This window comes from Tachypleus tridentatus, chromosome 3 (assembly GCF_004210375.1).
Source record: "Tachypleus tridentatus isolate NWPU-2018 chromosome 3, ASM421037v1, whole genome shotgun sequence".
NCBI classification, from domain to species: domain Eukaryota; kingdom Metazoa; phylum Arthropoda; class Merostomata; order Xiphosura; family Limulidae; genus Tachypleus; species Tachypleus tridentatus.
In genome coordinates, this window is record NC_134827.1 from 31,520,870 (window position 1) to 31,584,699 (window position 63,830).

Sequence of the window (63,830 nt, forward strand, 5' to 3'; positions counted from 1 at the left end):
TCGTTATTCATAAAAACAAAACCAAAAAACATAAATTTTGCATAATATCCCATAGTATATAGTAATAAGTTTAATATTGTTGTCGTGACCAGTTTGTTGGAAAATGACTTGTCTGGAATATTGTTTAATATTGTCACGTGGCCAACGTGCTGGTTGAACTCGAGAGTTTAACATTGTTGTGGCCTGGGTGTAGGAAAAATACTTCCCTTCACGGGAGTGTAACATTATTGCTAAGGTCTATGTATTGGGAAAAGGTTTGTTTTTACAGAAGGTGAAAATGTTATTTTTTTACTTTAACTACACTTTCAGTATCTTCGCAAATTAAAGTTTTACATAATTGAAATAAAACTCAGAGTTAAAAATACTTCAAATATATGTAATAACAAATCAACGGATTATGTAGACGAATATTTATTAATAAATATTACCTGGAATAAGTTTACTTCACCTTTATGTCTCCTGCTTCGTTATAACGCATCTTCTAATACTTGTAACTGAAAAGCGACACCTACAAATATTTTTCTTTACCAACACAACTGGTCACGATAATAATATTTGCTTTGAATATTGAATAATACAGATTCTTAGTAAATATGAGATGTCTAACCTATTGAACCCGGAAAGATTTTGTAAACGTTTACAAAACGGGCTTATTTTTTAAAAACTGACAGGATAAATTCATTGCTCTATTTATTTTTTAAATTAAATTCTTGTTTTTGACTAAAACTCAAAATTATCGATTTGACGAGGCTACAGCTATTTCTTACACTGTGCTCAAAGTAGGCTTAGCACTTAGCACGTGATTTTAAGTATCATTTTTTTTTCTTTTTACAACTCAACAAAATAACACAACTTGTGTTTTCAAAACCCACAGGCCCGGCATGGCCAAGCGTGTTAAGGCGTGCGACTCGTAATCTGAGGGTCGCGGGATCGAATCCCTGTCACATCAAGCATGCTCGTCCTTTCAGCCGTGGGAATGTTATAATGTGACGGTCAATCCCACTATTCGTAGGTAAAAGAGTAGCCCAAGAGTTGGTGGTAGGTGGTGATGACTAGCTTCCTTCCCTCTAGTCTTACACTGCTAAATTAGGGACGGCTAGTACAGATAGCCCTCGAGTAGTTTTGTGCGAAATTCCAAAACAAACAAACAAACAATCAAAACCCATGTTTTAATAGTAGGGGCCCACCAACCCACGTTTCAGTTATATACAGCAAAAAATCATTTCTGGTGGCCATTAATTAATATACGTCATGACATTGACTTAGAACAAGATGGATTCCTCAATAGCTGCGGCAGGATTACATCAAATGAATCTATGAGACTTTTGTTTCCATTTTATTAGCTATATTTTTGTGAGCGAGTGGGATACGCGTATACTCGATTCGATGTTATTACTCATCAGTATCACTACCATCCTACCTTGAAGTTGAAATTATTTTAGGTAAGATTAGAGTAAATTAATCTATCAGACCTTTACTTAAAATATGTCCATATATAAAAGTTTTATAAAAATAACCACTATAAGACTTTTTTTAATTAGAAATACTTTCACGTTACATTATTTGTTGAAGATATTCCTTTACATGACTCTCTTGATGCTGGATCGATTTACGATCTGACGTATTAATTAGTCTTAAGAAAATGTCAAAGTTTATTTTTGTTTTATTGAGAACGATATTACTGACGGAAGATGGCGTCAGCACCGTCATTCGAACATGATTTTTACCGATAGATTTGTCATCCTCCAATATGATAATATTTTCAATTTCTTTTTTTAAAAAAAGCCTGAATAGAAACTTGGGCAGAAGTAATTTTACAGATGTATTACTAAAAGCTTAACTTAAACGTTATAGTAATTTACCTAACTTAAAATTAAATATTGTTTTCCGTCCAAAATGTTTAGCAAATGTCGTGTTAAACAGCAGAGAAAGTAAATGAAAATTGAGACGTTTTTCATTCTTGCATCAAATTGAACAGTTGAAATATTTTGTTCAATATTTCCTTCTACTCAAGACTTATTTTATTTGAATCCGTCCAATTGTGGCAAACGAATTCATCTTCCAGAACTTCTGCACTACACGTATCATCCGGTCAGAGGATGTCTCGAAAAACACTTTCTAATACATAAGGAACTTCTTGGATAACCATCAATAAAACATTTATTTAACATGTTACAGGAGTTCGTAATCACAATCACTGCGGTCGAATATGCTCGTAATTTATTTCTCATTTGATTTATACGAGGTTTTAATGAGAATTTGAAATTAAACTGCTTTTATGTGGTTTCTATTCAGTTTCTGATTTTTTTTTATAGCAAACCCACATAGGACTATCTGCTGACCCCACCGAGGGGAATCGAACCCCTGATTTTAACGTTGCAAATCCAGAGACTTACCGCTGTACTAGCGGGGGCGGTTGCTGATTCTTTGAAGTTAAGAACAAAGCTTATCAATGGAATATCTGTCCAACATGGGTATCGAAACCTAATTTCTAGCATTGTAAGTCTACAGGCATACAGCTATGCCTGTCAGATTAGTCCTTCAAATAGTATTAAAGAGTGTATTTGTGTGTGTGGTGTTACACAGAATTATTCATGAAAGTTGTGTAACACAAACTATTCGATCATAAAAAATCCAACTGGCAAGCAGCATTTAAACAAAGGAAAATATTTCACTAGGATTTAAGATCGCAGAGCATGAGGTTAACTGCGGTTGCTTGGACACGCAGTGAGTAAGCTATTTTTACTGACATGGAAGACAGTATGTTTATTCTGGTTCATATCTAGCGTTTGTTTAGTGAGTCATGTACGTATAAACAACAAACAAAATACAGAGAACTAAACAGAAGACGTTTCATTTCTTACGATGTTTGGGACAGTGCAGAACTCAAGCGTTTCCTAGTTCGGTTTCTTTTAAATGGGCCCGACATAGCCAGGTAGTTAAGGCAATCGACTCGTAATCTGAGGGCCGCGGGTTGGAATTCCTGTCACACCAAACATGCTCGCCCTTTCAACTGTGGGGACGTGATAATGTGACGGTCAATCTCACTATTTGTTAGTAAAAGAGTTGGCGGTGGGTAATGATGACTAGCTGCCTTCCCTCTAGTCTTACACTGGTAAATTAGGGACGGCTAGCGCAGATAGCCTCGTATAGCTTTGCGCGAAATTCAAAACAAACCAAAACAATTTTTTTTAAATTCCAAGCAAAGCTACACGAGTGCCATCTGTCCGGAATTTAGCAGCGAAAGACAGCTAGTCATCACCAACGAATAATGGGACTGATCGTTACGTTGTAGTAATGCCTCCACGGCTGAAAGGAAGGGCATGTTTGATGTGATGGGAATTCGAACCCGAGACTCTTACATTGCAAGTCGAACTTCCCTAACAGATTGGCCATGCCAGGCCACGTATTTTTTTTTTTTAAATCATGCTTCGGATTTTTATATCTGCAAACTGTTTTATGCTCAGTCATACTAAACAATCATGTCAGACACCTCTGGAATTCGCATATAGCAGTCCTTAATTTTGAACTATTGACCCCAACCAGCCAAAAGCACCTGCTACTACTGTCTGGGTAACTTTCACTGATTAACAGGACTAGTTTACACTTTCGCCCGAGTCGCGCCAAACATGCTCGCCCTCCCAGCCGTGGGGGCGTTATAATGTTACGGTCAATCCCACTATTCGTTGGTAAAAGAGTAGCCCAAGAGTTGGCGGTGGGTGGTGATGACTAGCTGCCTTCCCTCTAGTCTTACACTGCTAAATTAGGGACGGCTAGCACAGATAGCCCTCGAGTAGCTTTGTGCGAAATTCCAAAACAAACAAACAAACAGTTTACACTTTTATAATAAGCCCACAATTAAAGAAGCGAAGTGTACATAGCGTTATGATGTATCGAACTCCGAATCATTTGATCGAAGAGCTCGCAGCACCAACTAGGATCTACCTCAGCTTAGCACCAAGCATTCTCATCTGTAAAAAGGTGTAAACACAATCTTGTTACAGAGGTGAACTAGTGCAAGCAATATTGTTTTTTTTATTATGCCCATATACAACCATACAAACATTACTTGTAAAATATGTCTCGAATAACAGCATAGGGGAACACAAAATCAGCATTCAATATACACGTCATCTTTTTGTCAGTTTTTTTTATATATATACCATTTTGAGGTAAATGTTTAATGACAACAACATTTATATACTAAGGGCTGTAGCGTTTTGTCTTTGGTAGAGGCGTGGGTCATGAACGGTCAGTATTGTTGGGCTAGGTTTTTGTTTTTTTTATCTATACCATTTTGAGGTAAGTGTTGAATGACTATAGTATTTATATGCTGAGGGCTGTAAACATTTACCTCATGAACGGTCAGTATTGTTGGGCTGTTGATTGATTTCTGATTGAACTACTTTTATCTTAGGAAATTCTACAGAATACTAAAGAACAGTAAGGTACCACAAGTGATCTTCACTTATTGTATTATGTTTCCACTTATTTCTCACTTTACTCCAGGTATTACATGATAAACACGTGGTTGTTTATGGTATTATAAACAACAACGTCTAATAATTTTTTCTATGTCATACTTCATTACATAAGATACTGCTAATGACACAGATCTGTTTCATTCTTTACAAAATGGTCAATAATATTGAGCTACCAACCCACGATTCAAATTACTTAAAAATAGAGAGGTCTCGTATTTTCTGTAGACTATTTCTCTGTAGTCTGTTTCCCACATCTGCTTTCTACCAGCTGTGCTGCTCCCTCTGGTTGAGAAACATAATACTGTGCAATCTCTTTCCTACAATCTGTTAATGTAGGTCGATCAGTGTCATGATGTAGATGGTTTGTGAATTAGTTTTACTAACAGAAATAAAGTCACATCACGAGAGAGATAAAAATAAAACATTAGAACATTTCACCAAATCGCTCTCTGCTATGGTGTCAACAACAATTCATTTTATTTTTCACGTTCTTACACACACAAAAAAAACCAACAAAAATTGGCAAAAAGTAACCATAAAATCTAAATATTAAATTAAAATTCTTTATAGAATACGAAACTTACAAAAGATGAGATCTATTGAAATTAGCACCCTTATCCATTGAGTGATACAATATGGTTCAATTTGCCCCCTTGTTCATTGAGTGATACAATATGGTTCAATTTGCCTCCTTATCCATTGAGTGATACAATATGGTTCAATTTGCCTCCTTATCCATTGAGTGATACAATATGGTTCAATTTGCCCCCTTGTTCATTGAGTGATACAATATGGTTCAATTTGCCTCCTTATCCATTGAGTGATACAATATGGTTCAATTTGCCCCCTTGTTCATTGAGTGATACAATATGGTTCAATTTGCCTCCTTATCCATTGAGTGATACAATATGGTTCAATTTGCCCCATTGTCCATTGAGTTATACAATATGGTTCAATTAGCACCCTTATCCATTGAGTGATACAATATGGTTCAATTTGCCCCCTTATCCATTGAGTGATACAATATGGTTCAATTAGCGCCCTTATCCATTGAGTGATACAATATTGTTATTACTACAATGACAAAAACAACTATTATGGCTTGGTGCTGAAAAAAACTGAATACACTTTACCATTCAGAGCTTCGATAGTTGCTGTTCTATTAAAAAAATATGACATTAACTTAAAGGAAATTAACAAACAAAATTTTTGTTTGTCTTCTGACAACGGTGATAAACATAGAGGTATAACTATGTATAAATTTATTTGTACAACTACAAGCATATTTTTAGTACAATAACTTTACAAAGAAATTTAATACCAATGACGAATGTACTTAGTCAGAAACATGTACACTATTTATATATATAGATTTTTAATGTACAAAACTCGTGCATTTCTTTAATTAGGCCTACATGAAACCTAATACGGTTAACAATTAATTGGTGCAATCATTGTCCTATCTTTCGAGTACATCTGTACGTCACTTGGCTTCTTTCTGTGACAGTCTTTTTCCCTTGGAAAACATCAGTACTTTTTCAAGCTAAGTTTCAGGTACCTTCGAACAGTACCTTGTAAAGCCTCTGTAATGGCATCTCGAATACCCTCAGCAATCAGTTTTTCCATTTTAAACCTGCTTACGCCAAGGAAATTGAGAGAGGGAACTTTCACCGAGATCGTTCCAACTTTAGAAGGTTCATAGGCTGTCAACACAGCAAACGAAGAGGCCTTTACTCTGTCTTCTGATATCTCAATGAAGACTTGAACCGGGTCTTTAACACGAGCGTTTACTTCCCCAATAATGTACACACCGTATAACTTAGTAGCCAATAAATATGTCACTTGTAGATTTCTCCATTCAAGCCAAGCCGATGTTACTGTCTTAAAGCCGATTTGTGTCACTCGAGGTTCTCCCACTGGATGAAATGTTGAAAGACCGAAGAGCTGTCCCCGTTTCAGTCGCAGTTGTCCTTTATGATTTTTGATGTCATACTGCAACGTCCTGCGATCCAGGGTTAAGGGGTCTTCACGGTTTAGTTGAAGGAGTTTTGCTGTGTTGCTGACGAGGGTCTTCACTTTAGAATAATAGTCTTTATTTACTGAGTTTTGCATCACCGAGTTCTTGTCAGATTTCAGCCTCGTTAGGATAGCCTCGAGTTTGGACATGACAGATTCATACTTGGCTCCACGAGAAATAGCGTCCTCTGTAAAACATAGATATTTTCATTTAATTAGTAAATTGGTTTGGTTTGAATTTCGCGCAAAGCTACACTAGGGCTATCTGCGTTAGCCGTCCCTAATTTTACAATGTAAGACTAGAGGGAAGACAGCTAGTCATTACCACCCACCGCCAACTCTTGGACTATTCTTTTACCAACGAATAGTGGGATTGACAGTGGGATTAACCGTCTCATTATAACACCCCCCAGCTGAAAGGGCGAGCATGCTTGACGACGGGAATTCGAACCCGCGACCCTCAGATTACGAGAGTACCCACTTGGCCATGCTGGGCCTAATAAATAAATAACAGTTGTGAATATTTAACTGACAGTGAGCAAAAGACATAGATTTATAAACTTTGGTCATGTTGAGTAACATCACTTAAGATACAGCTGAAATACTTTGGTTTTGTTGATAAACACTAAACTAAGGATTTGGCTATCGAAACCTGGTTTTTAGCATCATCAGATCTTAAACTTACCGTCCCCCACTGGTACAGCGGTAAGTCTACAGATTTACAACGCTAAAATCAGGGTTTCGGTTCCCCTCGGTGGACTCAGCAGATAGCCCGATGTGGCTTTACTATAAGAAATCAAACTCTTAAAGTTACCACTGAGTTTCAGATATGCCAAGTTAAAAGAAACTAAGCGAAAACGTAAAAGTACACGTTTCAGCTCAGAAACGTTCAAACAACTTTCAATGCAGAACGCTTGAAGTTATTTAACAAAGTTAACTCGCAAATCCAAGTAATTTAAACACAAATTAACGACGGTTTAAGTAATCTTCATTTGAGATCCTTTCTATAAAATTGCCCAAACAAATGCTGCTCGGAGAGTTTTTTTTTTTTTAAATGTGAGATTTCCAAAATTACTGCTTTACTAAAACGAAATATTCAACATCAGAGTTCTCTACCGATAAACGAAGTGTCTCAGTTATGAAATCGTACAAACACTTACCGTATTTTTTCCCGTATTCTTGGCCATTGGCAACAGCAATCAGTACTAGACTTAATAATACAATCCTAAGTCTGATTCCAATCATTATGCTAATTTTAAACCAGTTATTGAGTATACGTTAGTTCTCTGTTAATATTGAAACTTGGTACAATTCGTTGAGCAAGTCGTGGCGTTACAATCAAATTACGAGAACGATGCCTCTCAAATTACGAGAACGATGCCTCTTTTAGGTGTCTAAGGATGTCCATAGCCCATCTACATTTATATGTTCGATTTCTTCCTGCAACAGACGAGTTGGTGTTGGCGTCGCCGGTATTTCCGATTTACACCCTAAACTCAAACCTGTCATCTTTTTTTGTTTTTCGTGGCAGGATGACGTTCTTCCTGGAGGATCCAACGGAAACACGACTGTCTGATTAAGTGGTCAGATATTACATTTCTTATGTAAGTACTAGCCATGTCTACGTTCCGGAAGAGAAGAGTTTGCTTTGTACCCTGTTTTTGCTAAACAAAATCTTACATATTAAGTTGGTCCGAAAAGTTTTAACAAACGTCACATCTGATTATTCAAGATGACACAAGTTCTATTTGAGATGGTTTTATTTCTGACTAATTTCGTCAATCCCACGCGTCCAGTAAAATCCGGATTCGTCTACATATTTCAAATATTCCATTTTTAGTAGTTACTTCTGTGATAAATATTTTCCTCTCAGTTTCTCTGGTTGACGTAACAATAAGCCACAAACTACAGTCTACTAACGTCTAGCCCAGTCTTTATCAGTACTTAGAAAATAGAAAGAATTACAAGGTAGAGATTTGTTTCCTTCATGGAAGTGAAAACAAGCAATAACAATTTTAGCCTGGAATTATATTCATTTATTCATATGATGCTTAAATACGTGTTTGGATATTAGAATGATGAATTAAAATCATTTTTCATGATGACGAGAAACAAACTTGAAGTGAAGATGTATCTCAGGACGACTAGTATGGGGTATTAACACTTTTATTAATAAAGCAGAGAACAACGTTTCGATCTGAGAAAATCCATCCTGAGATACATTTGTAGTAACCTTTGTGTAATTCATTTCACACAATTCATTGATTGGCCGTCATGAAAGTTTGGTGAGGTTTTGGTTTCAGTTTAATTGCAAACTAAAAGCAAAAGGGTCATATTTAACTCATGGTTCTAAAAATTTGGGGAAAGAACCATGCAGAGCTTGACTGTGAGAAAGAACCATACAGAGTTTGACTGTGAGAAAGAACCATACAGAGTTTGACTGTGAGAAAGAACCATACAGAGTTTGACTGTGAGAAAGAACCATGCAGAGCTTGACTGTCAAAAAGAGCCATGCAGAGTTTGACTGTGAGAAAGAACCATACACAGACTGACTCTTCTGAAAGAACCACACAAAGCTTGACTGTGAGAAAGAACCATACACAGACTGACTCTTTTGAGAGAACCCCACAAAGCTTGACTGTGAGAAAGAACCATACAGAGCTTGACTATTGAGAAAGAACCATGCAGAGCTTGACTGTGAGAAAGAACAATACAGAACATGACTGTGAGAAAGAACAATACAGAGACTGACTCTTGAGCAAGAAACATACATAGCTTGACTATTGAGAAAGAACCATACAGAGTTTGACTGTGAGAAAGAACCATACAGAACATGACTGTGAGAAAGAATAATACAGAGACTGACTTTGTGAAAGAACCATAAAGAGCTTGACTCTTATGAAAGAACCATACATATCTTGACTGTGTGAAAGGACCATACATATCTTGACTGTGTGAAAAACAATACAAAGATTGGCTTATCTAAAAGAACCATACAGAGCTGGACTCTTGTTATTTAGATGAGGAATACTGAGTGCAAACCTGGTCAGTCTACAGTTGATTCATTATAGCCCATTTTACCTGACTTATAATGTTATTGTATAGTGCCATGCCAACCAGTTTTTGCCTAGCTTTTAATGCTAATATGCAATGCTCTGTAAAAAATGTTACCTGACTTACAAGTTAAATATGATGTGCCACACTAAGTAGTTTTACCTGACATCTAAGTTAAGTATGCTATACAATAATAAATAACTTTACCTTATATTTAAGTATGATGTGACACACTGAGTAGTTTTACATGAGATCTAAATAAAGTATGATGTGCCATACTAACTATTTTACCTGACATTTAAGTTAAGTATGCTGTAAAATAGTAACCTGACTTCTACGTATATTGTTTAATATCAAACAGCCTTACCTAACTCTTAACACTCCTACGAAAAGTGGGGCCTAATAGGCCCCAGAGCAACTTGAAAGGTTATTAATATTAGGCTAATAATTTTGTATTTAAATGAGCCATTTAAATCCATTAATGGATGGATTAACGAGATTCCCACTGTCCCTATCTACTATCTAGCGAAACCACAGAACCTTGGAGAAATTAGGACTAGAAACGTCTTTTCGTAGGAGTGGGAACGGGTTTTACATGACTCCTAAGAGAAATCAGTTTTACATGACTAACCAGTTTTAAACGTCAGTTTTTTCGTAGGTTTTACATGTAAGTTATAATAACCATTACTTCCTGTGCCATACCAGTTTTACATGACCTAAGTATAATAAATTATAAGTATAATATTATGACCTAAGTAAGTATAATAACCAGTTTTACATGACTCCTAAGTAAGTATAATAACCAGTTTTACATGACTCCTAAGTAAGTATAATAACCAGTTTTACATGACTCCTAAGTAAGTATAATAACCAGTTTTACATGACTCCTAAGTAAGTAATCTCACTCTCATCAAAACAAGTTCGCACTTTCAGTCGCGGTATAGACGGTCAATCCTACTGTTTGTTTATTGTTGAAATTTATCGCCAACAAACCACACACACCTACTATAAAAAATAGTGGTAAAATCTGACAGGTAAAACCTCCTGTTAAGAACACTAACATCTGATAATTAGTGGACGACAACTTTCTTCAACTTGTCCAATAGTGTGAGTCCAATGACGTATTTTATTATGTATTCATTTTGGGTGTGTTTTCTTCTGTTACCTCTCTGGTACACTTACTTCTCAAAGCTATTTATCGTGGAAGGAAAATGTATGAGATCAGATAAAACCATGAGTGTGATTTTGGCAAGATCTGTGTAGAACACGGTAGATTTGTGTTTTCTCAGAGATACATATTCTCATAAGAGAAGAAAGGGTAATCAGACTTTGTTACGTAATAGAACATCCAAAATTACTGTCTAATACTTAATTACAAACTTGAAAAGTGTACCACCATTATTCATACAGCCGAATAACGTGTTATTTATTATTAGTCTGACCTCGTAATCCTTCTACAGAAGTTGCTACTCCCTCTGGTGTTACTCACACTAAGTTCTTGTGTGGTCTGAGGACATTAGATGCTATAATTCTCACCGTGGCATTATCAATATAAACACATCTCACAGACTGGAGTCATTTACTGAGGAACCAGATTATTTATTTCCATTAAACCGTTTATTGCTTTACTACATACACTCAAAGTTTGCGTCCTTTAAGAGTGACACAAACACAGAACCAGACTGTTCAGCAGAAAAACATCAAGTTCGTAGTTTTTGCTTGTCATAGGAAGGGCTGTGATTTTAACTGCAGAACAACTATTTTGGAGTTATCCACTGATAATGTAACAACTATTTTGGAGTTTTCCACTGATAATGTCTTCAGTCTTGGTGTAGACCAGCAGGGTAATTTTAAATGTCTTGGTTTAATAGTGCAGTAAACACGTTATATAAAAAAGAATTGTGGGAGTCCACTGTGTCTCTAGGAAAATAATGTTAACAATGAAATTACCTAACTGATGATCAACGCATTCTGATCATTGTAATTAGATGCATGGAAAAGTAATACTTATCTAGTCCAGTTTGAATTATAGTTTCGCACTAAGCATATAGCTTACTCTGATTGGAAGTTATTATAATTAATACCTTATAAATACATTTCCTATGAAAGTGAGAAACTTCAGTTCGTTTTGTTTGTTTTTTGAATTTCCGCTACACGAGGGCTATCTGCGCTAGCTGTCCCTACTTTAGCAGTGTAAGATTAGAGGGAAAGCAGCTAGTCATCACCACCCATCGCCAAGTCTTGGGCTACTCTTTTACCAACGAATAGTGGGATTGAATGTCACATTATAACGGACCCATGGCTGATAAGGTGAGCATGATTTGAGCCAGCGACTCTCACATTACGAGTCAAGCGCCCTAACCACCAGTCCATGCTGAGCCTTGTTCCATTTTAAATGCACAGTTAGTACAAATGACTGTAGACATTTTGAAATGTAATAAAGTTATTGAACTGAGATTTTCGGCTTATTAGGGCGCTCGACTCGCAACCTGAGGGTCACGGGTTCGAAACTTGCTGCCGAATATGCTCACTCTTTCAGCTGTGGGGACGTTATTGTGTGATGGTCAATCTAACTATTCGTTGGTAAAACAGTAGTCAAAGAGGTTGTTGCGAACTGTGTTGACTAGGTGCATTCTCTCTACTCTATCAGATCTAAATTAGGGACAGCTAGCGCAGATAGCTTTGATCAGCTTCGCGCGGGATTTAGTAAACAAGAAACAATATTTCTTTTATTAAATCTTGAAAGTAATTCTGTAAAAAAAAAAAAAAGTCGTGACATGCGCACTTTCATCTTATCGTGCACATGTAGTTAAAAGTTCCTATATGCAATTTTTTAACTATAGCTTCTCGAAACGTTTGGTACGTTATCACCTAATAATTGTGTTTTGAAACAAAAATAATAAACGTATTTAAAGTAGAAGAAACAACTTGAAAGCGAACCTCATAAAACGCAACCGCAAGCTTGAAATTCAAAGTGATAGGTTAAAAACATTAACAATGTCTGTTCTGTTATTATCATTGTTTTAATTCCTACAAAAACGTATCCAAGCACGTCTGACCGATTCTCAGAAAATAAAACATTTTTCCACAGTTGCTTGCTTTTTTTAGCGAAAACCCACGCAATAAGTTATCTGCGCTTTGTCCATTATGGGGTATTGAACTCCAGATTTGATCGTTCTAAGTCCATAAATATACGACTGGACACTTGTTGGACAGTTCTTTTCTTAAAAGATCCTCGAAAATAAATGAAATACAACAATTTTGGTGAACAGGATTCAGAAATAGTGAAATATTGACACGTTACTTTAAAGCACCGTATCTCGTATGTACAAATTCAACCATTTACAATAGAATATTTTTCAGATGAGGTCGCAAAGGTGAAACGTTTACTGAGAAAAAAAAATATCCGGAAGATAAAGACCGATTTAATTTCTAGCATTATTAACAAAAAAATGTTTTCATAAGTAAATTTTAAAGGTAGTTCAATTATTCGTCTATAAAAATTAGACTGAAAATATAGGTGGCTATTATCACTCGTAAATCTACTGGAATTATTTGCGTCGTAGATTTTAGCAATATATATCATTGACGGTAAAGTGCCGTCAGCGAAATAAGTTAAAAACTGGTTTAGAAGTGCGAATACAATTTAAATAAGATGCGATTATCCGATATAACAACGTATGTTAACTTAATGTAACTCCTGTCTTTATTAAGGAGCCCAGCATAGCCAAGCGCGTTAAGGCGTGCGACTCGTAATCCGAGGGTCGCGAGTTCGCATCCCCGTCGCGCCAAACATGCTCGCCCTTTCAGCCGTGGGGGCGTTATAATGTTACGGTCAATCCCACTATTCGTTGGTAAAAGAGTAGCTCAAGCGTTGGCGGTGGGTGATGATGACTAGCTGCCTTCCCTCTAGTCTTACACTGCAAAATTAGGGACGGCTAGCACAGATAGCCTTCGAGTAGCTTTGTGCGAAATTCAAACAAAAAAAAAAAAACAAAGTCTTTATTAGTCCTAGCGTTTTGCTTCATTTTAGAATAGTAATGACGTTTCTCTAAGACAGAAATAAAAAACTTATGATTCATTAAAAAAAGATAACAGATTATCCCCTAACAAAGAAAGGTCCACCTTCTTAAAGTGCTCTGTCTTAAGGATTACAGGATTTTCCAACTGTGTGTTAAACAGCTTTTTTTTAAACCTATTTGTTTTTAACACAAGGATTCGTTTTCCGTTTGTTTTTTAATTTCGCGCAAAGCTACACGAGGGCTTGCTGCGTTAGCCGTCTCTAATTTGTGTGTGAGTGTTTTCTTATAGCAAAGCCACATCGCGCTATCTGCTGAGTCCACAGAAGGGAATCGAGCCCTTGATTTTAGCGTTGTAAATCCATACACTTACCGCTGTACTAGTGGGGACGAATTTAGCAGTGCAAGACTAGAAGGAAGCCAGCTAGTCATCACTCCCCACCGCCAACTCTTGGGCTACTCTTTAACCAACGAATAAGGGGATTAACCGTCACATTATAACGCCTCACAGCTGAAATGGCGAGCATGTTTGGTGCGATAAGGAATCGATTCCACGACCATCAGATTACGAGTCAAGCACTCTACCCACCTGGGCCTTTAACATGAGGGATTCCGTTTCTGTTTTTAATGAACCGTTTCAAAGGTATTTTGTAGAATAATAACTAATTGACGAAAATTCACACCTTTTATTAATCCGCAATTTTGCATATAAAGTAGTGCTCCATATTGATACAAGGTTTTCCAGATGAGTTATTGAATAGTTTAAATGAAACCTAAAACAATTGAAATACATGAATCAGGGAACACCACACACACACACAAATATTCTGTTTATAGCTGTATTATTGTTATTGTAGGTCATAAAACTTGCGAAACGTTTACGCAAGTCGTTTCCGGCTTCTATGCATCATCGTCAAATAAGTCGAGATATTAAAATAGACTACCACTTCCGTGAAATTTTGAATTCGTGACGTCACGAATACGTCACCAAAATATTCGAGCCCATTTATTAAAGGTTATTTTTCTTACAATCTTGACTCTGTTAATTACAATTTATAAACAAAGGCTAAAAAACGACGCCTGCTCATGAACTAAGAAACGTGGCTTCTCAGAGGACGTGACTTGTTCTACGTTATGCCATTTAACAGGCCAGTTGCTTGTCTGAAATATTCAGGCATGGCATCTAGCAGAATTCAGTTTGTGGTTAAGGCGCTTAACTCTCATTCTGAAGGTCGAGAGTTCGAGCCCCCGTTCCACCAAACGCGATCGCTCTTTCAGCTGTGGGGACGTTATAACGTGATGATCAATCCAACTAATCGTTGGTAAAAGGAGTAGCCCATGAGTTGACGGTGGGTTGACGAAGGTCTGCCCTCCCTCTAGTCTTTCACTGCTAAATTAGGGACAGTTCATGCAAATACTGCTGTGCAGATTTGCGCAATATTCAAACCAAACCTCAATCGACTTCTACCTATGCTGTTTCTTAGGGTAATGGTTAAACACTCAACGCATGATCAGCGGAATGCGGTGTAAATATTTAAACGTGTCGGAAATAAAATAAAAATAAACACTTTTATTCTCCAGTAATAATAATAAAAAAAATATTTTACTAAATAAAGAACAAAAACACTCCTACTAAAATAATTTATTTTTTATCGACAGAAAGCGCTAAGGATAGGGAAGCGAAAGTGTTTTTTTTTTATAGTTTGATATTGAAGCTGTTTGTGAGCTCAAATGTTTTCATATACTTGATTACTCACTTAGAGTACACCACATGAACGATCGTAAAGCAATGATTTTTAATATGATAAAGTACGTTTTATGACCATAAGGAGTTCGTAAAGGTTTAAGTCCTTATACAGTAAGATTCTTCGTCTTAACGTAGACTTGGGTAAAATTAGTTTTACGAATGCTGCGACAATAACATGTTTGTTTGGGAATTTCGCACAAAGCTACTCGAGGGCTATCTGTGCTAGCCGTCCCTAATTTAGCAGTGTAAGACTAGAGGGAAGGCAGCTAGTCATCACCACCCACCGCCAACTCTTGGGCTACTCTTTTACCAACGAATAGTGGGATTGACCGTCACATTATACACCCCCACGGCTGGGAGGGCGAGCATGTTTAGCGCGACGCGGGCGCGAACCCGCGACCCTCGGATTACGAGTCGCACGCCCTACGCGCTAGGCCATGCCGGGCCTGACAATAACATGGATATGGTTGTCGTGACGAAGTTTTCCATTTCCACTAATTAACAGGCCCGGCATGGCCAAGCGTGTTAAGCCGTGCGACTCAGGGTCGTTGTCGCGCCAAACATGCTCGCCCTTTCAGCCGTGGGGCGTTATAATGTTACGGTCAATGCCACTATTCGTTGGTAAAAGAGTAGCCCAAGAGTTGGCGGTGGGTGGTGATGGTTTGCTGCCTTACCTCTAGTCTTACACTGCTAAATTAGGGACGGCTAGCATAGATAGCCCTCGAGTAGCTTTGTGCGAAATTCCAAAACAAACAAACAAACAATCCACTAATTAACACCATTTATTTAAAATATTGTAAAACTGGTCAGTTGTAGTCTATTTTTAGGTGACAAAACATTTGTGGGTAAGCAGCTTTCTACACAAAACTTCTGTATCAAGTGTTAGTCTAATTAAACATGAACTAAAATTTTCTGAAGTGTGGAAACAGTTAAAAATATTTTAATAGCGTACAAGAAAAAAAAATATAATCTGAAGATCACTCGGATATATACAGCTCTGTTTTTTTTCATGTTCTTAGAAAATACGAAATTCTTAACATTTTACACGTTGAAACCGAAAAATGTGTGAAATTTGTTTATTTGTAACCATCACGTTTAGGGATGAGCCACTAAGTAAACGTATGTATTAACTCCAAACAAACAAGAGAGAAAATATGTAACCAGAATACCCTATCTATATCTTTGTTACACACGATTTTAATAAAAAACAAACGAGCCCTGTAACCAAAACACCCTCTCCTTGTGAATGTAACACAAACACAATATACTCAACTGCAGTTTCCAAGACGGCGTTCTAAAGCAGAGAAATATGAATCAACTTTGGATCAGGAAAATTCAAAAGAGACCTGCAACAAGTCCTACCTCTTTCGCGGATCAAATGGCGCAGCACTTGCAATATTTGAAAATCCGCGAACACAAAGGCCAGTGTCAGAAGTTGTCCACGTTCCCCACGAAATTGAACACAACATAATAAATCGAAAAGAATCTCCGTGTGGGAAAGCGATGTAAGTCACGTTACCCAAGTCGCTATCACGACCTATCAGTTCAAACATTACATGCCTCAAACACCTGGTCTATGAAACGGTTATAATTCCTAATCCATACGAAGACATACCGGTCAAGTTGCGTCTATAGTTTTCTCTGCAATCGGGACAGTTGAAAGTAGCGCTGAGAAACAGCATATGGAAAGCAATCAGGGAGTAATGTTGTGCTTTTGATACGACAGCCTTACCACGAAACACTTTTGCAATGCAAACTATACTGCAGGTCGTCTATTGTTAAAAGGTGCTGCCATCAGATAAAACATACCCGGACATTGTGCTGAGAACTGTAATGACGTGGTGTGGCTCCAAAATCGTTTTAGAACTCAACCTCTGTAGTTGTGGAAAATAAGAAAATAAAAGGGAAAAAAATTTTGGTAACGGAAAGCTGAGTTAACAACTTTAATCAGGCAATGATGAAATGATTAGATCACCAACTGTGGTGTTAGTGATGTCACAGCTCCAACGAACCTGTTTTCTCGTGTTTATTCCAGACGCAAAAATGTGACGTCTATATCACACCTCAAAACTTGCTCGCTCGTAACACTTTACACCTGTTACTTTGTACGTTTGTTGAATTTCGTGTACAGCTACTCGATGGTTATCTGCGCTAGCTTTCCCTACTTTTTGAAGTAATAAACTAGGAGGAATCTAAATAGCCAACACTGCCCACCGTAAACCCTTGGGCTATTTTAATCGAATAGTAGGATCTGAGCGTCATGTGAATAACACATCTGCGGTTGAAAGTACGGGACAATATTTAATTTGACGCTGATGGGACGCGAACCTGGGAGCCTCAGATACACACTCCAGCGCATTAAGAACTGGTACGCGCTCAGCCCATTTTATTTTGTAAGAGTCAGTCACAACCCTTGAGTAAATAATTTGATGCGTGAAAGATCAAAACAAGTTTGTTTGTGTTTTTTAATCGATGGATTCTCTACAAAGCCAGACAGGAAAATATCTGATTATGTCAAAGTTCACTCTAATAACCGTTTAATCTGTTCTTGGCAAAACACGTGAAATTTATTAATAAAGAGTATATTTAGTTTAAGGAAATCAGACACATAAAACATATTTTCCTTCCAGATGTCAGAGTTTGTTCGGATATTACGTTGCGAGTGTATTGACTACATTATTAATAATATTTTTAATCTTGTGATGAAAACGGAAACCGTGACTAGACATTGCACAATTCGAAAACATTGGCATTCTGCAACACCCTACGTCATTTGTGACATTAATCTTAGCAGATTAACCACACGACTTCCTCATCCATAAACTTATAATTAATAATATCGTGTAATGTCATTACGACACAACACACAAAGTTTAGTTGTTTACGTTCGAAATGATGTTTTTAGGCGAATAGCTGCACACAAAAAAACTATCCATTCTCTGTCCATCGCGGGAATCAAAATCATGCTGATGGCTCTGTAAGACCCGTATTACATACGAGACACGAGGGTAAGAGGGAAGGAAAAACGTTTGAGAAGATAAACAAATATTTCTTCCAATGAATATATACATAAACTATACTGCGACTTATTTAATGTTGAGATACAAGAGACCTTGTATGAATAAATCTCTTTTGAGATTTTTGTTTTGATAGCCCTGAAGGAAATGATCATTGTTTAACTTAAAGTGACAACGACAACCATACCTAACTCTAATCTTGCAAACAAAACAGACAATAGCCAGTACTGAACATTGCTGTTTACATATTTGGCCTACACGTTTGCACGCCTAGACCATGAATCAGAGGGTCCATATTCAGGTCCCATTACTGCACAAACGCCATCTGCACTTTGGGATCGTAAGTGCGTTATAAGAGTGGCGGTCAAATCCCACTCTTCGATTAGAGTGTCACAAGAATGGACACTCTCTTTTTTCCTTCTAGTCCATCAAACAGTTTATAATTATGGAGTCCCATGAATCAAATAAATAGACCATAATGTGGCTCTACCACTGTGCCTAACATAGAGATCTAACCTCGAATGTTAGCATTAAAAGTTCTCACGACTACCACGGAGCCATCTTGATGAAGAGAGGGTAATATGAGTTATAAATACCATTAATATCAAAATAATTGTATATGTTTTTTGTATTAACATAATTTAATCATAAATAGCTTAACATTAAAAATAGTCTACATATTTCTAAAATGTTCAAAAATGGAGTATAGTTCAGTTTTAAGTTTAGGGACAACGCCTTAGAAACTAAAAAAAGGAACATTGATACATGTTCCACCTCCATGTTGGGGAGATGTGTAGCCACTTCTTTTCATTCTTTTGAAAACCATAACCCGTATACGTAATAGTTTGTTTAAAATTTTTTGCAAGAAGCTACACTATGCCAAACACAGGTATCGAACCCTGATTTTTAGCATAAGCCATCAAGCTTACCGATGAGCTACTGGGAATCTGCACATCCTTTCTTTTGAAACGAAAAATTAGAATGAAAGCAGCTAGACAACAGTTTCCACCAACCACTCTTCTTTAAGGCCTGGCATGGCCAAGCGCGTAAGGCGTGCGACTCGTAATCCGAGGGTCACGGGTTCGCACCCGCGTCGCGCCAAACATGCTCGCCCTCCCAGCCGTGGAGACGTTATAATGTGACGGTCAATCCCACTATTCGTTGATAAAAGAGTAGCCCAAGAGGTGGCGATGACTAGCCGCCTTCCCTCTAGTCTTACACTGCTAAATTAGGGACGGCTCGGTGCAGTGGGCTAACAACCTACTCACTTAAATACCTGTTGAAGAATCCGCAAGCGATTGCGGCCTTATGTTCCTTGATGAAATCTAATGGTGATAGCTAACTAACTAACTAACTCTTCTTTAACCAAATACAGTATTGGTCAAAATATTTGCATATTCTTCTAAACTGTCTGAGGCTCGGCATGGCCAGGTGGGTTAAGGCGTTCGACTCGTGATCTGAGGGTCGCGGGTTCGAATCCACATCGCACCAAACACGTTCGTCCTCTCAGCCGTGGTAAAAAGAGTACCCCAAGAATTTGCGGTGGGAGGTGATGACTAGCTGCCTTCCTTCTAGTCTTACACTGCTAAATTAGGGATGGCTAGCACAGATATTCCTTGTGTAGCTTCAAAAAACAAACAAATAAACTGTCTGTGTTCACGGGGTAGTTGCTGCGTAAATGTTTGAGTAGTAACAGAGAAGGTAACTTCTCGAGTTCTTATTCTGTGTTATGTGTATAAGTTGTTTTGAGTAGTTGTTCATCAAAACACACACATAAACTTATGTGTATAAGTTGTTTTGAGTAGTTGTTCATCAAAACACACACATAAACTTATGTGTATAAGTTGTTTTGAGTAGTTGTTCATCAAAACACACACACAAACTTATGTTGTACAATCGATTCCTTTTTCCGGCTTGTTGAACTCGATGATAGGATTCACGATCGTCGTCTTCCTAAAGAATAGACGGGAAAATATTATCTTTCTTACAGGAGACACACAAGAGGTGGTGCAGTACATGTTTGGGCAGTTATTCATCATGCTGTAAACACTACTCTTCATATCTTCCAGGGAAACATCAATGACGCCATCTTCAGGTATTACTATATTTCTGCCATATGCTAAGACAATGTTTTTCAATAGCTTTGTATTCCAGGATGACAATACCACTGTGTGCATATTGTACAGGATTTTTTCGACCTGAAGGACGTTAGAAGGTTACCATGGGCATCAAAGTCTCCAGGTTATAATCCCATTGAGAACTGTTGGACATACCTAAGCGAGACAATTGCTAATTACGACCCTAAACTAGTTACTGTGGCTGAGTTGCAGCGACTCCTAGTGACAAGTTAGAACTAAATAACAGTGGATTACATCAATACTTTCATCGATAGCATGCTGAGTCGCCTTGCGAAGTTTATTAAAGTACAAGTACTTAATGTCTAATAGAGCTGATATAAGGTTGCGGATGTTATTTATAATACCTTGAAACTGTATTTTATCACTCGATATATTTCGGTTTGATTGCGATAGATGAAATACTAAATCACACATCTTTCTACAGGCATCTGTTAAAATTGTTTGCTGCTCTAAGAAATCGTTCATGATGGCCTAGAACCTGTCTCCTTAAAACAAACGCATTACACATATATTTGCTGAGTAAATAATGATGTTTAATACACTTCTCAGTTAAGCACTAAGTGTACTTACACTCCATCTTAATAATAATGGTCTTATTTGACACAAAACATAGAAGCATTTTAGTCAAGACTGCAGTGGGATTTGTTTCTGGATTTCGTGCAAAGCTACACGAGGGCTATCTGCGTTAGCAGTCCTTAATTTAGCATTGTAAGACTAGAGGGAAAGCAGCCAGTCATCACCACCCACTGCTAACTCTTTTACCAACGAATAGTGGGATTGATAGTCACATTATAACGCCCCCACGGCTGAAAGGGCGAGCATCTTTGGTGCGATGGAGATTCGAACTCGCGGATTACGAGTCCAGTTCCTTAACCACCAGGCCATGCAAGACACAGTGGGATTTGGCTGTCACACTTATGAATGTCGCACGGTTTTACAAAATACTGATTTCATACAATAGATAAGAACTTCAAGGTTTAAAAATACATAACTTATAACATAAAGTTAAAATCGAAATATACAGTTAATATTTCACATGTTTCATCACTTTACAGTTTTAAGTAAATATTTTACCTTGAACTTAAAAAAATAAATTATTATGCATTTTTTTAAGCGTCGAAATCTTACTTATTTTAGGCGGAGCCTTTTATAAAAATTTGGAACGAACTATAAGTCCTTCGATTCACACTCCACGCATGCTAACTAACCATGCCGGGCACTCTCGTTTATGCCCTTAATTAATTAACAGCCATAGAGCTGTTGTTACTACTGACCCATCGAGGTACGATAGACATCGAGAAATTAACTGTTAACATTAGTGCTCCAATCACAGGATTTAGTAAGTCACAGCGAAACGAAGAACAATTTTAATTTCTTGTAGATATTTTTAGGGTTACGTAAGAGTTCTGTCATTAAAATATTACTACTTATACACTTCCTTTCTATTACTGATTAACTCGTTATCTGACCGCTAGGAACGTCTTCCTGTCAAGCAGAGCCAACGTCCAAGCGAAAGATAAAGTCCGATCAAGCCCCGGGCCAGCATCAGCAGCATCCTGTTGGATCCAGATTCACCGGTTATGGAAGTTTGTACCTGTGGTAAAGCTGTCCAATTTTCTTAGAAACTTCATCAAGTAAAGGTGTACTAGTTTGTACCAAAGTCTTGGTAATATGAACAAATTAAAATGTATTTTTCTAGTGGGGTAACTGTTATCAGCACTAATTATTTTCTTTGCTGTGTGCGAAAATGATCTCAGAATAGTATACGTGTTGACAAGAGGGAAGTTTGTTTAAGTACAATTCTATACAATAAACAATGTCTATTGTGGTCAGCACGAGTATCTGTATTCAATATTTAGTGTTGTAAATTTAGCGACTTATCACTGCAGACATACAAGAGAGAAGTACTGGTTTTACTTTAGAAAGAAACTCAATTTCGAAGAAGTAAATATAAGATACGCTTAACACAAGATATTAGAATAATAACAACAAGCCAGTATTACAATTCAAATATACACATGTATATATAAATACATTAAAAAATTGGGTTGAGTTTAATAGGTTTAGATCAGTGAATAGTATTTATTGTTTTCGTACGAATGCATTTCTTGAAAGTGGATTTTTCTTGCGATTGAAACAGGTTAGTAGTTAAACTAAACTACAGATGAGGATGTAGTACATCAACGTTAGAAGAGCAAACATTTTATCGGAGATCGTCTAGTGCTCTAGCATTCTCTATGTATTGATGGCAGAGTCATATTAAAATAGCGGATCTCATATGGATTCCTTTCTTCACAGGTCATGAGACACTAGATATGAAGAGCTACTTGGTACAGTCGCTCTACAGTCGGGGCATATGCCGCTTTTCAGTTATCCAGAGCGTCCCAAGTTTTCGTTCTTCATCATCTTTCCTCAACAGACTCAGCACTTACCTAGCTCTAGCAATAACTACAATTTTATCATCATCTGATGAAGAAAAACAGTTTTCACGATCTTTGTCTACCTGTTATTAGTATATGCAAAATTTATAAAGCTTTACAAGACAATCTATAAGCTAGTAATTCACGTACGCCATATTGTGTTTTATTATCTCAAAGCCACATCAGGCTATCTGGTGAGTCCACCAATGAGAATCGCACCCTTGATTTTAACGGTGTGTCTACGGATTTACAACAAACACATGGTTATCGTTATGGAAGTGGACATATCATTAGATCTGGCTAATAACCATATATCAGACTAATCTGTCACGATTTTAGATGTAGAATAAAATTCGTACACTATAGTTTGATAAAGTTTTCCTGTACCTTATAGTGTTTAAAACACTAGTGCTGGGACACTTAATTTTATAAAATGGTAATATAGACATAGCCTTATCTAACTCATAAATGAGCCCACCATGGTTAGGTAGCTCGGATAAGCTGAGGGTCGTGGGTTCGAGTCCCTATCACACCAAACATGCTTGTCACTTCAGCTGTGGAGAGGCGTTATAATGTTACTGTCAATTCCACTATTCGTTGGTAAAAGAGTAGCCCAAGAGTTGATGGTGGGTGATGAGTAACTACTTTCTCTCTAGTTTTACACTGCTAAATTAGGGACGGCTAGTGCAGACAGCCCTTGGAATTGTTCTAGATAAAGAATTTCAGATGGAAGTAGTCGAAGTGGGGAAAACATAAAATCGGCTCATTTGCGTGAAGTTGACAAATGAGGAAGGGCAGATAGTGTTAAGTTGTGCTCTGCAGGTAGGATTCTCTGACGAGTAGGACTTTGAAAAGAAACTATAAGACACGATTATAGAGATATCAGATAGTAAGATGGTGAATGTAGAAATAGGCCTGCATAGGCAGGATTGAAAGGACATATGGGAGAAAGGTTATGGAATAAGACATGTGGAAGGAGAAAGAGTATTAGAAATGGCAGAGTATACGGATTTTTTCCTGACAAACACCAGGTTAAAAACAGAGAAAACCACTTTATCACATACAAGAGAAACCAGAATAAGACGCAGTTTGACGGCATCTGAAGGGAGGACAGAAAAAGATGTCAAGATGTAAAGGTGATACCAGTAGCAAACCAACGCAGAGATAGAGAAAAGAGGAACAAGATAAATGGAAAACAGTAAAAGAAATGAAAAGACTAAGGTGTGGAAGCTAGAAGGGGAAAATCAAGATAAATACAGAGAAACACTGAAACAAAAAGATTCAGAAGTTCCAAAAGACTGTCAGAAATGTAGAGAGTTGTTGGAAAGAACTGAAGATTTGCCTGATTCAAGAGACAGAAAACATTTACAGTAAAATAAAACAACGCAGAACACAACACAAGGAAGCATGGTGGAAGGATAAAAAAGGAGCAGCAAACCATCAAAGAAATGAAAGAAGCCTTCAAAGAATGGTGCACACAAACAAGTAAAAAACGAGGTGAAGAGAACGGTAGTGGCGATGAATGAGATTATTAAAAATTGGTACAATAATATGGAAATACCAGAAGAAGGAATACAAAATAGTCAAACAAATGGAACTTGCAAAAAGTGACAATGCATTGACCAAAGCAATTAAGGATAAAGAAAAATTCCTGACAAAAGCAAAGGCAGTAAAATAAGATATAGAAACAGTACCACAAGGAACTTTTATCACCAAAAATGAGGCAGAAGAATTAAAGGAGACAATACTGCAAATAAGCAACATGGAAGATCAAACACAGATCGCCATGGAGATGATCAAGGCATTAAGAGATAACGGACGTATGTTTGGACCATGTTGAAAAACATCTCAAAGAAACAGTGGATACCAGCAGAATGGAGAGTCTATTGATACCCATCTAGAAGAAGAAAGTAGATGCTCTTGAGGATGAAAGCTATACAGGAATAAAATTGGTGGAGTAATTGCTGAAAGTGGAAGAAAAGGTACTGAAAAAGAGAACAAGGGAAGTTACAGACATCAACAAATACAGTTTTGGTGTGGGAGAGTAACAATAGATATAATTTAGATTTTGTAAAAGTTGCAGAAGTAACTTAAAGTAAATAAGAAGCTACATCATGTATTTGTAGATTTGGAGAAAGTGGATGACAGGGTGTCATGAGAGTTAGTATACTGGTGCCTTGAAACAAAAAGAGTTCTTGTAAAGCCCATCAGACCAGTAAGAATCACGAAGAGTGTATATGGGGAAGCAAACTCGCTTTAAAGTCTTTTCTTTCCAAACTCTTCTACCAAACTTTAACTTGCATTTGTAACTCCTGCTCTCTTTCAGCTGGTAGGACAAGGTCGTCAGTAAATAAAAGTTATTACATGGGTTCCTTACAGTACATCAATGTATTCCGTTAGATGTACTGTAAGGAACCCATGTAATAACTTTTATTTACTGACGACCTTGTCCTACCAGCTGAAAGAGAGCAGGAGTTACAAATGCAAGTTAAAGTTTGGCAGAAGAGTTTGGAAAGAAAAGACTTTAAAGTGAATACTACAAAAAATGGAAGTCATGATGAATGGAAGTAAGAAGGATCAGATCACAGATGTAAATGGAAAGCTGCAGGAAAAGGTAGGACATTTTATGTACTTGGAAAGTACAATTCAAAGTGAAGGAGGAAGAGAGAAAGTTGTGAAAGACAGAATCAGGTAGGTTGAAAGAAATTAGCCCCAATCATCTGTGACAAGAAACTACCAAGGGCACTGACTGAAAACCACAGTGTATAAGACTGTGATTAGAATGGTGCTCCCCTAGAAAGCCAAGACCTAGACCCTGTCGAAGAAAGGTTGTTAATAAGAACAAAAGTGAGAATGCTGAGATTATTGTTTGGAGTGTTGCTGAAAGAGAACGAATAAAGAAATTAAAAATGGTGGTGGTGGTGAGCTCTATAGAATCACTTTAAAGGTAAGAGAAGCAAGTCTGAGTTGACTTAGTCACTTGAAGAAGAATCAGTAAGAACAGAATCACACCTACCAGTAGCTGGTAAGAGAAAGTAGGGAAGGTCAGTGAGGCACTTGAAGGATGCATGGAAATAAATGGAGTTTTATTGTGTTAAAAATACACTTTACATTGTAGTTGTCCACAGAAAATCTAATGATGTTAAAAACTTCAAACTTGTATAATATAATTTACTTTGTGGCCCTCGAAGCTTGTTGTAACTTACTTTGTCCAAATCTCTCTATAGCAGTGTAACTGTGATTAAAATCTTGAAGTTGTATACTTTATATTATAATTCTTCAAACTCTTCTAGAGATTTTATTGAGATAAAATTATGAACTTATATGCCTAACTTGTAGCATTCCAAAATATCTTAGTGTATTTTGATGTAACAGTCCCCTAGTGGCACAGCAGAGTGTCTGTGGCCTTACAATGCAAGAAACTGGGTTTCAATACCCTTGGTGGGAAGAACACATTGTGTAGCTTTGTATGTAACTACAAACAAGCATTTAATGCGATAAACGTATCTTACTTTCATTTCTACACTTGAGAAAGAACCTTGCTGAGTGTTTAGACTGAACAAATCAGAGGGCACTGCTGAAGAACAACCCATGATGGATGGTAATCTGGTTGTGAAAGAGCCCCCCACATAGGGGTCAGACTTGTAAAAAATTGGTTAAGACTCGCTATTCTCCAATCAAATTTGGCAGTCTAAGAGTACTTCACTGACTTCACATGTTTCTGTGTAGGGATTATGCAATAACACATACAATTTTCATGAGTCACGAAGGTGGGGAATGTTTGAGCCAATCAAGTTATTAAATACGTAGAGTTTACAGTCACTCTGTAAACACATTAATTCATTACTCCTGCATTTCTTTTTTTATGATTGGAACATTTCACTTTTCAAAACTTAAAAACAAACTAGTATATTGTGGCCCTCCCAAGTTACTTTGTTTACAGATCCAAATTAAAAAGACACAGCAAAACACTTTCAACTAATGATTTACTTCAACATCACTTACATCTTTATAAATCTGACATCCAGATTTTCAGTTCGATATAACTCCTACAAACACAAGAACTAAAGTACTCATATGTTGACTTTCAACTTTGTTCACTCACACGATACAATTAGTCGAACAATGAACTTTTAGGAAAAGATACATTTAGTGATAAGAACAGACTTCATGATTTAATTTCAGTGGGTATGTGAAAGAATTAGCTCACATATATTAAAAGTTACTATGCAAGGGTTTATTAGTAAATAACTTGTCACATTACAGCCAACTGTCTTTGGACTTGTAAGCAAATGTTCTGTCCCTTCAGAAATCATTCAATAACCTCACCATCTGAACCTTATTATTGTGAGTAAATACCAATTATTAATTAGTTTTGGGACAACAAGGGATCTACTGGTTCGTCTCAGCTGTTCTCTCCTCTAAACTAAGTTAAAATAATGTTTAAAATAATCTTAAAGCCAGTCTTTTTCATTCATATAATTATCTATCTTTTTCTTCAAAATCATTTAAACTTACTGTTTCTACAAATATCCAAAGACAACTCATTCCAGAAGTTAACCAACCAGTTAGAAAAATAAAACTGTTTTTAACTGAAGATGACTCCCATTCTGCCAAAACTTATTAAAAATAAAACAGTTTTTAGCTGAAGATGACTCCCATTCTGCCAAAACTTATTAAAAATAAAACTGTTTTTAACTGAAGATGACTCCCATACTGCCAAAACTTATTAAAAATAAAACTGTTTTTAACTGAAGATGACTCCCATACTACCAAAACTTATTAAAAATAAAACTGTTTTTAGCTGAAGATGACTCCCATACTGCCAAAACTTATTAAAAATAAAACTGTTTTTAGCTGAAGATGACTCCCATACTGCCAAAACTTATTAAAAATAAAACAGTTTTTAACTGAAGATGACTCCCATACTGCCAAAACTTATTAAAAATAAAACAGTTTTTAGCTGAAGATGAGTCCCATACTACCAAAACTTATTAAAAATAAAACTGTTTTTAGCTGAAGATGACTCCCATACTGCCAAAACTTATTAAAATAAAACTGTTTTAGCTGAAGATGACTCCCATACTGCCAAAACTTATTAAAAATAAAACAGTTTTAGCTGAAGATGACTCCCATACTACCAAAACTTATTAAAATAAAACTGTTTTAGCTGAAGATGACTCCCATACTGCCAAAACTTATTAAAATAAAACTGTTTTAACTGAAGATGACTCCCATACTGCCAAAACTTATTAAAAATAAAACAGTTTTTAACTGAAGATGACTCCCATACTGCCAAAACTTATTAAAAATAAAACAGTTTTTAGCTGAAGATGACTCCCATACTGCCAAAACTTATTAAAAATAAAACTGTTTTTAACTGAAGATGACTCCCATACTGCCAAAACTTATTAAAAATAAAACAGTTTTTAGCTGAAGATGACTCCCATACTACCAAAACTTATTAAAAATAAAACTGTTTTTAACTGAAGATGACTCCCATACTACCAAAACTTATTAAAAATAAAACTGTTTTTAGCTGAAGATGACTCCCATACTGCCAAAACTTATTAAAAATAAAACTGTTTTTAGCTGAAGATGACTCCCATACTACCAAAACTTATTAAAAATAAAACTGTTTTTAGCTGAAGATGACTCCCATACTGCCAAAACTTATTAAAATAAAACTGTTTTAGCTGAAGATGACTCCCATTCTGCCAAAAATTATTAAAAATAAAACTGTTTTTAGCTGAAGATGACTCCCATACTACCAAAACTTATTAAAAATAAAACTGTTTTTAACTGAAGATGATTCCCATACTGCCAAAACTTATTAAAAATAAAACTGTTTTTAGCTGAAGATGACTCCCATTCTGCCAAAAATTATTAAAAATAAAACTGTTTTTAGCTGAAGATGACTCCCATACTGCCAAAAATTATTAAAAATAAAACTGTTTTTAGCTGAAGATGACTCCCATTCTGCCAAAAATTATTAAAAATAAAACTGTTTTTAGCTGAAGATGACTCCCATACTGCCAAAACTTATTAAAAATAAAACTGTTTTTAGCTGAAGATGACTCCCATTCTGCCAAAAATTATTAAAAATAAAACTGTTTTTAGCTGAAGATGACTCCCATACTGCCAAAACTTATTAAAAATAAAACTGTTTTTAACTGAAGATGACTCCCATACTACCAAAACTTATTAAAAATAAAACTGTTTTTAACTGAAGATGACTCCCATACTGCCAAAACTTATTAAAAATAAAACTGTTTTTAACTGAAGATGACTCCCATACTGCCAAAACTTATTAAAAATAAAACTGTTTTTAACTGAAGATGACTCCCATACTACCAAAACTTATTAAAAATAAAACTGTTTTTAGCTGAAGATGACTCCCATACTGCCAAAACTTATTAAAAATAAAACTGTTTTTAACTGAAGATGACTCCCATACTACCAAAACTTATTAAAAATAAAACTGTTTTTAACTGAAGATGACTCCCATACTACCAAAACTTATTAAAAATAAAACTGTTTTTAACTGAAGATGACTCCCATACTACCAAAACTTATTAAAAATAAAACTGTTTTTAACTGAAGATGACTCCCATACTACCAAAACTTATTAAAAATAAAACTGTTTTTAACTGAAGATGACTCCCATTCTGCCAAAAATTATTAAAAATAAAACTGTTTTTAGCTGAAGATGACTCCCATACTGCCAAAACTTATTAAAAATAAAACTGTTTTTAACTGAAGATGACTCCCATTCTGCCAAAAATTATTAAAAATAAAACTGTTTTTAGCTGAAGATGACTCCCATACTGCCAAAACTTATTAAAAATAAAACTGTTTTTAACTGAAGATGACTCCCATACTGCCAAAACTTGTATTTGTGTCCATTAGTCCTACTGATCTCACTGTTAGTATTAACAATTCTCTTCATAATCTTAAACACCTCAATCACATCTGAAATCTGTTGTTCCCACAGTTGCTAACAACCAACATAAATTCATAATCAGCTAATTTATTTTTATGATTATTATTACTAAATAGTAATTATTAGTAAGGCTATGTAGTGAAGTCTTAGAAATGTTTTTATGATTATTATTACTAAATAGTAATTATTAGTAAGGCTATGTAGTGAAGTCTTAGAAATGTTTTTATGATTATTATTACTAAATAGTAATTATTAGTAAGGCTATGTAGTGAAGTCTTAGAAATGTTATGATTATTATTACTAAATAGTAATTATTAGTAAGGCTATGTAGTGAAGTCTTAGAAATGTTTTTATGATTATTATTATTACTAGATAGTAATTATTAGTAAGGCTATGTAGTGAAGTCTTAGAAATGTTTTGTTTTGTTTGTTTTTGAATTTTGTGCAAAGCTACACGAGGGCTATCTGCACTAGCCATTCCTAATTTAGCAGTGTGAGACTAGAGGGAAGGCAGCTAGTCATCACCACCACCAACTTTTGGGCTACTCTTTTACCAATGAATAGTGGGATTGACCATCACATAATAAGTGCTCACACAGCTGAAAGGGCGAGCATGTTTGGTGTTTTTTTTTTTTAAATAAAAATTGAAAAAATTTTGATAGTAAAGAATTTTAATATTTAATCTTACTTCAAATATATTGATATGTTTGAAAAATGAAAAATTTGTTTGTTCCAGAATTTAAAGCTATGTACACATAGCTGTCCATACTTTTGAACTGATAAGAATAGAAGCCAGCTAGTGAAATGCATCCACTGCCAACTTTGGGCTATTATGACCACATGCAGCAATTTGACCATCACTCTTACAATAAAGTGAGAAGCATGTATTTTTGGAGGGAAGGGTTCACTTCACAACACAAACAGTGTAGACCACATGTGGCAACATATTTATTAGTTGAGTATTAAAATTTTCTTAGGAGTTTCCAGGGTAAAAGCTATTACAAGGCACTGTTTCTTTAATGGATAGAAACATGAATATTGTTTATTACATTAATAAGCTTTATTGATTTTACCTAAAACTCTTTTGTCAAACATGTTTGGTACCAACCAAATTCTGTTAATGTTCAAATAACATGTAAAATGTTTATTTTAACCTATCAAACCACAAAGCAGCTAATGAAGTCTCATTATCATTAATAGCTCATAGTAACCTAACTCTACTGCTAGATTAACTGAGCATGCCCAGAATGAAAACGTTTTTATTGATATAAACTCTACAAGTTCTGTGTTGGCCAAGATAAGCCTAACCTATCTTTACGTCTATTTCTATTAGATTAACTGAATGTCCCTAAAATACAAAACTATTATTGATAACCTGTCCAAGGTTAACCTAAAGAGGAAGATATTAGCAACTTTGGATTATGAAGGTTATAAAAAGGTTAATGGGTATTCATAACTCTTGTAAGTTTAATACAAGTGGAATCATGTTGCAAAACTAATGAAAATTATGTTCTTCCACGGTATTTTACTGTTAATATAGTTTATTCTTGAATAAAAACATTATCTATATTTAGCAATTATCTAGAACTTAGAAACTTCTACAAAGATTAACGTTCATCATTAAAGTGCTAGAAGAGACTTATAGCAACGTTCTATTGTTTGTCAATAAGAACTGGTTCTAGTTCATTATTAGGAATTTCTGAGCAAGAGAAGAACACAGTATAGTCCATTGTAGTTTGCTGGTTATGAAAAACACTGAAGATATATGTATTTACAATACCAACCTGTAAGAACTTTCAGATTGCAAAAAGACACTATAACCGACTAGAAAAATTACAAAGTACTGCATCTTGGAATAACTGGTCTATTTCCATGTAGATGTTCTTGATGTGGACTAAAACAAAGATAGCCTTAGGAAGAATTTATCTATCTGTGCAGTGTAGGGTAAACGGTGATTTGTCTGGTCAAATACATTTTACACTGCCTCTGGTTCAACAGTATTTTGAGATATGGAATGGCCTGGTTATAACAGCTCTATCAACTATCCCTGATGAATGATCTCACATTGTCCAGTTTTCCATGGTGATAATTTCTGTCAATCAACGTTAAAATCTGACGATATTTTGGTATCTCTTCCCTTCTTGTGCAGTTCTAATTCTCACCTCTATACTTCTGTTTTGTAAGTACTTGTGATCACTCATTCAAATTTTGTTAGATTCTATTTGAAAAACCATGATGTACAAAACTGGTGCATAGATTAACTGGTTAACTCTTATAAAGACACATATTGAAAACATTTAGAAATAACGGTTCATGTGACTTTTGCATTCAGTGCGAAAAGTTTGTCTATGGTTGAAATTGATCGATCAGCCCTTCTACACAAAGAATCTGATATGAAACATTACCTAATACATTAACTTCTTTCTGTACAAATACACTTAATTACTTTGTGACTAGAACTGGGAAAACATCAATAAACTTGTTCTAAGATCTTGATAAGTTGTCACCCTTAAAACATTATAAGTCCACAAACTTACTACTGAACTACCAGGAGACAGTTTCTTAAGGTTAACAGATTTGATTATTTAGTAAAAAATACATTTTTTTATATGTATAAAAACAACTGGTATGGGTAGAGAAAGCTCTATGTAGAGGAGCAAACAACGTTTCGACCTTCTTTGGTCATCGTAAGGTTCACAAAGAAAGAAAGAGGTAACTGACCAACAGCTGACCACATGCTTGAATGCAGTTCTGTAATTGAGTGTGGAAATGTAGAGGGCGTGCTTATATGTTAGATATATTTATTAATATAGGCATAAAGGTGTTCCTTTATATTGGTTTATTTTTGGTTTAAGTTGTTGTATAAGTAAGGCTTCTTTAATTTTGCGTTTGTTTATGTTTGTTTCTTTATTTAGTATTTGAGTGTTTTCTATGGTTATGCTGTATTTATTTGACTTGCAGTGTTCAAAAATGCATGAAGGTGACTTTTTATGTTCTTTGAATCTGGTTTCCATTTTTCTACTTGTTTCTCCAATAAAGAAGTTGTGGCAGTTATCACATTGTATTTTATAAATAATATTGGTGTGGTGTTTGTCAGTGTAGTTTTTACATAGTATAGACCTTAGTTTTGTGCCTGGTTTTTGAATAAATTTGGTATTAACTGGAATGTCATATTTTGTTACTAGTTTTTGCCAAATGTTGGTTATTTTTCTGCTGATGTCGGGAATATATGGTATGCAGCAGTATGTGGTTTCGTGAATTTTTAAATTGTGGGGTATATTTACTTTTGTTAGTTGATTTTGCATTTTGTCTAGGTGTATGCGTACAAATGTTTTCTATGGTTTGTGGAGGAAACTTATTGATGTTTATGAAGTGTTGTTTTATTTTGTATATACATAATATGTGTAATCATTTGAATAAAAAGAGACAAGGTACTTCCATTGTCTTTTCCTTTATATACATTCAATATATATGAAGTCATGTTTTCTATGGTTTGTGGAGGAAACTTATTGATGTTTATGAAGTGTTGTTTTATTTTGTATATACATAATATGTGTAATCATTTGAATAAAAAGAGACAAGGTACTTCCATTGTCTTTTCCTTTATATACATTCAATATATATGAAGTCATTCTCTCATTAGCCTTCCCGTTATGTAAACCTCTGTTTTCAGTTATATATTATTCTTATCATTACCAGACACTCATTAATATCTATTCACACCAGTAAACCATTTGACCTTTCACCTAATTCAAACAATCCAGACACATAATCTACTCTTAACACTTCTAAGCAAGAGAGATACTGTTATAAAAATTCTGAAACCACAACTAGAAATGAGAGAAAAGTATGATCTATAAGAATTATTTTTTTTGTTTCAAATTTTCTAGAACTCTTTAATAATATATTGCTATTCAACAGTTTAAAACAAACAAACAATAATAAATAAATAAATGAGCAAAGTAAGATCAACTGATCAACTCTTGCTTGGTGTTATTAAGAGATTAAGACCATAAGTAAAACAATTTATATACATTTAATATCCATTAAACACTATGATGCAGTTTGTAAAAGCAACAGGAAAACTTAAGCACAAATTAGATACAAAACCTACTTAAAACCACAAGCTATTTTGCTGGTGTCTCTGTAGGTATTCGTTGTAAAGAAGTAAGTATAAGTAATGAAATGTAGTAGAGAAACAGACGTAGACCCTGGGAGAATCATGATTGACTGAATTAATAATTCACTGAATTAATAATTCACTGAACTATTTAATTTGCATATACATTTCAATTTTACCACCTTATTAATATTGTAAATGAGGGATCCCCTTCATCAGACAAATGGTAGGGATCCCTTTCATCAGACAAATGGTAGGGATCCCTTTCATCAAACAAATGGTTTGTGTGCTACAGCTACAAAATGAGGGACAGAGTAGTCGACACCCCTGTTTAGAGCACTATTGTTGGAGGTCTTTTATTGTAAAAATATAACACTGCAAATAATTTACACTGCTACAAGAGGTATCTATAAATAAAGTTGTGCTTTGTTATTTCTGTATTTAGACAGTTTTAATGTTATGAAGGAACACCTGTATATAATACATTTGTGGAAGTATTATGTATTATTAATTTAAAATAAAAGTAACTTATTCTAAAACAATTAATGAAAATTAGAAGGAAAACAAATTGTGGCACAACTATGGAAAAACCAATAAGAAAATATCAAATCCTTTAGATTTTAAATTTAATTATTTTAGACAGAGCTCAGTCAAAGCAAATACTATCTAATAGCCAAATGACTGGTAATTTTCTTTATAGGAAGAAAGATTTTTAAATACAGTGTTAAAAAGGTTACCGGTTAACATGTAGTTCCATTTATGTAACAAAATTAACTGAACTGATTCTTATCTTTTAGCTAAGTAAGCACGAGGTTTGATGTTAAAAATACACATTTCTCAATATGTAACTGGCTTAACGTCCTTACTGTTGTCAGCTTTCTAGTAAGATTAACAAAGATTTATGTAGAAGGATACTGCAAAGCAGCATTCATCTGTGGATACAAATAAGAACACATTAGAATATTAGACCATTTTCTCTCTTTTATTTTATTTCTTCCACCAGATGCATGACTCCAAAAGCCACTCTTCAGGAAATAGTTTTCCTGCAAATTTTTGTTTTCTATAAGACTTAGTAACTGTTTTCATGCTTCATGGTTTCCACTCTGAAAAACAGATTCTAAAGCGCTGAAAAGGAAAAAAAAAAAGAGTCATGAAACTGGTAAAAGAAATTAATAAAGGAGAGGATCCGATATTCCAGTGTTTTGCTATATACAAGGAAACAAATATTTTGGTGAAGGAAACATTAATAAAAATAAAACAACATAAAACTGACTCAAAAAATAATTTTAAAACACATTTATTAATTTAGGAATATTTTAAATAAGATTTATTCTTTTAAAAATATTTTTAAAGTCATTTTTAAAATTGTTTTTATCTTATATATTTATTAATTACTTATATATGATGTTATTAGAAGATTTCTGTTATGGCTAAAATATAGTTTGGTACAGTACCATATAGTTATATGTTATACAATACAGTTCTATTCTATTAATAATAACTTATTCAAAGAGTGAATAGCAGAATAAATCAAAAAGGGTAAACCACTTAAGAGTTACATTTTGTACAAAAATTGCAAACACCCACTATAAAAACCCAAGAAAACACTTACAATAAAGGAATGGATGCGGATACACAGCTCCATTCGTAAAGCCTAAGATTAGGTTTCTAAATTAAAGGTCACACTGTTCACAAAATTACTTACATCAATTAAACAAGTAACATGTTACAAAAAATGTAAAATGGAAGTTAACATGGGGGAAAAAAATTTGTTTAAAAAAAAGAAACAGACCTAACTTTACGTTTCTTGATAAAATACTGGGTGATCCATACATTTCACTGTAATGCTGAATAAAATCTGTTACATTCTGAAATGGGTCTGCAAAATATAAAAAAATAGGTACATTATTAGGTGGTGTTTTATGTTACAAATGGAATACTCAAACAAAACAATGTTTTCAATCATAATTTAGTCCATCAGCCTATAAAACTGTTTAAAACAAAGCATCACAAACATAAATTTAATGTCTTAAGACTAGTAAAAAGAATTGTTTCATGAACACATTTGCAACAGAATTTTGCAACTATTTATATATATCTAGATTAACTTGTCTTTTGTTGTGGACTTTCTTGCAAAATGAGCCCTGAGTGTATGGAAGAGTTTTGAAATATTTCATAACTCATGAAACAAGCACTAAAATGTTTAAGTTTTTGTGATTAATTTGGATATTTGTGCAGTTTTACCTCTACAAAAACTCAACAATTAAAACTTGTAAAAAAACAAACTTGGTTGCGTTAAAGATCTAACAATTCATGGTTAGTGGAAGTATCTTGATTTTCAAATTTCTAGAATTAACTGTAGACAAGCATTTACTAACAAACTGGTACAAAGTTACAATACAATGGACATGTCTACCACTGGAGATACGTCTAGTACCTACAACACAGGCCCAGTAAAATGTAAATATTAGAGAAGTATATCAAATTACGGTATAAAACGGTTTAGTGTATATGCCCAAATTTATTTCTGTGATTGTTCTAAAGACAAAATTTAATAACACACTTCTCTATAAGTCTAAAGACGATCTCCATTCTAAATTCATTGAGCTTTAATTTACAAAATTATTATTCTATTTCATCCTTTGGCCTAATATGCTCTACTTACCATTATGTATATCTTAGCTACTTAATAGTACGTTTTTACTTTGTCTTATTATTTCTTGAAGAAGGTCAGAAACCTGATTTTTAATTTTCTTTCAATTTATTATTTTACATTTCTCCTTTTCACCACATTCCTTGTGAATACATCAAATTAGTTTCATGTTTCTTTAGTTCCACTCTTACTCACCAACTTTTCTCAAGTTTTTAAACCTCTGTACATTACTCAGTACTGCAAACACTATCTTAAACACTCTCTACCGTAATCTTCGTTGGTAAAAGTAGCCCAAGAGTTGACGGTGGGTGGTGAAAGGTTATGTAAATTACCAAAAGGAAGTGGCAGCACTGTTTATTATTTATTCTGTGGTCTACTTATCACTATCCTGTTTCCTCTGTTTTAATCAGGTATTAAAAGTAGACTGAGCACTTTTTTTTGTAGATTAATTAATAATTATTATTAAAACTATTGTATATATAAACGTATATGGTGATTTCATTCAAAATATTGTGTAAATTTTTATTAAATTACATATAATAAGAGATAAGTAACGTACGTACATCCATAAACTTAGTTCAAAACGCTTTACTAGAGCCATACGATAAAATATACAATAACTGACTTCACATGCAGTAAGTTTAGTAACAAGCATTTTTTTTCCAAGCATTGTTTCCTTACATTAGTTTCATTCATCTAACGTCTTAAAGAACACTTTAGGTTACATTAAACACTTACAGAATAAGTCAAGTATTAAAAAGTTAATTTTCGAAAAAAACCCATAAAAATGTATGCTAAAATCACAAACTGTACTATGTATCTAAGCTTAAAAATGTTCAGATGTATGATACTTATAAAGGAATAAGTTGAAATTTCTTACTTTAAAATAAATTTGAATTGTTTTAAGACATAAAACCATACCTGACAAAACTCAATCGTGAAAGCAGTTTTCTAAGTCAACAGATTGTTTGTAGTCACTACGAGGACAAAATGTATACTTATTTTATTATAAAAATTACATAGGTTTCTTTCCAAGTAGATGATAATAAAAAGATAGATTAACTTTCGATACTGCTAAAATACTGTAGTTTGAACTGAAAAGTTTTGACTATTCCTGAGTTAATTACTCATTTAATTTTAGTAAACTATGTTTTTGTTAAAACCTATCTAATAACAAACCTGTTTCACTATCTTAGAAGAAATAAAATTTAGTTTTGAGGTATACTAAAGCTAACATACAAGTATAGTCTGATTGTTATTTACAGATTACAAGCTAATGAGATTTCTTTAAACCCTACCCATATTATTTTAAGCGTATCATTCTCAAATTAGATGTCAAAAACTATTTAAGTAAAAAAAATATCATCTCCTAAGACGTAAATGTGCATATTTTATACACCCACTAATGTGGTGTATTACACTAATAACTCATGTGCTAGTCCAACAGAAAAATACCATGAAAATTAATAGCATGGTAAAGTGAGGTATACGTTTTATCTAATGATAAATAGTTTCCAGAAAATTGAAATACAATCGGTAAAATAAACAGTAAATCTTAACTTCACACCTAGTACCACCTGTTATATTTTTGTATAGCTTATAATAATTAACACTTTATACAATGCATAATTTATACACAAAAAGTTTTATTCTATGAAGGAAACTTTTGGTGTCATATTTCCTTCTATGATAACACACCAATCTATTCTGACAATAAGTTTCAAAAAATTTAGATTTTTAACAACTACATGCTGAAGTAAACATAATCGATACATTTTTAAACACATAAAAAGGACAAAAGTTAAAAATATAAAATTCATGGCATCAAGAAGTGAATGACAAATAAAACTAAATAGAAATGTCAAGGAAAAATATGTCCATTCGAAAATTCATTGTAGTCTCCACACTTTAGTTGTTTTGTAAAATCGACATCTGTATTGAACCGAAGAATTTAAAAATATAATTATTATATGTTGAAACACACAAAATGCCAAAACATTTTAATTTCAGTACATGTTTGTTTGGATTAATGAAAAAAAAAAAGTCGCTTATGAGCTCTAGTGAAAGAAAGTGAAATAAAACTGTGACGTAGCAAATTTGTATTTTGTTACGTTTTATTTACTTGTTATTTACTACTCCTTCTATGGTTTACTTTTACTACTAATTTTGAATTTATTTACAACAATAAGAACATCACAAAAAACCAGTACAACTGAATAAAAAAATACGTTTATTATACACATTGTGAAAAACATTACTTTTGTACGTCGTGAAAACAAACAGAAAACACGTTACATATATACACTGTGGGTACAAAAGTACAAATGAAAAGCAAAAAGGAAAAATGATACAAATTAAATGGAAAATCAGATATATACAGAGTTAATAAGCTAACTACTCTTACTGTACACAAAAGTAACATGACACAATAAACAGAAACACATATATGGATATATATACTGCTCGTTAATAATAAAAGAACACAGAAAGAAACATTCGTTCGTTCGTTCGTTTTGAATTTCGCACAAAGCTACTCGAAGGTTATCTGTGCTAGCCGTCCCTAATTTAGCAGTGTAAGACTAGAGGGAAAGCAGCTAGTCATCACTACCCACCGCCAACTCTTGGGCTACTCTTTTACCAATGAATAGTGGGATTGACCGTAACATTATAACGCCCCCACGGCTCAATTCACAACGATACAGTCAACACCAACACAATAATTCATAATGATACAGTCAACACTAACAGAACAATTCATAACGATACAGTCAACACTAACACAACAATTCACAACGATATAGTCAACACTAACACAACAATTCATAACGATACAGTCAACATTAACACAACAATTCATAACGATACAGTCAACACCAACACAATAATTCATAATGATACAGTCAACACTAATAGAACAATTCATAACGATACAGTCAACATTAACACTGGGTGTTAATTTTATTTGTTGTTTGTGTTACTCTCTGTCTTCTGTCCTTTAAGCCGTGGGGACATTATAAAGTGACGGTCAATCCCACTATTCGTTGGTAAAAGAGTAGCCCAAAATTTGACGGTGGGTGGTGATAACTAGCTGCCTTCTCTCTAGTCTTACACTGCTAAATTAGGGACGGCTAGCGCAAATAGCCCTCGTGTTGCTTTGCGCGAAATTCAAAAAACAAAACAATCGTACATAACTGTTTTGTCAACGTTGTTCTACTAATTATAACATTCTTAAAAAGCTTACGTCTCTGGATCCTTATCTTTGATTCCAAAATAAAATGAGCTTGTAGTCTGGAAGGTTTTGGTTCCTGACCGAGAATCCAAGGTTATTTAATTCAGGTTCTATCGTGCAAAAACTAAAATAAAACCTTCCCCGTACCTTAGGGCAATAGATGTGTTGTAACAGTGACTGTTAAGTATCACTATTCGTTTGGAGTTGTCGATGGGTGTTGTTGACAAGTTGCTTTCCCTGTGTGAGTTCGAAATTACGAACAGCCAATTGGGATATTCCATGTGTAAATTGGACAATTATCCGAAACAAACCGGAATATAAATGCTATTGTAGATATTGGATTGTAACAATAGACAGCATTGGATTATTAGTGCTGTTCGATTATTAAATGTGAATGTAAACTAGCATATTGTTTATCAGTGTTCTTCTAAACAAATTTCAAATGCCCAATTTTGAATCTCTTCTTTTCCTTTTAGAAGATAAAATACTGCTGGATAAGTTTACACGTATCTTTTGTAACACACACTATTTCGTGTTGATAAACTAAATGTCTACAAATGTCATTAGGTTTCTTTACAATTTTGTTGAAATCAAGTTGCTACTTTAGATTTTTCATTTTACATATTATTCATTATTTTATAAAATCTAAGATAAAAGTCAGTTATATACATTCAGTGATATATATATGTATATAATTTGTGCAAAATGATCTTAAACTAACTGAACGTATGTTTCGGAGTCATTTTAAAGCGAAGGCCTAATTACTGTATTTCCTGTTTAAACGAAATAGTATGACCAAGCGCGTCATACGATAGTGCATAAAGAGTCGGTGGGTGGTGATGACTAGCTACCTTCCCTCTAGTCTTCTTACTTATCGAGTATTCATTCAAAACAAGCAAACAAATTACTTATTATTCAGAATTTTGTTATCTTTAACGTAAAACAATTTAATTTTTCAACATGTAAAAGGCAGTTACAGAATGATAAATTATTATTGTTTTCTGTGTTGAAGTCTCTTCCATTATATTTATTTTAATCTGCTTAAAGACAACATAAACTTTCATATTTCTAAAGTTCAGGAAATAAACTTCCCTAAAACGCATATTTTTCTTTTGTTTCCAACCATTAGGTTACCACTGTATTTTTTTTCTTTCAAATAATGAACGTTAAACATGAATGTTCAGTGTTCTGTAGGTTATTACGAAATGGTCGTACTAAATCTATTTGTGAGAAACATTCGGTCTTTTATCTAATAAATCTACTGCGTGTTGAAATTTCATCCATGAAGAGGCCTTTATTTCCTAAGTTTCCCAGAGGATTAAAAACCTCGCTTTTATACGAAGTTATTGATTTCTGTAATTTCTCCATTGTTTGTCTTGATAGGTGAAGGAATTTTCTTCCAGACTTTATTTACTCTATTTTTTGGGAATATTATCGTCTGCTGCTCTTCTTGTTAGATATTATAGTAATAAGATATTGCTTAAAACAATATTTTAGCCTTTCTGGGTTTGTAGAACATTCGTGTTAGTTTTACTAATTGTTCAGTGTTCGGGCAAAATGGCTCCAATTTGTCTACTTGTAATCGCATGTGCCTGCATACAAAGACATCGAATTAATTTAACAGTCTTTCCGCGCGCTTATAATGATGATTATATAGTTTTTAAAACAGTTTTTGAAATGGCCCCCTAATATCCTATAAATTCATAGTACTTTGCTCCAATACGTTTGTATATCAAAATGTGTCAGTACCGAATGTCGATCATATTTTAAAAATTAGAATGTGTGATATCTTATGATTCCGTCTTGTTACTATACAAATAAAATCTTAGCTAAACAAATAACTTTTTTATACGTTTTTGGAAAAAAACTAAACTTTACAAAAATTAGTTTGCGGTTAATTCAGTAAATTTAAAAAAATCATCAACTGGCCCTCTAGTGACTCAGCGCTAAAAACCGGGTTTCGATACCCGTGGTTGGCAGAGCACAGATAGCCCATTGTGTAGCTTTGTGCTTAATTCAGAAACAACAACATTATACAACTGGATTTATTCTTGTAGTGTTATAATTACAAATATACACATATATAGTTTTAACTGAAATTAGACCCTCAGTTAAAAGATTATTGAAATAAATATAGTTTATTTGATAATTTAATATATATTGTTAATTAATTAACAAGTAAAATATTTCAGCTTTATTCAGTGGGGTAGCTCGGGGGGGCAAGGGGGTACTCTGTCCCCGGGCGCAGCATCGGGGGGGACACCAAATTGATGCTACATAATTAGAAATTATGGCTTACATTTTGTCACGAGGGGGCGCGAAAACTCACTTTGTCCCTGGGCGCTGAAAACCCCAGCTACGCCACTGGTTTTATTTCCACAAAACCTTTATGTATTTCTAACATTCAACTACACTCGTAGGAGATTAATGTAGAAGTGATAGACTAGAGCGAACGCAGCTAGTCAACACCATCCGTCGCCAATTCCAATTCTTGGGCTAATTTTGGCAGACTGAATAGTGGGATCTCACTGTCACTCTTATAAAGCGCCTACGACCTCAAATTGTGCGAATCGTGTTTTTTCTTTGACACTAAAGGAACGTGAGCCGTGAATTGGTTTGTTATGAATTTCAGACAAAGCTACGATAGGACTACTTTTGCTAGTTGTCCATAATGTTAGACCAGAGGGAAGGCAACTAGTCAAAACCGCCCACCACCACTTCTTAGAGTACTCTTTCACCCTCTAATAACGGTATTGACCGTCATATTATAACACCACCACTGCTGAAGGGCGATCACGATCCAGATTACGAGTCGAGTGCCTTAATCACCAGGACAACACACTGTGGAACTTTACCTCCACAGTCTGGCACAATAACCACTAGACAACTCTTGGCAAGAGAATACTGAACAAAATAAAATGATGAAAATAGTTTATTTTTACATCTCTTACCAGATGGTTGTCTTAATGGATTGTTTAATCCTTTTATTAATATGTGGTGATAAATCAACGATATAGAGTTTCTCTAATGAGTTAAGAAAGAACCACGTCTTTACTTAGCCCTTGTGACGTATCACTTAAACTGAAGAAACTGAAGGTAAAGAGGCCCCCTCTCATAAATAAAGGGAACTAAACAAGTTTTCTAACGTTAAAAAAATCACGTATGTTCAAGAATGATCGAAAAGAAATATAAAACCTATAACCCGAACGCTTTCGAAAGAGCTCAGTTGATAAGGATTATATTTCAACATTTATAATTATATTGTTGTTATTCTACATGAAAATAAACGTAAAAAAACTTATCAGGAAAAATCAACATTTTATATAAAACAGTCACAAAGAGATTTGTTATTTTTTTATTAATATTTATTTATAATGATATAATTTGAAATTTGGTCGCTTGGAGTGGATACAGAGCGCAGATAAGCCCATTGAGAAACTTAGTACTCCGACAAAAAAAAATAACGAATAAAACTAATATTTGTCGACTCTTTAACTGTTGTTATTAAAACATAAACTAGAAACATGTAAATATTTAGAATTTGAAACATTTGATATTGTAGTATTGTTACCAAATTTATGAGAAAATATTTTTGTCATTCTTTTAACTACAAAGACAAGACTGTTGTTGTCTAAACACATGATTGTTTGTAGTTAAGCCTAAAGTTACACTGCAACCACCACGAGTATCGAAATTCATTTGTTGTCGTTTTTCTTTTAGCAGTGTGAGCCACTTGGGGTCAAGACAAGGTTGAGTTCGTAACAGCACTTTCCAAGAGAAGTGATCATGAACTTAATATGTAAGGTCAAATTATTTTTATCCACAATTTTCAGTCAAATTGTTTAAAGTAGGCGAAATAGGGAATTCGGAAAGCAAATAAAACAAAAGTACTTATATCATCCTGACAATAGAATTTGTTTGTTTGTTTCTTTAGAATTTCGCGCAAAGCTACACGAGGGCTATCTGCACTAACCGTCCTTAATTTAGCAGTGTAAGACTAGAGGGAAGGATGCTAGTCATCACCAGCCACCACCAACTCTTGGGCTACTCTTTTACCAACGAATAGTGGGATTGACCGTCACATTATAACGCCCCCACGACTGAAAGGGCGAGCATGTTTGGTGCAACCGGGATTCGAACCCGCGACCCTTTGACAATAGAAGCAGCTCAACAAACCGCCATGAAAGTTTGAAACCTAAATTTGAAACATAATTGGCATTTATTAGAACAAACTGAAAGACAAGTGACGTTACTCACATTCACGTATAAACGTTGAGACAGAAACGACGTAATTATCCAACTCAAACAAGTGGACTAAAAGTTTCAGAAACCACAAAAAGCGCAGGCAGTTGTAATTAAGTGAAGTTTCTTGAACTTTTCTTGGTTATGAAACAATATAAAGTTTGCACATACTTGTTTTAACGAAAATTACTACAAAAGGCTGAATAAACACTGAGTTTAATTACATTGAAATTACCAAACTCCTATTTAAACAAATTAAAAGTTCATCACTTCAGTGCCTTAAGATTTCTAACAGTTAAAACCGAATAAAGAGATTCATCAAATTAGTGTCCTAAGATTTATAGAAACACAGTGAACTTAATGCAGTTTAAAATCAAACATATTTTTGTCAAATCAGTGTCTCACGAGTTACAACAACGGAATGAGTTTGTTATAATATACAACGATATTTGAAGTTATTATATTAGGTTTAAGCCTATTCCCAGTGAACTGTCAGAGAATACGAGACACCAACTTTGTTAGTATTTTTAGAAAGCCATTAGAGAAAGAGTTTTACGTAATAAAGATGTTCAAGTAAAAAAATTTACCTAATTAACATTCTGAAATCCCACTTATTTAATCAAGGTAGTTGAGTTTTATTTACTAGATGTACTTCTGCAAGGTCCCCGAAAATATGTTGTTAAAAAGTAATAATATTTTAGTTTATTACTTTGAAGTTCATATTTCTTGCTGTTTTGTAGCCAAAAGTACGCATAATTCGTCTCGTGATTCATGGCATGCGCACGTTTTACTAACGTCACAAAAGTATAAACTGCAAAGTTAAGCGTCCGTTACGTGACGCGATCTTAGTGACTACTGACTTACTGACAAACAGCATATTATTGTATAATGGTGAGAGTGGTCGAAACACGTTATCTCTAAAAGCAGCCTTCGGGAAATGACGATTCTCGTATTTTGTTACACATACGTTTACTCAACTAACATTCGGTCATAGGGTATTTTCATTGGGTATAAAGGCGTAACTATACTTATAATACTTTTGTCTTATAAAATCGGTCAACCTTAACGATAGATGGCGTTTCGTTATAGTAAACTGGGAGAAAACAAAAATATTTTCTTATGTATATTACGTATATTTTATCGTTTATTATTATGTTCTACGTTGTTAAAAATGATAACACTATGTAACACAAATTTTGTTCCTGGATAGCATGTGTTATTTCTTAATTACTGTGTTAATTAAAAGTACAGAAAATGGCCATTATTCCCTTCAAACTTTACTTTTGCGATCTGGATAATGAAATTTAGAAATTAACCTATTTTCTATGTAAAAACGGACAAATTTGTACATTTTTATTTACATAAGGTCTGAATAAAACAACACATGAATCAAGATTTACATGTATTTATACTAAAGTTATACAAAATTGTTTAGAAGTGAGTAGTTTTTCGAGATTTGTAAATCACTTTCACGTATCAGCCCCCAAATATAGTCTCCTATCATCGTTATATGCTCCCAGGTCACAAAAGCAAAGTTTGAAGAGAAAAATTGATCTTTACCATGTACTTTAGGCATAAGCAATTGGGAAATAACACTTTCTGTCCAGGAACAATAAACAGTAAAAAATTTGTATTTTAAATCAATATGGGATACGTTGTTAAAAATGATAATTAGTGTTAAAGATTAATGAAGATATATTGGTTGAATCTTGGGGTTTAATTAAAATGCTATAAAGAATCCGTGGACTCACAATACGGGGATATTGGGGGAATAATGATATTAGTATTAAGTAAACTACATAATAATCAAATGAACCAGTACTAACTGTTGTAACATGAACCAGTATTAAATGTTGTAACATGAACCAGTACTAACTGTTGTAACATGAACCAGTACTAACTGTTGTAACATGAACCAGTACTAACTGTTGTAACATCTGATGTACTGTATATCATACTCCAACAGTAACTCGTGAGATCGTGCATGGGTAGGGCGTGAGGGCGCTTGACTCGTAATCTGAGGGCCGCGGGTTCGAATCTCTGTACTACTAAACATGCTCGCCCTTTCCGCCGTGGGGGCGTTATAATGTGACGGTCAATATCATTATTTGTTGGTAAAAGATTAGCCCAAGAGTTGGCGGTGGGTGGTGATGACCAGCTGCCTTCCCTCTAGTTTTACACTGCTAAGTTAGGGACGACTAGCGCAGATAGTCTTCGTGTAGCTTTGCGCGAAATTAGAAAGAGAGCAGTTACCTTCCTACAGCTGTCTTCAGGCAGTGAAGGGTGATATAGATGTAGGACGTTGTATTCCTCTATTTTATTTCTTTATGTGAGACTAGCGAACTGGAGGTTAAAACTAATAGACGGTGTATCTCCTACGCAATGTGGGTCCTACTTCTGCAGTTACCTCCGAAACCTATGGTACATTTTATATCCCACACTATAGCTTGTACCCTGGGATCCTTTTAACTGGTCTAGCGTCTTTTATTTTTGTTTGTGTTTGTTTCCAGTTATAACAAACTATATAGTCATGTGAAAAACTTAGGACACCCTATGAAAGCCTGTGTATTTTTGTAACATTTTTGGATATGTAGATATTTAATCTCAATTTTAACAACACTGAGAGATTATAGGAATATAACTAAACAATTAAAACTGAAGAAAAGACTTTTCAAGATCTTCTGTAAATGTAATTCTACAAAAATGCATATTCTAATAGCTAGTGTTACCCCCTTTGGCTGAAATAACTGCAGTGAGATTCTTCTTGTAGCCATCTACCAGTCTCTGACATCGGTCTGAAGAAAGTTTGCCCCACTCCACAATGCAGAATTCTTTCAGCTGTGAGATGTTTGAGGGGTTTCTTGCATGTACAGCCCGTTTCAAGTCACCCACAACATCTCAATGGGATTAAGATCTGGGCTTTGACTCGGCCATTCCAGAACTCTCCATTTCTTAGTTTTCAGCCAGTCCTTGGTGGATTTACTGGTATGTTTTGGGTCATTGTCGTGTTGCAGGGTCCAGTTCTGCTTCAGCTTTAATTTTAGTACAGATGGTCTCACATGATCCTCAAGCTCCCTTTGATACACAGTAGAATTCATAGTGGATTCTATAATTGTGAGCTGTCCAGGTCCTGCTGCAGCAAAGCAGCCCCAAACCATGACACTTCCACCTCCATGCTTCACAGTTGGTATGAGGTTCTTTTCCTGGAATGCTGTATTTGGTTTATGCCAAACATATCCTCTGTTTTGGTGACCATATAATTCAGTTTTGGACTCATCTGTCCAAAGAACATTATTCCAGAAGTCCTGGTCTTTGTCTACATCCTCTCTGGCAAACTTCAGTCTGGCCTTGATGTTTCTATTAGAGAGCAAAGGTTTCCTCCTTGCACACCTCCCATGCAAGTTAAACTTGTGCAGTCTCTTTCTGATTGTAGAGACATGAACTTTCACATCAACAGTAGTCAGAGCCTGCTGTAGGTCCCAGGTCCCGTGATGACATTTTAGTGTGTTTGGAGACCTGTTCTAGCATCTTGGGGTCTGCTCTCGGGGTGAACTTGCTTGGACGACCAGACTTGGGCATGTTGGCAGTTGTTTTGAAAGCCCTCCACTTGTTGACTATTTTCCGGACAGTGGAATGGCTGATTTCAAACTCTTTTGAGATCTTTTTAAATCCATTACCAGACTCATAAGCTGCTACAATTTTCTTTCTGAAGGCTCTCATCATGGTGTTCACTCTCACTTCAACAGTCAGGAGCACACCAAATTAAATGTCTGAGGTTTAAATAGGGCAAGCCTCATTCAAAATGCTGAGTAACAATCTTCTAATCATGTGCACCTGGTGTGATATACCTGTGTGTGAGTTGAGCCATTTTAAGTGGGAATAAATGTGGGGGTGTCCTAACTTTTTCTTCAGTTAGAATATGCATTTTGTAGAATTACATTTACGGAAAATCTTTAAAAGTCTTTTCTTCAGTTTTAATTGTTTAGTTATATTCCTATAATCTCTCAGTATTGTTAAAATTGAGATTAAATATCTATATATCCAGAAATGTTACAAAAATACAAGGGCTATCTGCGCTAGCCATCCCTAATTTTGCAGTGTAAGCCTAGAGGAAAGACAGCCAGTCATCACCACCCACCGCCAACTCTTAGGCTACTCTTTTACCAACGAATAGTGGCATTGACCATCACATTATAACGCCCCTACGCCTGAAAGGGCGAGCATGTTTGGTGTTACTGGAATTTGAATCCGAGACCCTCGGATTACGAGTCGAGTGCTTCAACCATCTGGCAATGCTGGATCCAGGCCAAAAGTTTAACACGTGTTTCATAGTGTTACATTGAACTGAATAACCCACATCCACCAAATATTTATTTCATGTTGATTTTATTACTGCGTTTTATATTTCTTACTTTGATATAAGGCTTGTTTTTTATATCACTACACAAGGAATTTAATAGTTACCGGCACTCACTAATAAACTTGAGATATAATAACGTTAAAATTTGAGGCTCGATCCATATCTACCTTTGTATTGAAATATAGGAACAAATAACACATTTTGTAATGCAATACTTAATATCTATAATATTAGCCTGACATAGCCTGGTTGTATTTGCAATAAACTTGCAAACTGGGATTCACGGGTTCGAAGCTCTTTCATCGAATATCCTCGTGGGAGCTTTATAATGTGACGTTAAATCCCACTATTCGTTGGTAAAAGTGTAGTCCAAGAGTTAGCGGAGGGCAGTGTTGGCTAGCTGCTTTCCCTCTAGACTAACACTGCTAAAATATAGATGGATAGCGCAGATAGCCCTAGTGTAGTTTTGCACGAACTTCAAACCTATATTATTAAACGTAACAGTACTAGTGATAACGGTATATATAAAACATTTCTAAATAGTTTGTTGGTCGTGTTGTGAAGACGGATAATACCAGGATAACAGGAAATTGGTTATTGGCAAAATAAGAATCGTAGCGATAACTTGCTGTTAAAAGAAAATAACTGAGTCGAATGGCAATGCATATATTTCTTTCTTAGTGGCAGTGGATTTAGTTTGTTTTCTTTTAGCTTTATAATCACTTCGAAACTACTTGTGATGATATCACGTGATGGTCTTTTAACAAACTGTAGTTACCATCTTAAGCAAATTCAATTCCTTCTAAAAGCAATTTTAAATCTTTTTATTACCCAATAAAACTTGTTATTTCTTTAAGTGGTGTTAAAATTGTTGACTCAACCAACTTTCATGTACCTGAATAAGGATATACTTTGGATAATGGATGACCATATTAGTTGCACCTAAACTGACCATGTCAATATCACAGAATGTGTGTCAGTGGAAGGCTAAAACATTATCTTGAATTGATGTGGACCAGTACTTATCTACGAAAAGATTCTCAATAATAACATTAAACCGCACAAGACTGTACTTTGGAAATAGGTTTCAAACAGAAAATGCTTTCTAACGTTTGTTATTGAAAATAAAGGTATACTACTCAGCGAACTTGATGTACCTGGGTTCTAAACTTATTCAAGTTTCTGTTACCAGTATTTAAGACAAACTCACATTAGGTTTGATGAGCTACTACAAAAAAAAAGAAAAAAGTTTGCTTGAGAGAAAAGTCATATTGAGCTATCTGTTATGTTTACCGAAGGAAATCCAATCTCTGATTTGAACATTGTAAGTACCGATGACCCACCAGAGGATTAGAAAGAAGAAGAAAAAAAAAAGAGAGAGCCATTAACTATTAGAAATTACCAAACCTCCTCAACTTCCAAAATTCTATTGTGAAAAAACGTAAGCTTATACTTTTAAAATCATGAGTTAGAAAACTGGAAATAGTCTGAAACTCGGTGTTAACAAACTTATATATCAGCGTCTTCTGTTAGCATGAATACAATAAGATCTTCAACCAGCATCAGAATTCTTGCTAACAACACACACATTTAAATGAACAACTGCTAAATCGTCTGAGTTAGCAGAAGTTTTAATGGTAACGTGCGTTTAATAATAATTCAAATTAGAGAGTCATACAATAAACTAGGAGGTAGTCACATCTATGGAAAGACTCATATAACAAACTAGGTAGCGACATCTGTCGACAAATTAATATAACAAATTAGATAACCACATCTATTGACAAAGTCATATAACAAACTAGGTTACCACATATATCGACACAGTCAGAAAACAAACAAGACACTTGAATGGTTATTGTACATTTTTTTCTTGGTGTTTGGTGCGATTGAAAAATTAGCTTATTTCGATGACTCTAAGTTTTGTAGTTATACAATATTTAACGTATTTTACCACTGGACATGAAGTTCCGTCATTTGTACACCGTAAGCCTCATTGCTATGATAAAGTTAAACTGTTCACATAACATTAAAGTATTTCTCAGTGAATACTCATTGCCTGGGGGGTCTGTCTTGAGAGCCAATAATCCACAGCCATCTTTTAGAGCTTTCACTGATATTCATGTCTTTGTATGCATGTTTATTGACCTAAAATGACAAACAGTTTGATAATTAATGCCTCTTGATGAATAACGTTACATTTTAGTGAAAGGGAATTTATCTTTGGTTTAAATGTGAACATTAGTAGTGAGCTGACAGAATCATAAGAAACACTTGTACCCTCCCCATGCACTTCAAAACGGTTGTTGTTGTTTTTATTGTTTTGAATTAAGCACAAAGCTACACAATGGGCTATCTGTGCTCTGCTCACCACGGGTATTAAAACTCGGTTTTTAGCATTGTAAGTCCGCAGAAAACCGCTGAGTCACTGGGGGCACTTCAAAAAGGAACAAACACTAAAGCCTGCAATACGTGAAGTCCAGCAAGACTTATAATTTAATAAATTCAATTTATCAGGTTAGACTTATTTTCACACGCTACGATCCCTGGTGGTAAGAATCTAATGTACTGTTTTCCGCATCCTATAAAGTTCATAAAATTAATTACATCTTGTATTGACTCAGTTCAGAAAACTTTAATATTTCGTTTATAGTTTTAATACTTAAAACTAAAACATATTAACTTTCTGGTATAAATACTTTGTATACATATTTATTTCTAGATGATATATAAGTTTACATAAGCTTTCGTAAGACGTGCGCATGCCATGAATCACGAGAAGAATTGTGCACTTTGTAGGCTACAACATAACGATATATGTACTTCAAAAGCTTGAAATAAAGCAACATATTTGTTTTTCTAAATTTTTATGTTTATCTCTTCTTGAATTAGAACACTTTCGGGGACCCTGCGAATGCACATCTGGTATTGTCCGACAGATAGTTTCACAACTGACTGATCATTGTGGGAAAACTTTCTCGGTTTTCATGAAAATTCTATTGTTAAGTGTCTGGCATTTAACATGTTAACCATACGTTATTTCATGAATCAGATTTACTTCATATAAAATATACAGCTATTTTAACATAGCATAATGTTTTGGACAAAATGGGACCTATCAGCCAATCTCGACTCTTCCACACTCTCAGCTAGATTAACCTAAGACCCAAAAACACCCTTATAGCCACATCTTTTCATTCATATTAATATCAAGTTTTTCTTAAATTCACTTCCTTTTAAACACCTGCAGGTAACCTATCTCGAAAGCTGAGCACCCCTGTTAGAAATAATAAAACTGTTCTACTATTCTCACTCTTAAATATTAAAAACCCTTAAACATCAACACTAATAAATCTCTTTACAATCTTAAACATCTCAATCAGATCCCCCATCAAGGTGGGTTAGTGCTTGCGACTCGTAATCTTAGGTTCGCGGGTTCGCATCCCTGTCGCACCAAATCATGCTCGCCTTTTCAGCTTTGGGGGCGTTATACTGTGACGGCCAATCTCACTATTCGTTGGTAAAAGAGTAGTCCAAGAGTTGGCGGTGGATGGTGATGACTAGCTGCCCTCCCTCTAGTCTTATACTGCTAAATTAGGAACAGCTACCGCAGATAGCCCTCGAGTAGCTTTGTGCGAAATTCAAAAACCAACAACAGATCCACCACCTCTTCATTTTTCAACATAAAATATGTGACAACAGCTCAGGCACCATTATATTAACCCTTCTTCCAACCAATTCCAATAATTCGATATATTTCCTTACGTAAGAGTCCAAGACTGAACACGATATTCCAAATGTGACCTAACCAGTGATCTGTACTATGAAAGTATTACCTATTTGCACTTATATTCAATATTTCTGTAGATACAAACTAAAATCCTATTTGCTCTTCCACTAGCAACAGCAGGGTAAAAAAGGCTAAGCCTGGTAAGAGTCCAGGGGAGGGATCCAGCATAGTTCAAAGGCTAAGTCTGGTAAGAGTTCAGGGGAAGGATCCAGCACAGTTCAAAGGCTAAGTCTGGTAAGAGTTCAGGGGAAGGATCCAGCATAGTTCAAAGGCTAAGTCTGGTAAGAGTTCAGGGGAAGGATCCAGCACAGTTCAAAGGCTAAGTCTGGTAAGAGTTCAGGGGAAGGATCCAGCATAGTTCAAAAATTAAGTCTGGTAAGAGTTCATGGGAAGGATCCAGCATAGTTCAAAGGCTAAGCCTGGTAAGAGTTCAGGAGAAGGATCCAGCATAGTTCAAAGGCTAAGCCTGGTAAGAGTTCAGGGAAAGGATCCAGCATAGTTCAAAGGCTAAGCCTGGTAAGAGTCCAGGGGAAGGATCCAGCATAGTTCAAAGGCTAAGCCTGGTAAGAGTCCAGGGGAAGGATCCAGCATAGTTCAAAGGCTAAGTCTGGTAAGAGTTCAGGGGAAGGATCCAGCACAGTTCAAAGGCTAAGTCTGGTAAGAGTTCAGGGGAAGGATCCAGCATAGTTCAAAGGCTAAGCCTGGTAAGAGTCCAGGGGAAGGATCCAGCATAGTTCAAAAGCTAAGTCTGGTAAGAGTTCAGGGGAAGGATCCAGCACAGTTCAAAGGCTAAGTCTGGTAAGAGTTCAGGGGAAGGATCCAGCATAGTTCAAAGGCTAAGCCTGGTAAGAGTCCAGGGGAAGGATCCAGCATAGTTCAAAGGCTAAGCCTGGTAAGAGTTCAGGGGAAGGATCCAGCATAGTTCAAAGGCTAAGTCTGGTAAGAGTTCAGGGAAGGATCCAGCAGTTCAAAGGCTAAGTCTGGTAAGAGTTCAGGGGAAGGATCCAGCATAGTTCAAAGGCTAAGCCTGGTAAGAGTCCAGGGGAAGGATCCAGCATAGTTCAAAGGCTAAGTCTGGTAAGAGTTCAGGGGAAGGATCCAGCACAGTTCAAAGGCTAAGTCTGGTAAGAGTTCAGGGGAAGGATCCAGCATAGTTCAAAGGCTAAGCCTGGTAAGAGTTCAGGGGAAGGATCCAGCATAGTTCAAAGGTTAAACCTGGTAAGAGTTCAGGGGAAGGATCCAACATAGTTCAAAGGCTAAGCCTGGTAAGAATTCAGGGAACGGATCCAGCATAGTTCAAAAGTTAAGCCTGGTAAGAGTCCAGGGGAAGGATCCAGCATAGTTCAAAAGCTAAGCCTGGTAAGAGTCCAGGGGAAGGATCCAGCATAGTTCAAAGGTTAAGCCTGGTAAGAATTCAGGGAACGGATCCAGCATAGTTCAAAGGCTAAGCCTGGTAAGAGTCCAGGGGAAGGATCCAGCATAGTTCAAAGGTTAAGCCTGGTAAGAGTTCAGGGAAAGGATCCAACATAGTTCAAAGGCTAAGCCTGGTAAGAGTCCAGGGGAAGGATCCAGCATAGTTCAAAGGCTAAGCCTGGTAAGAGTCCAGGGGAAGGATCCAGCATAGTTCAAAGGTTAAGCCTGGTAAGAATTCAGGGAACGGATCCAGCATAGTTCAAAGGCTAAGCCTGGTAAGAGTCCAGGGGAAGGATCCAGCATAGTTCAAAGGCTAAGCCTGGTAAGAGTTCAGGGAAAGGATCCAACATAGTTCAAAGGCTAAGCCTGGTAAGAGTCCAGGGGAAGGATCCAGCATAGTTCAAAAGCTAAGCCTGGTAAGAGTCCAGGGGAAGGATCCAGCATAGTTCAAAGGTTAAGCCTGGTAAGAGTCCAGGGGAAGGATCCAGCATAGTTCAAAGGTTAAGCCTGGTAAGAATTCAGGGAAAGGATCCAACATAGTTCAAAGGTTAAGCCTGGTAAGAATTCAGGGAAAGGATCCAACATAGTTCAAAGGTTAAGCCTGGTAAGAGTCCAGGGGAAGGATCCAGCATAGTTCAAAGGCTAAGCCTGGTAAGAGTCCAGGGGAAGGATCCAGCATAGTTCAAAGGTTAAGCCTGGTAAGAGTTCAGGAGAAGGATCCAACATAGTTCAAAGGTTAAGCCTGGTAAGAATTCAGGGAAAGGATCCAGCATAGTTCAAAGGCTAAGCCTGGTAAGAGTCCAGGGGAAGGATCCAACATAGTTCAAAGGCTAAGCCTGGTAAGAGTTCAGGGGAAAGATCTCCTGTACGATATATGATTTCAAGTGTGCGTTTTTCAAACATAAAACTTGTTAAATTTTCAAGATAATTCTGTTAATTTGTCCATAACTTCCTGATAATGTTTTTAAATTTGAATTTTAATGAATTTTTATAGATCTAGAAGCATAAGAACACGTGACTTACTGACGTATTAAACTTTATAAAATACGTGTCCAAGACTAGCAGAAATAAAAATATTCTTTAACATGTATTCCACCGTACATGTGTTACTCGCGGTGGATTTAAATAGTCGAGACTTCCCTGATAAGGACAGTACACCCTGAAAGTAAATAGCCACACCAGCTGCTGAACTAACTCATCATCCCAGAGTTTATAACGCCTTTAACTGAGGTTGTGAGAGAAAAATCGATTTCGTGAGACTCGCGGGAAATCCGTCAGAGTTGGCATGTCTTTAAGGTGTTCACTAGCAGGCAAACAAGCGGTCATGTTACATTTATAGTTAGAGGAACAAAACTGTTGAAGTAGGCTGATGAATGTTTTCGTGATAATCAAACGTTGAATTAACGTCATTTTTTTTTTTATAGGAACATCTAAAAAATACCATGGCCGTTCTCAATTTAGCAAGTAAAATTGATCTTTGGGTGACAAGAGATTGAATATTGCAGAACTCTGAGTGAATGGGGAACCCAATCCCCTTAAAACTACTGAACGAATGAATATATTTAAATGCTCAGTATATCTTTGCCTTCTTTGCTTAGATTGGTTTCTTTTGTTTTGAATTATGCGCGAAGCTACACGAGGATTACACGCGCTAGCTGTCCCTAATTTAGCAGTGTAAGACTAGAGGAAAGGCAGCTAGAGATCACCACCCACCGCCAACTCTTAAGCTACTCTTTTACCAACGAACAGTGGGATTGATCTTCACATTATAATGCTACTACAGCTGAGAGGGCGAGCATATTTGGTGTGATGGGGTTTCGAATCCGCGACCCTCAGATTACGAGTCGAACGTCTTAACCCACCTGGCCATGCCGGACCTTAATGTAATACGTTTTAGGGATAGGTTTCCTTTACGTTTTTGGCTTTCTGTTACTAAACTGGACATGAGTTATTTGCTTTATCATTACGTTAGACCTTTACTACCTAACAATCTCAATCAGGAATTAAAACTCCAAGTTTACGAACCTATTGAACTGTGATTTATCTGTGAAATAAATCATTTTAAATTACATTTAAAACTGAAGCTACTCACCATCTTGCGTACAAGATATTTAATATTTACCAACCAAGGATTATCTGATCATAAGGCTTAGTAACTAGGTCTAGTTAGAGTTTTATTTGTTTGTCTTCAAACTGACCTCTGTTGTATAATTTACTTGGTTTAAAACATACCAAAGCGCGATTAATGTTTCATGTATTTGTTATAGTGCAGTTCTTTGGTTTAAAACACGACAAGGCCCGGCATGGCCAAGTGGGTTAAGGTGTTGGACTCCTAATCTGAGGGTCGCGAGCTTAAATCCCCCTCGCACCAAACATGCTTGCTCTTTCATCTGTGAGGGAATTCTAATGTGACGGTCAATCACACAATTCGTTGGTAAAAGAGTAGCCCAATGGTCGGCGGTGGGTGGTGATGACTAGCTGCCTTCCCTCTACTCTTACATTGCAAAATTAGGGACGGCTAGCGCAGACAGCCCTCGTGTAGCTTCGCGCGAAATTAGTAAATATAAACAAACAAAACATAACAAACCGTGATCAACGTACCACTTGCAATTCATTGGTTTAAGATACTAAACAAAGAGTGACGTAGCAGTTACTTGTTACACTGTAGTTTATTGGTTTAAAATACTAAACATAGAGTGACGTAGCAGTTAAGTTTACGAAGGTTAAAATGAGACTATGCATCAGTTACTTCTTAGATTGTAGTTCGCAGTTCCTATGATTAATATCTTGCATCAGATAAGATTTTCTTAATAAACAATTAAGCCTAACTTAACGTACCACTTATTTGTTACACTGTACTTCATCGGTTTTGTTAACCCGAAGATGACTTAAGAAGGTAGAAACGTTGTTTTCTGCTTTATTAGTAAAAGTTTTAATACCCATACGAACCGTTCTGAGATACATTTTCATGGCGTCTCTGTTATTTATATATTTTCCTGTTTCTTCCATTAACTGTAAGGATTAAGCTGGTGGTAAATATATTATTTTAATCCCAAATGTTTTCGTTTGAGAACTCCCAATATGGCACCGTTTTAAAAGAAAACCACAAGTTGTTAAACTTAAAAGATATCGTTTTCATAGTGACGACAATTCTTATATCAAAAATAAAGTTGGAGTACCGACTCTTAAGAGAAGGAACTACCAAACTTAAACGTTAGAGTCTTACGAATTGGAATAGCATTTAGCCTGTAAGACTTTAAAATCTCATCCTGTTGTCAACTTTCGTAACTACTGAATGTGATAACGCGTCTGAAAAGTAAATAATGTCCATTAAGAAAGAAGTAGCTATAAATCATAAATCAGAATAGACCAATAAAATGGGTTTATTGACTTATGTTGTTTCAATTCTTCATCCTTTAAGTTCGTTGACTCGTTTCGGTTTTGGTTTCTACTACTTAATGGCAGAAATAAATGCTTTTGAATGTGTATCTGTCGTAAAATAATCTCATATTTTATTTCTAAATGTTGTAATAATAGCCTAACAGATTTTTACACACAACAAAAGTACTTATTAGCACATAAATACCAGCAAGGGTAGATAAAGAACGTTATCCAACTCTTGGAATTATCAAAAGCCCATGTAGATCAGTGATATATTTTGTGTAGGAAGGTGTGTATCATGTTTGTTGTAACGTTTCTCGCTGCTTTAATAAACCCCACGAAGTACTGGCCACGCCTTTCACAAATTGTATGAACAACACATCGCGAAATGAATTTTATTGTATTTGACGTCACTCCTTTTCTACAGTCGTTTTTGTAAATCAGTTTTTTCTCTGTCGTCACGTAAAATAATTCAGTAATAATTACATAGACCCGCAGTGGTTTTACTGTCTTGAAATTATTTCATGTTCTGCAGTTGTTTCTGTACGTTTAACCCTAAAATGATATCTATTTTTCTCCATCATGTGCAGATTGTTTTGTTTTTGAATTTCGCGAAAAGCTACTCGAGGGCTATCTGTACTAGCCTTCTCTAATTTAGCAGTATAAGACTAGAGGGAAGGCAGCTAGTCATCACCACCCACCGCTAACTCTTGAGCTACTCTTTTACCAATGAATAGTGGGAATGACCGTAACATTGTAAAGTCCCCACGGCTGAAAGGGCGAGCATGTTTGGTGCGACGGAGATTCGAACCTGCGACTCTCAGATTACGAGTCGAACGCCTTAACTCACCTGGCCGTGCCGGGCCTCATCATGTACAGATTTTCCACAAAACGTTATATGTGTTTTTATATAAGTGAATCACTTTCATTGAAACCAGGTCACATTTTGTTATGCTTAAAATGTTGACAACTACTGGCTATACATTTCTCTAGGCCAATGGCAACGCGAGAGTCTTCTCGATCGTTCTAGAACCCAAACATAAATATAATAATAAAAAATGTTTATTGTGGTAAACGAAATAAAAATTATCCATGTAAAAGTTTTTTCTTCCCGTTATGTAAACAATCTTTACGTGACAAAGTAATAATACTATTATTTGCGAAATCTCGTAGATGAATTATGGAGTTCAAATTCTCAGAACTGTGTTATCCTTACAACAAACAACGAAATATATCCAAACAATCAGAGAAAGATAGCATTAAAATTAGGGAGTTTCTTAAAAATTGTCGGGAAAGTTGGGAAACCCATTAAAAGTCACCCCACTTAAAATAAAAAACAGAAACAATCATTAAAATCCGTCCTACTTAAAATACAAAACGTTAATAGTCCATTAAAAGTCTAATAGAAATTTAAATGCCACAATATGACTTTTAACTTCTATTTAATTAAATATTTCTAAACACATATTTGAGTAATAATTGAGAATCTTAACTTTCTACACGTGTTCAGGAGATTAATAATAAACGTACTTCTTACTGTTTGGAGTTAACAGAACATGAGGTGTTATAAGGAATAAAGCCTTAACTTCACCATAAAAAGTTAAGGTAGAACACTGTTAAAAGTATTAACCGATTTCTGTTAGTTTGCTTGTTTTGAATTTCGCGCAAAGCTACACGAGGGCTATCTACACTAGTCGTTCATAATTTTACAATGTTAGATTAGAAGGAAGGCAGCTAGTCATCACCACCCACCACCAACTCTTGGGCTACTACTTTACCAACGAGTAGTGTGATTGACCATTACATTACAACGCCCCAAGACTGAAAGGGCCAGCTTGTTGATGTGACGGGGATTCGAACCCGTGACCTTAGCTAAGAGTCGAGCATCCTAATTACCTGGCCATGCCGGGCATTATTTTGTTTTAAAATGTTGTTATAAGGCATTGATATTAGTGTAATATTAGAACTGCGGATGCTGCAAACAACTTGTTTTTATGTTCAATCTGCAATGAAGTGTTATGTGTTGGTTTGACCTTATTGTTCTGTAGCCTACTAGCTTTTAATTAATAAAACTACAGTTCACTAATCTGGTATTACAGGAGATGGATCTGTCAGATTTCCTGTACAATATACTTTACGTATCATTACATTCTTTACTTTCACTCATAAGTTCTCAAAATAACTGACTATTGTTTCCTCAACACGTGTTGTGTTATTACGTTAAACAAAACCGTAACGACATGACTTAGAACTACTGACCACGACGAGTGGCCGAACTCTCAACGTTTACACATTTTAATAACCTGTTTTTAGTCGCAGGAAACAAAAGTCAAGACATTGGATGTGAGAAAGTACCCTTTATTGCAATGAATATTGAGAGACTTACATGTGTCCGTAAGGTCACAAGATCTGAATATATATTTAAGTATCGACTGGCCAATGTTAATGCTGTTTTTTTTTTAAAGAGTAAAACAACAAACGGCTATCTGCTATGTACACCGGGGGAATCAAACTCCAGATTTTGGCATTGTAAGTGCGTAAACTTACCATTGTCCCACTGGCAAACTTACAACCTCGAAATGGCAGGGCAAGGGAGAGGCCACTTGTTTTAACCACTCGCAGTAGTGTTTTGTCTCTCAATCAGTCACTAAACACTAAAATGACGTTTAACTTTCCATTTTGTGCTGTCGCGATGTCCGTAAAACGTGCGCATGCCATGAATCACGAGAAGAATTATGCACTCTGCAGGCCACAAAACAGCACGACATACGAACTTTAAAACAAAAAAATATTTGTTGCTTGTATTTTTCTTTTATTTACTTCTGATACACTTTCAGGGATTCTGTGGAAGTACATCCAGTTTACGTATATTTTCAATTTCTAGCAACTGAACTAGTGCACGAGGTTGGGACGGGCGTTGTTTTCTGTAATTGATATTTTTCCTTTACAAATTGAAAGAATGGATCAGTTTTTAACCTCTCTCACTTACTGAGTTTACGCATTGTTATGTAGGATTATACACGGACTTTTCTTCATGTTAAAGTATTTTTAAAAGCGAGCTTTCGACTCTCTTTTCAGAGCCTTCATTACAAGTTAAACGGTAAGTCTACGGATTTACACAGTTAAGATCAAGGGGTTCGAGTCCCGTTGGTGGATTCAGCAAATAGCCTGATGTAACTTTACATCACACACACCCTCATTAATTTACCAACTTTATGAGCCTTAAACAACAATATTCGCCTCGCTATTGACACTAACAAGCACAAAATTTCACAATGAACTTATTGCCTTGTATCAGTCACAGAGATCAAACAACAAATTTTACCGTTATAAACTGATCATGCCTTCTTTCACCGGCCCGGCATGGCCAGGTGGATAAAGCACTCGACTTGTAATCTGAGGGTCGCAGGTTCAAATCCCCGTTACACCAAACATGCTCGCCCTTTCAGCTGTGGGGGCGTTATAAAGTTACGGTCAATATCACTATTTGTTGGTAAAAGAGTAGCGGTGGGTGGTGATGACTAGCTGCCTTCCCTCTAGTCTTACACTGCTAAATTAGGGACGGCTAATACAGATTGCCCTCGAGTAGCTTTGTGCGAAATTCAAAAACAAAACAAACGAAAGAATTTATCAAAAAAGTCCATATAAGGAACAGAATTAGATAAACCGTGAGCTCAAAAAGGGACTTCAAAGTTTATTTTGATTACGAGTCAGAGTAACCTTGAATTTTTAAAAAAATCTCACGAGTAAATATTAGAATCCTTCACGAGCCAAATTTTGCTCCAAGCGTTTTTAAACTATTTCCTGTAGGATCATCTTGTAAATGCTTGATTCAAACCAGGATGTCTAGTTCAAATATGGAAGTGTTCTGGCAACGAGAGTGTGTGTGTGTAAATAAACTGCCACCAGTGTACGCTAGTTATTCAAGCTCGCGAAACGTCGCAATAAAGTTTGTAAACCAACCACGAACAAGCAATATTTTTATTTATTTTTCTGGAATTTCTACTTTTTAATAAAATTTTCTTATTAAGCTATAAAATAAAATTAGAAACTGTTTCAGATAAATTTATTTTTAGGTAAATATGAGAAAAAACAACAATTTAAAGCAATGTTTTCAGAATATATTAAATAATTGAGCTACACAGTGACACACAGATAAAGTCAAACAGTTAAAAACATAACGTTTCAGAAGGTTACATATATACACAGTGACTGATTGATTGATTGATTGATTGATTTAGTGTTTTATGGCACAAAACAGCGAGGCTATCTGCGCCAAACGTATACACAGTGACACACGGATAAGGCCCGGCATGACCAAGCGTGTTAAGGCGTGCGACCTCGTAATCTGAGAGTCGCGAATTCGCATCCCCGTCGCGCCAAACATGCTCGCCCTTTCAGCCGTTGGGGCGTTATAATGTGACGGTCAATCCCACTATTCGTTGGTAAAAGAGTAGCCCAAGAGTTGACGGTGGGTGGTGATAACTAGCTGCCTTCCCTCTAGTCTTACACTGCTAAATTAGGGACGGCTAACACAGATAGCCCTCGAGTAGCTTTGTGCGAAATTCAAAAACAAACAAACAAACACACAGATAAAGTCAAACAGTTAAAAACATAACGTTTCAGTAGGTTATATATATACACAGTGACACACAGATAAAGTCAAACAGTTAAAAACATAACGTTTCAGAAGGTACAAACAAACCGAACCTGTCACAAAATAACAAAAAGTCAGCCCGGCATGGCCGGGTGGTTAAGGCGCTCGACTCGTAGTCAAAGGGTCGCGAGTTCGAATCCCCGTCACACCAAAAATGCTCGCCTTTTCAGTCTTGGGGGCGTTATAATATGACGGTTAATACTACTATTCGTTTTTAAAGAGTAGTCCGAGAGTTGGCGGTTGGTTGTGGTGACTAACTACCTTTCCTCTAGTCTTATATTGCTAAATTAGGGATGGCTAGCGCAGATAGCCCTCGTGTAGCTTTGCGCGAAGTTCCAGAAACAAACAAAATGTGAAATTACCGTGTTTTATTTACTAAATAATAAATAGTAGAAAAAATAAATTCTTGGTTAACAATCTTATTTCTGTCTATCCATCTCGAATATTGTTAATGCTCAGCGTAAGTTTGCTCTTTCTGATTGGTTAAATCTATTAAAACGAGTCGTTTCGTGTTACGCAATCATCTTTTAAATAGTAACCATATATGGAGTAGTACATTGCACAAACTATTTAACATAAGTTTACCTTTATAAGCTATAAAACGCCCTATTTTGTGCCACTTTAAGCAAACGTCAAAATCATTTTAACAGTACAGCTAATGTGGGCGGTTCAAATCCATGTGTGGCCACAAAATATTTCCTTCCCGCACTTTGATCTGTAGGTGTGTTATAACAGTAGCATAAATATAGTGTCCCTCACCGGTACAGCGGGAAGTGTACAGATTTACGACGCTAAAATCAGGGGTTCGATTCCCCTCGTTGGACTCAGCAGATAGTCCCCTGTGGTTTTGATATAAGAAAACACTTACACAATAAATATGATACATACAAAATAGAGGCTTTATTTCAAATAATCATTCGTTTGTTCTTAAGAGCAAAACCACACAACGGCCTAGTTGTGCTGTCAAAACACGGGTATCGAAACCTACTTTTCACGTTACAAATCTTCAGTCTTCTCTCTGAGCATAGGTTTAATATTTTTAACCAGTGAAGACACATGAAAACCACCTTAAAAGACTGTAAACAAATCAGTTTCACTAAAAACGGTTTTATAAGTCTCTCAAAAAATTAGAGTTTGTGCCGTCTGTGTTGGTAATGTTACTTTGTTAGCATCTTCTCTGTTGATAACGTTACTTTGTTCGGATCTTCTCTGTTGGTAACGTTACTTTGTTAGCATCTTCTCTGTTGGTAACGTTACTTTGTTCGCATCTTTTCAGTTGGTAACATTACATTGCTCGCATCTTTTCTGTTGGTAACATTACGTTGTTCGCATCTTTTCTGTTGGTAACATTACATTGTTTGCATCTTTTCTGTTGGTAACGTTACATTGTTCGCATCTTTTCTGTTAGTAACATTACATTGTTTGCATCTTTTCTGTTGGTAACGTTACTTTGTTCGCATCTTTTCTGTTGATAACATTACATTGTTTGCATCTTTTCTGTTGGTAACGTTACATTGTTCGCATCTTTTCTGTTAGTAACATTACATTGTTTGCATCTTTTCTCTTGGTAACGTTACTTTGTTCGCATCTTTTCTGTTGGTAACATTACATTGTTCGCATCTTTTCTGTTGGTAACGTTACTTTGTTCGCATCTTTTCTGTTGATAACATTACATTGTTTGCATCTTTTCTTTTGGTAACGTTACTTTGTTCGCATCTTTTCTGTTGATAACATTACATTGTTTGCATCTTTTCTGTTGGTAACATTACATTGTTCGCATCTTTTCTGTTGGTAACATTACATTGTTTGCATCTTTTCTGTTGGTAACGTTACATTGTTCGCATCTTTTCTGTTGGTAACGTTACATTGTTCGCATCTTTTCTGTTAGTAACATTACATTGTTTGCATCTTTCCTGTTGGTAACGATACTTTGTTCGCATCTTTTCTGTTGGTAACATTACATTGTTCGCATCTTTTCTGTTGGTAACGTTACTTTGTTCGCATCTTTTCTGTTGATAACATTGCATTGTTTGCATCTTTTCTGTTGGTAACATTGCATTGTTTGCATCTTTTCTGTTGGTAACGTTACATTGTTCGCATCTTTTCTGTTGGTAACATTACATTGTTCGCATCTTTTCTGTTGGTAAC

The 63,830-nt window shown here is 35.5% G+C and overlaps 1 protein-coding gene and 1 long non-coding RNA gene across 2 annotated transcripts; both read right to left on the reverse strand.

Moving 5' to 3' along the window:
* Positions 1 to 4,937: 4,937 nt before the first annotated feature.
* LOC143246639 (uncharacterized) lies at positions 4,938 to 7,991 on the reverse strand. The gene is made up of 2 exons (XM_076493688.1): positions 7,661 to 7,991; positions 4,938 to 6,688 (listed from the first exon to the last, which is right to left on the reverse strand). Exons 1-2 carry the CDS (start codon positions 7,743 to 7,745, stop codon positions 6,012 to 6,014), a joined length of 762 nt encoding a protein of 253 aa, XP_076349803.1. The 5' UTR covers positions 7,746 to 7,991; the 3' UTR covers positions 4,938 to 6,011.
* Positions 7,992 to 34,292: 26,301 nt separating this feature from the next.
* LOC143246043 (uncharacterized) lies at positions 34,293 to 36,880 on the reverse strand. Its single transcript, XR_013025736.1, has 3 exons — positions 36,806 to 36,880; positions 35,750 to 35,836; positions 34,293 to 35,082 (listed from the first exon to the last, which is right to left on the reverse strand). It is a non-coding gene; the product is annotated as an uncharacterized LOC143246043 (long non-coding RNA).
* Between the last annotated feature and the right edge of the window lie 26,950 nt (positions 36,881 to 63,830).

What these genes read in the sequence shown, in the direction of transcription:
- LOC143246639 (XM_076493688.1), bottom strand. Translation starts at nt 7,745, where the DNA reads ATGATTGGAATCAGACTTAGGATTGTATTATTAAGTCTAGTACTGATT. An exon ending in AGAATACGGGAAAAAATACG is followed by an intron (nt 6,689 to 7,660) that starts GTAAGTGTTTGT and finishes TATGTTTTACAG; the next exon opens with AGGACGCTATTTCTCGTGGA.